This window comes from Mustela erminea, chromosome 1 (assembly GCF_009829155.1).
Source record: "Mustela erminea isolate mMusErm1 chromosome 1, mMusErm1.Pri, whole genome shotgun sequence".
Classification (NCBI taxonomy): Eukaryota; Metazoa; Chordata; class Mammalia; order Carnivora; family Mustelidae; genus Mustela; species Mustela erminea.
In genome coordinates, this window is record NC_045614.1 from 8,514,065 (window position 1) to 8,567,472 (window position 53,408).

A 53,408-nucleotide genomic window follows, 5' to 3' on the forward strand; every position below is an offset into this window, starting at 1 on the left:
TCACAAGTAGGCAAAGAGGCAGGCAGAGGGAGAGAGGGAAGCAGGCTCCCCACAGAGCAGAGGAACATATCGCACTGCCTTCCCAGCAAGTTATAAAAAATCATACCTACGGTACTATATTTTTTACACAAAGTTACAAAACATGCTTGCAATGTTGTCTGCTTTGTCATGATTCACTTGTCCCATTTAGAAGGCATATGTGTTTTATGGAGTTTTCTGCATTTGTGTTTCATTTCCTCATTTTAAAAAAGACTTAAAAAAAGTCAAATTACGTAAATGAGTTTGGAGCAAAAAACAGATGCCACCACCAGTGTTTTCTTTAAAAAACATTTTATTTATTCATTTATTTGTCGGGGGAGGAGCAGAAGGAGAAGGAGAGAAAGAATCCCAGTCAGACCCCCTGCTGAACATGCAACCAGGCACAGGGACTCGATCTCACGACCTACGAGATCATGAATGGAGCCAAAATCACAAGTGAGATGCTTAACTGACTGAGCTATGCAGGCACCCCTTCTTTTTTCTTTTTCTTTTAATTAATAGAGTTTACTTTTTAAAAGTTTTAGGCTTGAAGACTAATTGAATGTAAAGCACAGAGAGTTACTACATGTCTCCTCTCTCCTCAACCCGCAGCTTGCCCTATTATTAACGTCTTGCATTCGTGATCAATTACTTACAACCGATGGACCAATATTGATAAATGAAGGTAAAACGATGTTCCTATGGATGGAACCTGATCCAATATGACTGGAACCTGATCCAATATGACTGGTGTCCTCATAGGAAGGATTAAGAGGCTGCCTGGGTGGCTCAGGCTATTAGGTGTCTGAATTTGGTACAGATCATAATCTCAGGGTCCTGGGATCAAGCCCCATGTCTTGTTCTCTGCTCAGCGGGGAGTTTGCTGGTCCCTCTGCTCCTCCCCCTGCCTGTGCTCTCTCTCAAATAAATAAATAAAATCTCTTTTTTTCTTTTTCAAAAAATTTTTAATTAACATACAATGTATTATTAGGCCCAGGGGTACAGGTCTGTGAATCGCCAGGTTTACACACTTCACAGCATTCACCATAGCACATACCCCCCAAATCTTTTTTTTTTTTTTTCAAGACGAATATTAAGAGACAGATTCTCCTGGAAGGAAGACCACGTGAAGGCTATAGAAAAGATGTCCATCAGCAAGCCAAGAAGAGAGACCTCAGGAAAAACCGACCTTTCTTTCCTGCTTTCTTTCCAGACTTTTCTGTTGGGTAGTATTTTCTGACTTCTCACCTCTGTCCCCAGTGATTATTACTAAAATAACTTAACCCATAAAATGGCCCCTTGTTAGGGTCGGGTCCAGGTTTTGTAGGACCTAAATGCACAAATATATCAATGCTGTTGATTTTACATGATCAATCAATGAGGTGAACCTATCCCCTGAGGCTCCCGTTGGTGGGCTCAGCATAATGGGGTCCTGGGGAGGGGGGAGGGCACCAACGTGTGTGTATTGTGTATTTAAGATGCTTGATTTTCTTGGTTTTGGTGCTTTTGAAAAAAATTTCCTAGGGACACCTTAGGTGCTTCAGTTGGTCAAGCATCTGCCTTTAGCTCAGGTCATGATCCCAGGGTCCTGGGGTTGGGGCTCTGCATCGGGCTCCCTGCTCAGTGGGGAGTCAATTTCTCCCTCTCCCTCTGCCCCTCCCCCAACTCATGCTCTCTCCCTCTCCCTCAAATAAATACATAAAATCTTAAAAAAAAAAAAAATCTCCTAAAATAAAACGAAGGAGACCAGGCGGGGGAGAACCAAATTAGGACTATCTTAACACACCTTAAGCTCTATTATTAAGCAAATATTGGAGTAGTTCTATTTCTACAATAATGTTTAAATGTTTTCCTAATGGGTCTGTAGCTTCTCTTCAAAAGAAGCTTTTCACGGTTTTCTAGAACCTCTGAACTATCACTGATAGATTGCACTAATTTTCTCTGTTTGTTTGTTTGGTTTTTTTGCAGAGCATCTGACATTTTACAATTCGCCGGATGCTTGCACAATTTGTAATTCGCCAGATGCCTGCACAATTCTGTTTCTTTGCACCAATTCAGTTGGCGTGGGTTAGGGGGACTTGCAGGGTGCGTCACAGACACACTCCGTTTCATCCTGCTGACCCGGGTGGGTCTAGGGCACCGAGGCGCACTCGGCGGGGGCTTGGCTGGGAGACTCTAGTAGGGGCCCACGTACGGCCGCGCTTTCCGCTGATGGCCGCCAGGGGGCGGGAGAGGCCGAGACGCACGCCTGGTCCCTGCAGGTAAGCCGGGGCGGGGGGGGCGGGGCTTCTGCGCGGGGCAGCCGCGGGGGCGGGGCCTGGGGGAGGTACCTCACGCCTCCACCTAAGGGTCCTGTGTTCCTCTGGCTTTGGCAGGGTCAGCTCTCCTTCAGCCTCCAGTGGGCCTCCCATCCTCCCCGCCCTTATTTTTTTTTTTTAAATTATTACTTTTATTTATTTATTTGTCAGACAGAGATCACAAGTAGGCAGAGAGGCAGAAAGACAGAGACAGGAGGAAGCAGGCTCCCTGCTAAGCAGAGAACTGATGTGGGGATCGATCCCAGAACCCTGGGATCAGGGCCTGAGCCGAAGGCAGAGGCTTTAGCCCACTAAACCACCCAGGCACCCCCTCCCCGCTCTTATTTATCCTTCATTTTCCCGCCCTCTTTGAGCACCAACCCTCTCCTGTGCACTTCTGCCCACATTTTCAAGCCCTCATTTGCATCCCTGCATTCTCCCATACTCCCTTGCCCCTGCATTTTCTCACCCTCCTGTGCATCCTCATTTTCGGGCCCTCTGCACCTGGCTCTTGGGCTCTTTATTTCAGTGACCTTTTAGAGAAAGTCGTGAAAGGACACGCTTCTAGACGGGAACGTGACCCGCAGTCGGGGAGTAGATGGTCACTCCTACGTGCAAATTTTTAGTTCCACATATTCCAAGAAGCAGATAATTTGACAAACATTCGTTAAATTAATTCAAATGTGTGTGCGGGGGGGGGTGTGTGTCTCGATGTCTACAAGCACCGTTTTTCCTCTGAAATGCCTGCTACCCACGTCTCATCAGGGCCCGCTGATCAATGGCACTTGGGATCAAGGAAATTTGCTGCACCTGCTGTGGCTGAGCAGAGGGAGAAAGGAAAGGTGTTGGCGGGGAATGGGGAGAGGGGCTGGAGTGGGGAGGGGGGAGCGCTGTCAGAGGTTCCCACGTTCATGTCTCTCTTGGAGTTTCAAAGCCCAGCCTTGACCTTGATCCCTGGGTCTCCCTGAGTAGTTTCCTTGTCCTCTGAGCCCCGTGAGGAGGGTGAGGATGAGTCATGTGAGCGAATGCGAAGGCAGAAGCTTGGGGGACCTGATGGCTTGTAGCTCCTGCTTCCTGGAGCTCCTTCATTCATTCATTCCATATTGGTTTCTCAAGCAACTACCGTGTGCCAAGCTTTGGGAACACAACCGTGACTAGGGCAGAGCTCAGGACCCTGCCCACTTGGAGCCCCCAGTCTAGTGGGGGCATTAACCGCAAGAGCGGTCAGTGCTGAATGCTATGCCCACAGGGCCCAAGTGGCATCTGGGGGGTACCAGGGAAGCCCATCATGCCTTTTCTCCACCCCAGGTGCAGCCTATTTGGAGAATGAGGAACCGGCAGGGGTAGCTCAGGGTACCTGCTTCCCGGACATGGGGAGCCTCGCTCTGGCATCCAATTGTGACGTGATAGAGGCTTATGACTGCGGAGGGGTGGCTGCTGGGGCACCTTGCTGGCACACGATCGGACAGCCAGGAGAGAGAGGGACAAGTCAGCCTTGGTGCCCCTGATCCTAGACCTATACCATCAGGGGAAACAGGAGCCCTGAGGTTTATTCAGGAAGATGCTGACCTGAACGTCCGGAACCCCCGGTCTGGCCAACATGGATGAAATGCACACTCTGTATTCTTCCCTGAAGAGACTGTTATCTTTCTTCAATGACTTCAGAGTTGTAAGTATGTCACCACCCAGGCTCTGGGGCTTTGCAGCCCTTCCTCCATAACTGGCTCCCTCAAAGACAGAAATAAGTTGATCCAAATTCACTGACATCCAGATCGGTGGTCCCCAGGGAAGCAGGAAAGATGTAGGGCAGACTGACGAGGAGCAGGACACACTGGGAACAGGTGTAGGCTCTGTTCACCCAGAGTCCGTGAAATCAAGTACAGAGGTGTGTGATGGCGGGGGCTGGGCAGAAGGGGAGGGGGTTGGGGCTGGGATTGGTGGCTGAAGAAGAGCTTGACTCTAGGTCAAATCCTGTAGAACACTAAGTTGTTTGGGAAGGACAAGAGAGGGTGACTGTTAGGCACTTGGATGGCTCAGTTGTTAAGTGTCTGCCCGCGGCTCAGGTCATGATTCCAGGGTCCTAGGATTGAGTTCCGCCATCAGGCTCCCTGCTTGGCGGGAAGCCTTCTTCTCCCTCTCCCACTCCCCCTGCTTGTGTTCTCTCTCTGTCAAATAAGTAAATAAAATCTTTAACAAAAGATCCCCTCTCTTGAAATAAATCTTTTTTCTTTTATAAGATTTTATTTGTTTATTAGATTTTTATTTTATTTGTTTACTTGTTAATTATTTGTTTATTAGATCACTGGAGCAGAGTGGGGGAGGGGCCGAGGGAGGGGCGAAGCAGGCTCCCCACTGAGCCAGGAGTCTGATGTGGAGCTCAATCCCAGGACCCCAAGACTGTGACCTGAGCCAAGGGCAGATGCTGAACCAACTAAGCCACCCAGGTGCCCCTAAAATAAATCTTTTTTTTTTAAAAAAGGCAACTGTTTTGATAGCAGAATGGCATTAAGGAAAGGTCACCAGGAAAAAGGAGGTTATTAAATATCACTCCTCATCTAGTTATTGGTGTTGTAACATTTTCATGGGAATTAAATGAGATAGAACATTTAAAGAGCTTATGCCTATCATTGGGAACAGTGCTGAATAAATACCATCACCACTTTCATACCCTTCCAGATTTTTCTATATACCTTTTAAAAACAGCAAAATGAACACAGGAAAGCTATTGCTTTATGATCCACTTTTTCCCTTTAGAAGAATTTAACTTCCCCTCCTTTTGGATAGATTTTATTTTATTTTTTAAGATTTTACTTATTTATTTGACGGAGATCACAATTAGGCAGAGAGGCAGGCAGAGAGAGAGGGGGAAGCAGGCTCCCCGCTGAGCAGAGAGCCCAACGCGGGGCTGGATCCCAGGACACTGGGATCATGACCTGAGCCAAAGGCAGAGGCTTTAACCCACTGAGCCACCCAGGCACCCCTGGATAGGTTTTATTTTTTAGGGCAGTTTTAGGGTCACGGCACTATTGAGCAGAAGGTACTGAGATTTCCCATATACCCCTGTTCCACACATGCACAGCCTCCCCCATCAGCAACACTCCCCCCAGAGCAGTAAATTTGCTACAATTCAATCGATGAACTTCCATGGGCATTATCATCACCCAGAATGCATAGTTTTCATTAGGGTTCACTTTTGGCGTTGGACATTCTATGGCTTTTGACAATGAATCCACCATTTTAGTATTCATGGAGTAGTTCGCCATATAAGGGTGCTCTGTGCCCACCCCCCCGCCCATCTTCCCTACCTCCCCACTCACCTCTGGCGACCACTACTGTCGGTCCTCTACTGTCTCCATAGTTCTGCCTTTTCCAGAATGACCTATACTTGGGATCGTACACTGCGTAAGCTTTTCAGATGGGCTTCTCTCATTCAGCAATATGATTGTGAGTTTCCTTCATATATTTTCATGGCTTGATGGCTCATTTCTTTTTAGTGCTAATAGTCCATTGAATGTACCACAGTTTATCCATTCACCTGCTGAAGGCTGTCTTGGTTGCTTTCCAGTTTTGCCAATGATGAATAAAGCTTCTGGAAACTTCCATGCGCAGGCTTTTGTGCAAACATTAGTTTTCAGCTCAGTTGCATAAATCCCAAAGAGCATGACTGCCATATTGGTAAACATCTTCCTCTGACAATAAGGGTCAGACAACTACAGCCTTGTAAATAGAGAGATAAATGGATAGATGGATATTATTTATTTGTAAATGAAATGTATTTGTTTATGAAGTGTGCATGGCTGTCTTTAAGCTACACTGACAGAGCTGACTTGTTTCAACAGAGGCCTTATGGCATCCAAAACTCACAAAATCTGGGGCTTTTTGCGCGCATGTGCACACGCGTGCGGGCGCGTGTGCACGCACACACACACACACATACACACACACACAGATGGCCAACCCTTGTCCTGGAGCATCATTTGAAATAAGTGTCTAGAGTCCCATTGCATGGCTGTGCCATGGTTTACCTACCCAATCTGTATTACTGATTGCTTCAGCTAGTTTCATCCCTGACCATTCTAATGTTGAGGTATGTATGTATGTGTCTATGAGGATATCAGATATTACACTGAATATCTACAAATATAATTTCTAGGTAAAGGGTTTTATTGTAAAATCTTTAAGATTTTAAATATGAATTGCAAAGTGTCCTCCCGCATGCCCTCCCCCTTAAAAATCTTGTTTTCCGGCAACAGTATATAAGAATGTCTCTCCATGTCCTCACTAACCCTGGGTATTAACGTTTTTTAATGTTTTTGCTGATTTTATTGGCCTTTGCTCTCCCCACCCCCCTACCCCGCACACCCCCGACCCCGCACACCCTGGGAGAGTTCTATTTGTATACAACTAACAGACTATCTTTTCCTGTCTGATTTCTGTCCTAAAGATGTCTGGGTTGATCCTTATAGATGGCCTGGGCATCTATGTCAAATTCAGAGAGGCTGTCCTGGCAAGGGTCCTTGGGTTATCCTCTGCATATCTCCTTAACACTGGCTGTCTGTGCCTGTCAGTGGGCTGCCTCATGGTGCTTCTTGGCTTTGTTGGGTGGTATGGAGCAACCAGAGAAAATAGGGGCACTCTCTTGTTTGTAAGTTGGATCTGCACCCATCCCCCAAACTCCCATCCCACCCCCAGATGAATTCTTCCTTGCACTTATTACAAACCCCTGCCATCAGCCTCCCCTATTTTTCAGTGCCTGTGGTGTCTCATAGGATGGCATCAGATCCATCCATCTTTTCCTTCATGATATATCTCGCTTAGAACTCCTCCCCTAGCCCAGGCCATAATATTATAGTCTCCCAGGTTTTCTTCCCATAATTGGAAGTCTTGATTTCTCACTTTGAGCTCTTTGGCTTTTGGGAGTTTGCTTATGTGTGTGTGGTGTGAGGTGTGAGGTAGGGGTCAGTCCTCTCCTGCCTACACTAATTTCCATTATCCTTGGGTCTTTCCTGGGCACACTGTTCTGTTCCATCGGCTCATGTGTATGTGTCCCCACTAACACAACACCGTTGCTATCATTGTGTCTGCGTTAGCACACGTTCAAGTACACGAGATATGAAAGTTTGGAGCACGAGCAAGCAGACAGCGTGTTGCCGATTTTATGCATCTTGCTTATTCTCACGTGTAGCCTTGGCTAACTCCCCAAAGGCCAGCTCCCAGCTTCCCCATTCCCATTTCCCTTAGAACTTTGTCTGAGTGGATAGGTGGGATAATTTGTCTCTAGCATTTTTTGTTTTCCTTCTTTACTGTGTTGCTGCAAAACTCTGGTTATTTCAATTTGGGGTTTCAGGGAGCTCCTTAGTGCGGTTACCTTTCAGAGCATAAACAACCTTCACTGTTAAAAGCACCCTGCCCCCACCCTCCTTCTCCCTGAAGCTTTATCATCTCGTTTTCTTTCTTAATTACTCCACTCAGCAAATATTTATTGGACAGTTCCTGTGCCTGAAAAATTCCATTTCATTTTCAATAAGATGTGGACTCTATTTTATCCATAGTTTAGCTTGGAGGAATCAAAGAGTCCTCACCCCCTACGTCCAGCCCACCAGAGAATCTGATCGATTTTACCCTTTACACCTGTCCCTCCAAAGTCTCTGAGATCTCACTCAGAAAAGCAAAATTGTTTTTTTATGGTGTTGGGAGCTACAGAAGATTCTGAGCACAGGAGGGTCCCGCCGGGACTCAGGGGCTCACAAGCGCCCTCTGGTGGTCCTTGGGGGAACAGAGTGTGGGGGATGAGGGCCCGACCGAGAGATCAGGGTGGAGGGACTGTGCTGGTCTAGGTGGGAGACCGTGGGGGCTGGGCAGAGTGAGGCTGTGAAGCCGGGGAGAAGTGGGCAGATTAGGGACAGATTCTGAAGATGAAACCTGGAGGCCATATGGACTCCTGGATATCTATCCAGCCACCTTGGTCACCTAGAGACAGGGAGGTAGTAATATTAATATTAATCCCCACAATCTATTACATGAACCACTTGTCAGGGGTCCCACAGCTGCTAAGCCCTGCATCCATGTTTGTCCTTGTGGGCCCTGGCGTCGCTGGGTGTGTTTCCACGGAGTGTTCCTGCCTTTCCGTATCAGGACTAGATAAGCCCAGCCAGGGGATGGTCTGGCAACTCAGAGCCTCAATCAGCAAACAGATTTTAATAATCATAATCAGCTAGATGAAAGGAGAGCCAGGAGCTGACCTGCTTTGCCCCCATCCGGCCTTCAGATGATCTCCAGAACTTACTGATGCCCCTTGAGCTGGTCCCGTGCTCACACTGTATCTACAGGGAAACTGAGGCCCAGACTGAGCAGCAGGTTCTTGATGGGTGACTTCAAGACATCCCCTCTGCTGACTGTCTTTCTCATCGTTTTCCACCGGGCTTGTGAATTTTGTCTGAAACATAGGCTAGCAAACATAATTTCCTCCCGCCTCCCCACCAACCCTGCAGCCACCGACCTCTCTCACCTGGCATCTTCCCTACAGCGCCCTCCTCCCCCATTTGCAAGAGTTCTCGCCTGCTTCTCCTCCCCTCCTCCTGTCTCCATTCTGTCCTTTCCACCGACCCTCCTGTATCACCACGAGCACTGGCTGTCAATGCACAGAGCCTTTACTGACCTGGAGGTCCCCTCCTAGGGTCTCCCTGGTGCCCAGAAAATGCAGGACATGAAACGGAGCTCCAGCTAGTGGCTCCAAGAACACCTCGGTGCCAGCATCCTGTGCAACATGCAGGAAAATGCCCCATGAAAGAAAGCAGCTCCATACCCCACCGGGGGCTGAGTTCTTACAAACAGAAGAGGCCGCAAGGCCTGGGGTTGGGGGAGGAACAGTCCCCACCCCTGCAGGGACACTGGCTGAGCAGGCTTCCAGCCTCCTCCGGCCCCTCTGTGTCTTCCAGTGTCTCCTGTCCACAGTTACCATTCTCATTGTTGAAATCATAGTTGTCGCCGTGGTCCTTGCCCTATTCCACATTGTTCCACATTGGTCGCTGTTCCCACCCCACATTAGAAAGAAATTCAATCGATAGAAGAACCACCCCTCCCCGCCAGGAGCCATCCATGGGGTGATACCTGGCCCATGGGTCCCTGGGGCCGGAGATCGGGTCTCCAGACATGGGGCGAAGAAACAAAACCCTCTGCCGTCCCCTCAAGGGGTCCAGGAGACGGGCCGAGTTAATTTCATTCACCATCTCCCTGGCGCTTGATGGCGAAGCAATGGGCAAAGCTGTGAAAGCTGCTGGGGTTTTGAAAGGTGTCAGAAACAGAGGGCTATTGAGCCAAATCCGCCAAAATGACAAAGCACGGATGCTTTGACCCAGCTATCCCATCCCTAGAAATCATCCAAGGATTTGCTCGCTGGGGTCCAGCAGGACGTATATACAGGATAGGCAGGAGATTGTAAGCATCAGTAGAAGGTGGTTCATTTATACTGAAGTTCTTGGATTATTTGAGAGGGGATCCCAAGAGGAACCTGGAGGGACGGGGGTGGGGGGGGGTAGTGAGGCAGGGAAGGGAACTCTGCCCATAAAGGACGACCCTGCAGGCAGTTGGGCTCAGTCCTGTGGGGGGAGGGGGGCACCTGGGAGCAGCACTGAACAGGGGGCTGATTTCCCACTCGACTGGCGAGTGAGCTGCAATACTGATTCATCTCCCATCAGTGTTGCTTGAGGGCACACGTGGGCTGAGAGGCCACAGGGAGCCCTTGGCTGCTGGCAGCGGGAAGCCAGACCCATGTGCCCAGAAATGATAAATCCCGCTGGCACCAGGAACCACTGCTAGTCTTGCTAACAACAGCCAGACGCGGAACCACGAGAATAGGATAACGCAGGGAGAAGAATAATGAGACTACACTTTGCTTTGACACACATCGAATATCTCTTCGGGGACACAGGAAACAGTCACCGTCCCCGTAGTGGAGTGGGAGGAACTCGTTGGCTGGGAGAAAAAGGTGGGAGGGAGACTTTCCGCCGTCTACCCCTCTGTGCTTTGTGGATTTGGAACCCATGTGACTATTCACCTCATCCAGAAAACTTTTTAATTTAGACCTTGATTTAAAAAATAGAACATGAAATTTGCCCCTTTTGTGCAGCGATTGATTCAGTTGCTAAAGATGATCTTCAAATCTTTAATTGCGTTCCAGCCAAATGAGGGGGGCGGAGCAGGCATGTGGGTGATTCAGAAGAGCAGATGATTCAAGTTTGTGGTGGGTACGACCAGATGCACGGAGCTCGAGACCCACGCTCTTCCCCATGTCCCTCTCTCGGGGGTGATGGCAGCCAGAATTTGTCCTCCTCCAGTGCAGACTCATAGCTGGGGGCGGGGGAGGGGGGGATTGTGAAAGAAGTAAAAGAAAGCAGAAGGGAGGGCACCTGGGTGGCTCAGTTGGTTACGTGGTTAAGCATCTGCCTTGGGCTCAGGTCATGATCTCAGGGTCCCGGGTTCGAGCCCCACATTGGGGAGTCTGCTGATCCCTCGCGCTCTGCCCCTCCCCCCACCCATTCTCTCTCTTTCTCTCTCTCTGAAATAAATAAAGTCTTAAAAGAAAGAAAGCAGAAGGGGAACCCCACCCACCTGCTCTGTCCCCAGGAAACCTCCCCACAGGGGGCACCTTGCTGTTTTGTGAGCCCATCACTTCCAGTTTCATCTATGAGGTTCAAGAAATGGCCTTGGAGCACATCTTCGCGACCCTGAGGAAGAATTAGAGGTTACGATGAGCCAGATGACTGTTCCACAGAATGGGACTTGGTCACGGAGAAGGTGAGCTCCATCCACATCCCGAGTGTGTTATCATGGTACAAGACCCCTAACCTAAACTGGCATTCTTTTTTTTTCTTTTTTTTTTTTAAGATTACTTACTTATTTGACAGACAGAGATCATAAGTAGGCAGAGAAGCAGGCAGAGAGAGTGGAAAAGAATCAGGCTCCCTGCTAAGCAGAGAGCCCGATGCGGGGCTCGATCCCAGGACCCTGAGATAATGACCTGAGCCAAAGGCAGAGGCTTTCACCCACTGAGCCACCCAGGCACCCCATAAACTGGCATTCTTAACCATCCTTAAGAGTCCAGTTCAGGGATATCAAGTACATTCTTGTGGTTATGCGACCATCACTACCCTCTACCGCCTCCGACCCACCATTCTACTTCCTGTGAATGTCACTCCCCTGGGGATCTCATGGAAATGGAATCCTGCAATATTTGTCCTTTTGTGATTGGCTTATCTCACTGAGCATAGTGTCCTCCAGGTTGTAAGCATGGGTCTGAATCTCCTTCCTTTTTAAGGCGGAATCACCTTCCATTGTACAGAGATATACCACATTTGATTCATCCATTCCCCTATTGATGGACACTTCAGTTATTCCCACCTTTTACCTATTGCGAATATTGCGCACGAACATGGGCATATGCTTATCTCTTCAAGTCTCTGTTCAGTTCTTTGGGGAATGCATATCGGAATGAAATTGCTGGGTCATCTGATATTTCTCTGTTTAATTTTTTTCAGGGATTTTCATACTGTTTTCCACCGCAGCTGAACCATTTCACGTTCTCATCAACAGTGCACAAGGGTACTAGTTTCTCAGCACCTTTGCCAACATTTGTTATTCTCTCTCTCTCTCTTTTAAAATTTTATTTATTTATTTGACAGACAGAGATCACAAGTAAGCAGAGAGAGGGAGGGGGAAGCAGGCTCCCCGCCAAGCAGAGAGCCTGATGCGGGTGGGGGTTGATCCCAGGACCCTGAGACCATGACCTGAGCTGAAGGCAGGGTTTTTTTTAAAAAAGATTTATTTATTCGGGGGCACCTGGGTGGCTCAGTGGGTTAAAGCCTCTCCCGGGTTCCTGGGATGGAGCCCCGCATCGGGCTCTCTGCTTGGCGGGGAGCCTGCTTCCTCCTCTCTCTCTCTCTGCCTGCCTCTCTGCCTACTTGTGATCTCTGCCTGTCAAATAAATAAATAAAATCTTTTTTAAAAAAAATTTATTCATTCATTTACTTGACAGAGAGATCTCGAGTAGGCAGAGAGGCAGGCAGAGAGAGGTGGGAAGCAGGCTCCCTGCCAAGCAGAGAGCCAGATGCGGGGCTCCATTCCAGGACCCTGAGACCATGACCTGAGCCGAAGGCAGAGGCTTAACCCACTGAGTCATGCAGGTGCCCCCCCCCTTTTTTAAATAACCATCCTCCCGGGGTGGGAGGCAATGGTGTTTACTTCTTGAGTCTTGGTGTTTAAGGAGTAGGACCTGCCTGCCTATGTCATTGGAAGCTCCTGGGGCAGGTAGTTTAGAAGGGGCTCCTGAGGCCACAGAGAGTTTGGAAGGAAAAAGCATTGTCTGTCTCTAGGATTGTTTCACCTCTGAGTTTTGGGTGCAGGAACTGCTGTGGGGTCATGGGCAGGCTTGGGAGGCAGGCCACAATGGGTAGGGGGCTTCCGGCATCCCAGTTTTGGCCGCCGAGCCTTGAGATGGTGGCAAACATGTTTCATTCATTCTTACAGCACTTCTGCTAATCTTTATTGAGCACCTACTGTGTGCTGGGCACTGCTCAGGGCTCTGGGGACAAAGTGAGGGGACCGGTGTGACTGGGACTGAGTGAGTAAGAGGGAGGGTGGGGGCAGAGGAAGGGCTAGGGGCGACTGGGCAGGCAGATCGTGCCCGGCCTTGGAGGCCGTGGTGAGGCATTCAGCTTTTACCCCAAGTAAGATGACAGCCATGAAGGGTTCCGAGCCGTGATGGGCTCGAGTAAGGGAGGCTTTCGGCACAAGCCCCAGAATAGCATGATTGCTCTAGACAGTAGCCATGGTGACCGTGATTTCTATTGTTTTTTATTATTTTGATATTTGAAAGGGAGTTTTCAAGTGATTATCCTCCTCTCTGCAGTGGAAGTGCCGTGGGGAGAAGAAATACACAGATCTTTCCGTCTTCTCCTTTGAAATGACAACTGGTTGGTTACTCCTGCCCCAGGAGCCATGGTAGATCCATTAGGACCACAGCCTGTGACGGGCGCAACGTGTCCACGGACATCACCCACCAGGAGGTAACTCGAGCCTTTGCTGGGTGTCATCTAGGTAGACCCCAAGAGCTGGTGACTTTTAGAAAAATTGCGTATTTGCCGGAACCCCAAGCGAGAGGGGTCAAGAGCTAAAGAGAACGACCGTCCTTGGGTGTTCACTTCATTCTGACTCCACAGCCTTGGAGGCTCAGTGTTCCCATCTTCATGTCTCCTATGGGGAAACTGAGGCTCAGGGACAGTTCAATGTCGGTTTAGATGGCTTTGGTGGAGCTGGGTTTGGCCTGAGTCCATTCCCTGGGCTACACTGCCTGCTTTACAGAGGGCTTAAAATATAGCAGTAATGATGGACATGATCATTCTGGGAGAGTGATAGCTCCCACAGGGCTGGACGTTCACTTGGTGAATTCTGTCCCCATCACATATCATCAGGTAGGGAGTGCTTTTCTCCCATTTTATAGATGAGGAGACTGAGGCACAGACAGTTTCCCAGCGCTTACTCACCACCTGACAGTGTTATCGCTGTTTTATTACCTGTGCTTGCCACTCAAATGGTAGCCCCACCAAGGCAGGAATTATATTTGTTTTGTACATTGTTGGGTTCCCAGTGCTTAGCCTCACAGGAGACACTTAATCAATGCATATTAAGTAAAGGGGGCATTGAACCCGGTCAAGCTCAAGGCAACTCAAGCTTCCAGAACCAAGAATTGCCAGGGGCCTAGAAAGGGGAGCGTGTCTGTGACTGCATGGGGGGAAGTGGAACCCCTATCGCCCCACCCACTGTGTCTGGTCTCTTAATTTCTCTGAAACTGTTTCTTCACCTACAAAACAGAAAAAGGAATAGCACTCACCTCATGAGGTTAGAGTGATAAATAAGTGAGGAAACACATGTAACTAGCTGAGAAGGTGCTAGATACATGTTAGCCTTTCTGTTCATATGTAAAGAGCACCCAGAAATAACTAACAGTTACTGAATACTGGCTCTCAGGCCACTGTTATGTACTTCATGTAGATTTTTTTCTCTTGATCCTCACAAAAATCTTGGGTGGGAGATCCAGTGGGTCCCGTTTACCGTTGGGGAAACTGAGGCACAGAGTGATGTGTGACTTCTCCAGGGTCACACAGCTAGCAATAACTTGGGATATCTGGTCATACTCTTATTCACTACACTTGGAGGTCACAACAGATAGATACTGGGGAGTAAGTGTATGTTCTGGGTGAGGCGAGGGAACGAGGAGGCCAGGGGAGATGCTGGGAGAGGGGAAGCAATCAAGCGAGAAGAAGCCAAGGTCCTTGTGGCTTTGTCCCCTTCTCCAGCCTGAATCTGAGAGGAATTTCATTGGACCAAGGGGTGGGGCTGATGGGAACTTGGGAGTCCAGAAGCCTTTAGACAGGTCCTGCCTGCTTTGATATTTGTACCCTCAGGGCTGTTCCCTCAAGGTCTAGACAATAACCAAGACTCAGAGCTTCAACTTGAGTGGTGGCTCACTGGAGGCAGCAGTGATACAGGTAAGGTCTAGGACCTTTGGAACACACTGAGCTCTTTCACTGAGCACCTACTGTGTGCCAAGCACTGTTCTGGCCCCTGGGGATTTCTGCCATTCAAGTGGGCATGGGGGACGGATGATTGTTTCAGTAAAAGATTCCTTCTAGGAAGGGAGTAAAGCAGGGTGACACGATCGGGAAGGGAATCAGGGATGACTTCCCTGAGGAGGTGACATTTGACCAGTGACTTGAGGAGATGAGGGTTAACCATGTGCGTATGTGGGAGAAGCTGGAGGACACAGCTGGTGCAAAGGTCATGAGGTAGCAATACGCTTGGCTTATTTTCGGACCAGTGGGGAGGCCCCTGTAGCTGGGGCAGGGTGAGTGAGAAGAGGCACAGGGAGAAATGAGAGCCGGGAACTGATAGGGTAGATCATGAAAGACCTCGTAGGGTGCAGAGAGGGGTTTGATGTTTATTCTGAGTAGGGTGGAGAGCTATTAGAAGAGTTTTAACATCCACTTTTTCACTCCACAAACCTTACTGAGCACCTCCTTTGACCAGGCATTGTTGTAGGCACTGTGGATACAACAATGAACTCCACAGGCAAAAATCTCTGCCCTCGTGGGCATTCTAATCAGCAGCAAAATATGATTTTTTTCAATTGGGCAATTTACTGTATGGTAGTGGTAAGTGTTTATTTTTTTATTTTTGAGAGAGTTAGAGAGAGAGCATGAGCAGGGGAAGGGGCAGAGGGAGAGGAGGAACCCCAGGAATCCACACTGAGCTCCTGAGCTCCATCCCAGGACTGAATTTCCTTTTCCTACCTCATTTAAAAGACAACCATAGGGATGCCTGGGTGGCTCAGTCGGTTAAGCGTCTGTCTTCGGGTTAGGTTGGGTCGTGATCCCGGGGTCAAGCCCGGGGTTTGGCTCCCTGCTCGGGGGGAAGCCTGCTTCTCCCTTTCCCGATCCCCCTGCTTGTGTTTCCTCTATCACTGTCTCTCTCTGTCAAATGAATACATAAGAATCCTTAAAATAATAAATAAAAGACATCAGCACAAGGCAATACCTACAAAACTGTGTTTACTGACTGATATTAAGATGTAACTTATATGACCACAATAGCACAAAGAAGGGTGGAGAGAAAGAGACATACAGGAGTAGAGTCTGGATATGCTGCTGAAGTTCATTTAGTATTGATCCAAACTAGATTGTGAACAGTTACGATGTCATCTGTAGTCCCCAGGGCAACCGCTAAGAAATAAACTTTAAAATCCAGCAAAAGAAACAAGCGCATAAAAACGCTGCACTAGAAAGTACTTAACATCAAAGAAAGTTGAGGTGAGCAATAGAACAAGGACAAAACCCAAATGGAAAACAAATAGCGAAACGGCGTATATAAATCTTACCTTCTCAATAGTTACGTTAAAGATGGATTACACCACTTAACCATACACTTTAGAAAGGTGAATTGTGTGATATATGAATTTTCTCAATAAAGCTCTTATTTTGTTTAAAAAAAAAAAATAGCTTCCATCCCTCTGGGCCCCCAGGAAGTTGTTTTGTTTTGTTTTTACTCAGGCGCTTCCCCCACATTGATTTGCAAGATGCAATAGTGTTGTTCCGCAGATCACTGCCGGCTGAGATTCATCTGATCTGTTATTTTTAAAATGGGTATTTTTTTTCATGGTACAAATTTATATTGAATATATGTTTGCAAACTATACTAGGCTCTCTTCCCCAAGGAGGTCATAATAGTCAAGGCAGGAAACAGAATGCAGCCCCCAGGTGGTCCTTTTAAGTTTTCAGGGGTTTCCTTGCTGAAGTGTGAGGTGCCCAGGGGCTAGCAACACAGGGAGATTTTACTTCTTCTGGGCCTGAAGGTGGGGAAAGCAAGAGCCAAGGAAGAAGGGTCATCTGCCCGCAGCTGCCGTCTCGAAAAGCTCTGGGCGGACAGGAGAGAAGAAGCAGCCGGGAAGAAATACTCCAACTTTTCCTCCAATCTCATCTCCTGCAGGTGTTTACTATTGGGCAAACCTAACCGGAAGTAAGGGCAGGGGTTTTTGGGAAATGTAGTTCGCAGGACCCAGGGTAGGTCAGAGGAGGGCGTTGATAAGATCTGTGGGAAACAAAGGGAAAATGAAAAAAGTCTGCTCACGACTGAGTCTGATTGTGGAAACAAGTTCAAAGTGACTCTAGCTTGACTATGGAGGTGGGGAGAGTTTTGGCTCTCCGTAAAACCCTGCCCTTCACTTTCTGGAGGAAGATGCTCCAGGCCCCCTCTCAGTCTCTCCAAACTGCTTTGGGTTCGAGAGCTCCTTCGGGTTGGTTCAATATTTCTTCCATTTCAGCTGCCAGGAATTCAGCCACTTCGCTGCTATTTATCAAACGAGGCTGACAGAGCTGGGGGATGGCAGGACACCTGACTTACCTAACTGCTGGAGATTCTGTCTCATTATTATTTCTCTGAGTCCCTCACTGCTTTTGGAAGAAAGATTGGTAATAAAAGATTCTGGGAAGCCCTGTTATCCGGACTCCTTTTTTTTTTTTTTTTTTAAGATTTTATTTGTTTATTTGACAGACAGAGATTACAAGTAGACAGAGAGGCAGGCAGAGAGAGAGGAGGAAGCAGGCTCCCTGCTGAGCAGAGAGCCCGATGCGGGACTTGATCCCAGGACCCTGGGATCATGACCTGAGCCGAAGGCAGCGGCTTAACCCACTGAGCAACCCAGGCGCCCTTTTTTTTCTTTTTTTAAAGATTTTATTTATGTATTTGACAGACAGAGATCACAAGTAGGCAGAGAGGCAGGTAGAGAGAGGGGGGAAGCAGGCTCCTCACTGAGCAGAGAGCCCGATGTGGGTCTTGATCCCAGGGGGACCCTGGGATCATGACCTGAGCTGAAGGCAGAGGCTTAACCCACTGAGCCACCCGGGTGCCCCTCCTGACTCCTTTTTCCTTCATTTTATTTTTTATGCCCCTAGTAATGGTTTTAGCCCTAAGTACCCAAATGGGATGATATGGCCTCCCTTCTCATGCAATTGTCTTGTTTTTGTAAATTTGTGGGAAAAAAAAACCCAAAGCATTCACACACACACAAAAACAAAAACAAAAGAACTTGCCCAAAGAAACTCCTATATACCCATCACCCAGATTCAACAATCACGTAGCATCTGACATGTTTGTTTCATGATTGCCTTTTTCCCCTTGATGAAGTATTTACAAACCAATCCCAGACAATGTCATTGTGCCCCTCATACTTCAGTACACAGAGATCTCTAAAAATGTATACAACTGTGTTAACCCCAATACTATCATCACACATTGACTGTATGTTTGTGTCCCCCTGCCCCAAATTCCTATGTTGAAAATGAATCCCCAGTGTTATAGTCTTGGGAGGTAGGGCCTCTGGGAGGTGACTAGGTCATGAAGGCTGAGCCCTCACCAGTGGTTAGTACCCTATAAAAGAGACACCAGAGAGAGCTTCTTTGCTGCTGAGGACACTGCAGAAAAACCCAGCCATCTGTGACCCAGGACACTGGTCTTCACCAGACACTGTATCTGCTGGCGCCTTGATCCTGAACTTCCCAGCCTATGGAACTGAAAGAAGTGTCTGTTGTTTGTAAGTCACACAAATGAACCAAGGCAACACCTTAGAGAATTAACCACCATTCCTTGTTACCACGAAACACACAGGCCACCATCAAGTTTTCCTGATGAGCTCAAAAATTTCTTTTTCCATTGATTTCTTGGTATTTCGTTTGTTTATATAGAGATAGAATTGACATGAAAATATTTGTTTCAGGTGTCCAACATGATCTGAACCACAGCCATTGCCCATGATTGCACAGTAAGTCTAATGAACATCACCATACATAGTTAAAATTTTTTTCTTTTTCTATTTTTTAAAAAAAGATTTTAAGGGCACCTGGGTGGCTCAGTGGGTTAAAGCCTCTGCCTTTGGCTCAGGTCATGGTCTCAGGGTCCTGGGGTGGAGCCCCGCATCGGGCTCTCTGCTTAGCAGGGAGCCTGCTTCTCTTCCTCTCTCTCTCTCTGCCTGCCTCTCTGCCTACTTGTGATCTCTGTCTGTCCCGTAAATAAAATCTTTTAAAATTAAAAAATATATATATTTTATTTATTTAACACAGAGAGAGATCACAAGTAGGCAGAGGCAGGCAGAGAGAGAGGGGGAAGCAGGCTCCCCGCCGATGTGGAGCTTGATCCCAGGACCCTGGGATCATGACCTGAGCCGAAGGCAGAGGTTTAACCCACTAAGCAACCCAGGAGCCCCTAAATTATTTTTCTTTTGATGAGAACTTTTTTTTTTTTTTAAAAGATTTTTTATTTATTTATTTGACAGAGAGAGATCACAAGCAGGCAGAGAGGCAGGCAGCGAGAGAGGAGGAAGCAGGCTCCCTGCTGAGCAGAGAGTCCGTTGCGGGGCTCGATCCCAGGACCCTGAGATCATGACCTGAGCCGAAGGCAGCGGCTTAACCCACTGAGCCACCCAGGCGCCCCTTGATGAGAACTTTTAAGATCTGCTCTCTTGGTAACTTTCAAATAGTAATACAGTATTATTAACTATAGTCACCATGTTGTACATTACATTCTCAGGACTTAACACATTTGGTTTCTTTGCACTGGATCCAAATAAAGTCCACAAATCATGTTTGCTTGTCATGTCTCCTAAATCCCTTTTATTCTAATCCAGTAGTTCTCAAATTAGAGCATGCATTAGAATTCTCTGAATGTTCTGTGAAAGCACAGATGCTGGAGGGGGCTGCACCCCCAGGGCTTCTGACTGGAGATCTGGAGTAGGGCCTGGGAATCTGAATTCCAAATGACTGCTCAGGCAATGCTGCCAGAACTTGCTCAGAAAAACACTGCTCTGGGTTCTTCCTCCTCTTCTCCAAGCCCACCAACCTTTGTTACAGAAGGAGACCAGCGTGCGTGTGGGTGGCTCAGTGGGTTAAAGCTTGGCTCAGGTCATGATCCCAGGATTGAGTCCCACATCAGGCTCCTGCTCAGCGGGGAGCCCGCTTCTCCTTCCTCTGCTGCTCCTCCTTTTTGTCCTCTCATTCTTTCTCAAATAAATAAATAAAACCTTAAAATAACAACAACAAAAGAGTCTGGATTTACTCCTTGCTTCTACTGTGAATCCTTTATCTTCTTCCTCCTTCCCCCATATTTCCTGTAAGTCACTGGTTCTCAGCCCTCTGGGAACTTTCACAAAATGGGTCTGGGGACTCTGACATTCACCCAGAAGATTCTAAGGGCGGGACGTGGCCGCTGCTGAGAAACAATCTAAGGGCTTCATGCAATGACCACAACTACCTGAATCAGTTCTTTCATTGGAGATTGCAAAATGGTGGTTTATCTAATCTATCCATCTTTCTTAGGGGGGGCAGGGGGGGATTTTGAGGAAGCGAAAATGAGCACGGGTTGTGTTTGCTATTGTTTCAGTCACCTCCCATTGCAGGAAAGAACACACCAATTTCCTCTGGAGCCAGCCCACCTCTGCGATTTCTGTCCCAGAACCAGATTCTGTCACGTGGTCTCAGCCAGCCAATCAGCGCATTCCATCACTTCGTCCCCAGGCAGGCGATGGTTTGGAGACTTGGGATGAGATGACCAGCTCCCTTGATGCTCACCTCACCTCGCGAGGGCCAGGCCACAGAGCAAAGGCACAGAGAACAGTTGAGAAGCTTGGGACAGTATTGTGAGTCCGTGGGTCTAGCTCCCCTTTGAGCTCTGCAGTTCATACATTCACTCAACAAACATCAGTGGAGCTCCTGGTCTAAGTCATGAATGAACTTTTTTTACTCAGCCCCCCTCCTTTTTTTTTTTTGAAGATTTTATTTATTTAACAGACAGAGATCACAAATAGGCAGAGAGGTAGGCAGAGAGAGAGGAGGAAGCAGGCTCCCTGCCGGGCAGAGAGCCCGATGTAGGGCTTGATTCCAGAACTCTGGGATCACGACCTGAGCCGAAGGCAGAGGCTTAACCCACTGAGCCACCCAGGCGCCACTCTCAGAACACTTCTGACACCAAATGTGTGTTTGTGTGTGTGTAGGGGTTTCACACCAAACCACTCTCTCGGGGCACCAATGGGGTGTCCTAGAGTTCAGTTCTGATATTAACTACCCAGTATTGAGGCAGATACACAAACTTTAGGGCTCAGTCCGACTAGACTGCCCCCTCTTCAGATGCGGGTTTCAAGTATTGGGTCTCAGGGTGACCCATACTTCTGTCTGACTTGGCTCCAAAATCGGGGGCTCCAACAATCCCCCTTCCCTGTCAGTCTTGATAATTAAAATCTCGCAGTGCTCCCTAAACACTTTAGTTACAATTTTTAATTATGAAAGGATGAAAATCAGAAACAGCCAAACGCATAGGGTACAATATGGAGAAGGGGCGGAGCTTCCATGTCCTCTCCCAGCATGCCTCCTTTCTAGCACCTTGATGGGTTTCTAATCTAGAAACTCTCTGAATCAAGCAGGGGGTGGGGGAGGGGAAGGAGAGGGGTTGGGGGGAGAAGCAGGGCTGAAGAGGGAGCCAACCTGGGGCTCCGTCCCAGGACCCTGAGATCATGACCTGAGCCGAAAGCACTTAATGGACTGAGCCAGCCAGGCCCCTCATTTTTAGGCTTTTTATGGAAATCTCATCATTTAGGTATGATGGATAAAATCACTGGCCATTGGTGATTAACTCAATCACCAGCTTGTCTTCCCTCCACTTCCCAGTCAGGTGGCTGGGCTCAAGGCTCCCACCCTCTAGTCTTGGCTTTGTCTTTTTTCTTTTTTTTTAAATTTTAAAATTTATTTGTCAGGGAGAGAGCTAGTGAGCTAGAGAGAGGACTCCCAGGAGTGCCACCCGGGGGTCCCATGGCTTGGTCTTTCTGGACAGCAGCCCCCATCCTAAGCCACCTAGAGACTCCAGGCCTCTCATTAGCATACAAAAGACATTCTTATCGCTTGAGAAGTTCCAAGGATTTAGGAGCTGTGTGCCACGCCAGGAATAAAAACCAAATTTTGGTTTTTTAATTGTATCAAACAGGAACTGAGCTGGGTGTGGTAGTGAAAAATACATTTGAAGAACTGATATTATATTGAAAGGCACACTTGTTAAGTTAAACAAGTAAATTATATAGTAGTTTCCATTCTAGAAGCTATGGGGAGGAGGACACAGGAAAAGGACACCGGAAATGCTGCAGAGAGGCTGCAGTACCAAACAGGGAGGGGACAGAGGGAAAGGGGGGCCAATGGGAAAGTGAGATTTGCACAAAGGTCTGAAAGAGGAGGTGAGTGAGAGGAGCCATTTGACTTCAGGCAGACAGAACAGTCGGTGCAAATGCCCTGAGGCAGGGGCCTGGTGTGTTCAAATAGCAACAAGGCCAATGTGACTGCAGCAGAGCAAATGTGGGGGGCAAGTGGGAAGAACTGAGAACATGATCTAACAAGTCAGATCATGGAGGACCTTGTGAGTGCAGGGAAGACCCAGGCTTTTACTGAGTGGAGGAGCAATGGACAGTTCCGGTATGGACAGGATCCCACCAGCTGCCGCGGGGGCGGGTACAGATCATCTTACTAGGACTAGTTGGGGCAACATCACCCTCCCTTCCACACAGCAAACTTTCCAGGGCCAAGCTGGTGGGCATGAAGCCTGGCTCCTGAAGCCCCAGACCTGAGCCTTCTCCCTAGCCTGATCCATACTCTGCTGCATTTCACCTGGCCCTCAACCCAGCATCTCCTTGGCTGTAAGTCAACTATCCTCTTCCTGAAAACCACTTCTCACTAACAGCAGTAAAAGAAAAATTGCACAGGGACAGACGGCTTTATTTCCTCTTGTGGATAAACGTGCTTGTCTTTCCGAGTGGACACCAAAGAATTTCTTCCACGGGAGAACCATGTCTGGTACAGAAATGACCCAAGTTGGGAGCTCACTCCGTAGTGTTTGGGGATCATAAGGGAGAAGCCAGTTCGTGGAATTACTGCTTCAACACGGAGTCCAAATTTTGCCCCTTACTTGCCTTTTGGAACAGATAGGAGAGAAAGACCCAAGAGCATGATCTCTGAGAAGGCCAAAGAAAGAAAGAAAATGAAAAAGCAGAACCCCAAATCCCCAACTGTGGTCATGGCCGTGGAAAAATGAACTGCTTAAAGCCAATGCTGAGAATGTAGGACCCAGTCTCAGGCTCCCTCTCCAGACCCCAGTCCCCTTGGAGTTAAAATGTGGTTTTCCCACAGCCTCTGGCTTCATTTTTGTTTGTAAACTCAACAAATCTCCATCCCTCCGACCAGCCACTGCTGCCACCCCTGTGCCCATGGGATCTCCCAGGACAGTGGTTTTTGTTCCCCAGAGACTGTCGTGAGTGAAGCCTCCCACCCAAAATTATAAAATAAAAACTTATATTTTTAGAAGAAACAAACAAAAAAACCCTTTCCTACATTATTCCCAATTTTGAGAAGACCAAGGGGCAGCTAGCTGTCTGTTACTACTTAAAGCGCAACTGTCCAAAAATCACATATAAACACGAGGCTTACTTCACGTCAAGGGGAAGGCACAACCAGAGCTTTTTTTTTTTTCCCCCCCTTATCATGCGGGCTATGACAAGTTGGCTTGTCCCTTAGATAATGGCACTTTGATCAATCATTTTTTTTTTTTTCTGGCAAGCAGCTTAAGGAAAATGGACTAGCCCACAGAATCTTGACAGCCCATGGTGCATCTTAACAGGCTGCTTCTTCTTTTTTTTTTAAATAGCTGCTTTAATTTCTCTTTTATGTTAAAGTAACCAACATTTTTGACTCCTGCCCCCAAACATTCCCCAGACTCACTGTATGTGTTTCCAGGAACTTGACCATTTCACCTGTCATCTGGATTGTTGACTTACAGAGATGCCCTCACTTTGAAGATCTAAGGGCAGCCCTTGGTAAGGGACGAATTGGGCCCTCTAGAAATAAATTCAAAGCAGAGCTTCTAGAAAGAGCCAAGTTCCACTTGAACCAGATCTTCCTGGCTTGCAGGAGGAGGAGGCTGAGATTTTTAAAGCTGTATAGCAAGTGGTTTTGGTGGCAGGGCCTGGGGGTGGAACTCAAACCATCTGTTTAGACCATCCTCCCTGGGTCTGTCAAATTCTGGGATGTTAGCTGGTGTTCCGGGCCATATACAGGAGCCAGGCCACTGGAGTTTGGACTTGGGTGGGCAGGAAGGCCACTGAGCTGGAGTGGGGGTGGGGTGGAGATCAAGATAGAGATCCCCAGACTGCACATAAGCTCCCAGCAGGAGCCCCTGCCAGCTGGGGACCCCCGATCATGTGTCAACCAGGGACACTGAATCCCAGCCCATTGCCATCAGCCCGCCACTCCCAAGCACATCTGTGAAGAGTGTGTAGCAACAGTAATTACCCAATCTTGCCTTCTTGCCCCTTCAGCCCAACCCTACAGCTTCCCTTAGGAGAAACATCCTCCATTCCTCCATTAGTAGGAAACATCACCTCTCTGGTCCCCACTGATGATGTGGCTCAGGAAACAGGGCTCTGGGTCTTCAAGGGTCCTTGATGGGGAGGAGCCCAAGTCCTTCCATTGACAGGTTGCCCGCAAGGGCCAGCGATGGGAACATTGCTCAATTTCCTTCTCTAGCAGGATGTGAGATGTGGAAAGACCTTGCTTAAAACATCACCAGCCAAATGGGGCCCGGGAGAGGCAGGTATGGGTGGGAGGGCCCAGGCTCCTGGCTCTGAGGTTAACTTCCAGCAAAAAGTCCCGAGTGGGAACTCCACGGGTTGGGCCATCCTCTGCCCAGCCTGATGGGGCCCAGAATTCCAGAATTCATTCCAGGGATCGGAGATGCTACAGTAGATAAGTCAAAACAGTGGCGGGAGTGTGGGTGATGCGAAATCCTGGGGAAGCTCAGAAGGCACTTCTGGGGTCCCTGAAGCTGGGGTGAGGGGGCTCTGACTTCCTGTCCCTTTACAATGGGAAAGCTGCTCTAATTCGGCTTGCACAGGCAGAGGGTCTGCAGGCCAGCAGGGAAGGGTCTGCGGGGGCTAAAATCACCTCCCTGCCTTGGAAGCTTGAGGGCTGAGGAGTTTCACAGGCAGGCCTGGGACCACACCAGGGGCCTCCGAGAAAGGCATCGCCTTCCACGTCCCCAGGGATGAACTCTGAGGACCCACCCTACAGGAGGAAGACGATGAAGCATCTTCCACCAGCTGGTGAACACCAGGCAATGCCTCACAGAGAATGGACCAGGATGAGAGTTCTAACCCCAGAAGGCACTGTGGAGGCCCTCCCACCAGACCGGGGGGACACACTGCCCACCCTCCCTCTGTTAGGATTCCTGAAAGGCAGCAAGCTCGTGCATGTCAGTGCCCCCAGACTCTGCCATGCAGAATCCCCAGGGCCTGGAGCTTGTGTTAAGGCTCTTCAGGCAAGTCGGAGGTCATGCAAGAGCCAGGGCAGCCGGCGGGAGGGAAGGGGGCACCCTGAGCTTGGAAACAGCCCTTGTGGCTCATGCCTCAGTCATAGTCCCTGCCAAGGCCGGAAGGGGTAGGCAGGGATTGGGGACCATCTCTAGCAGCTGCAGCTGCTGGGCTCAGGGGGCGTGGTGTCCCCCAAGGCCGGGCCTTTCCCATTGCTCCCCGGGCTGGAGCTGGGGTCTAGGGACTCATTCATCTTCTCACAGATGACATCCACCAGGCGCTCAAAGACCTGCTTCACATTGATGTTCTCCTTGGCGCTGGCCTCGAAGAACTCAAAACCTGGAAGGACACGAGGTGGGAACAGCAGTGAGACCCCGGAGGGCAGAGCCGGGGCTGTGACATCACCCAAACCTGGTCTCCAAGCCCAGGTCTGCCCTTCATGCGGTTGTGAGACCTTGACCGAGTGCCTTGGTCTCTCGAAGCCTCAGTTGGCTCATCTGTAAAAAGGGAAAAATGCTGATGCTGATAAAAGTCTGTGGCAGCAGCCCCTGTTGGGGCTATGCCAACAGTCTCTTTGTCACAAAGCAATGGCTGCAAGTCTAGCTAGTAATGTTCCAGGACCCAGCAGGCATGTAACAAATGGTGGGTTTCCCAGCGTCCACAGGGCGTCTGCGATGCCCACAGTCTTGACCCACAGAACATATTAAAAGTGGCAATAATGAGGAGCACCTGGGTGGCTCAGTCAGCTAAGCATCTGCCTTTGGCTCAGGTGATGATCCTGGGGCCTTGGGTTCAAGTCCTTGGGATGAATCCTGCTTCTTCCTTTTCCTCTGCCCCTCCCCTGCTTGTGCCCATGCTCAAGTGTGCTCTCACCCTCTCAAATAAATCAATAAAATCTCGGGGCACCCGGGTGGCTCAGTGGGTTAAAGCCTCTGCCTTCAGCTCAGGTTATGATTCTGGGGTTCTGGGATTGAGCCCCGCATCAGGCTCTCTGCTCAGCGGGGAGCCTGCTTCTTCTTCTCTCTCTCTGCCTGCCTCTCTGCCTACTTGTGATCTCTGTCTGTCAAATAAATAAATAAATAATTTTTAAAAAGCAGTAGCAATAATGGTAATAAATAAGCAGCAGCTGCAGCAAACACCCAGGTGCCCCTAACTTGTCTTTCATTTAAAAACAAAAAGCTTATCCTGGGTGCCTGGGTGGCTCAGTGGGTTAAACGTTGAATGCTCAATTTTGGCTCAGGTCATGATCTCAGGGCCTGGGATGGAACCAAGCTCCTTCTTCCTCTGCCCCCCACTCTCTCTATCAAAAATAAAAATAAAAAATAAAAAATAAACATTTTTTTTTTAAATTTACAAAAGTTTGTCCTCCAAAAGCTAGAAGGTAGTACAAAGGCTCTGGGGACTCGCCCATGGTCCCTCAGCTACAAAAAGTGGGCTGCCGACCTAACAATAAAGGGGTACATGGCAATCCTTCTTGTACCCCTAAAAAGCTGGCTCAGGCTCTGCCTACAGGGGGTTACTGCCCGGAATGGTCCGAGATAACATCCACACCCACAACACCCACCCAGCTGGGCCAGAAATTCAAACACCCACCCCATTACACAGTGCAGGGTAAACACAGCCCTCTCCCAGCACTTGTCATGCTGTACTATAAAAATGCAATTACAATTAAAGAATTATGTGTGTGTAATTATCCATTTACTAGCCGTCTCTGTTACTAGAACGCCAGGTTGGGGAGGGCAGGAGCCTTGTCTTGTGCCTGGCACAGAGCAGGTGCTTGGAAACTATTCGCTGAATGATGGATTGAATGACAGAGGCAGAGCATGAACTCAAATCTTCTACCCCAAGCCTACTGATCATCACTGTCACACCACTGTCTTCCTAGGCAAGCCTGGCATTACCTTTTTTTTTTTTTTTTTAAGATTTTATTTAATTATTTATCAGAGAGAGAGAGAGAAAGAGAGAGTATACAAGCATGGTGAATGGCAGGCAGAGGGAGAAGCAGGGTCCCCGCCCAGCAGAGAGACCAATGTGGGACTCGACCCCAGGATCAACCCAAGCCAAAGGCAGGTGCCCAACCGACTGAGCCACCCAGGCGTCCCATGCTTGGCATTTCCTTATCTGTGCATGGCTCTGCCTCAAACAATCTGAGTTCTTTTTGTAATGCTATTTTTTTTTCTGATTATAAATAGTGAATAAATTAATTAAAGTTAGAAACCACCAAAAAATATCCAGATGAGTAGAAAAGCTATTTATAATCTCATGATCCAGAAGCAATTACTACTGGTGTTTTGATATTTTGCTTTCCACTTTAAAAAAAAAAAAATACAAGTACACAATTACTGGGGTTGGGTTTGTAGGGGGTATTGCACGTACACGCGTGCATCAAATTCTGTCTCCCGCTCCGTACACCAGTATTTTAAACTTTATGATGGAGTTGGAAGCCCCCTCACCCCTAGTCGCTAGATGTTCTCTGCAAGGTGGGGGCAACATCTGTAAGTATCCAGCCCAAGGATGGGAATCGTAGCTGATTTCACCAGTTCTATGACTGACTGGGGATCTAGGCCCCAATTGTACAGGCTGACTCCCCATCACAGCTGGAAACGAGACCCTAGTTGAAGCGCCCAGAAAGCCCAGGGAACAGGGGAGCAAGTTCAATCACACCAAAAGGGAGCAGACAGCCAGATCTCAAATGGGAGATTCCCTCGAACAAAGACCCAGTCTGTCCAACAAATAGTTGGTAAGAAAAAAAGAAGACTGTGTGTAGTCCAGGGTCCCTGAACTTTCTCTGTAAAGGGCCAGATAGTAAATATTTGAGGATCTGTGGGCCGTTATGGGGTGCCTACAGCTTTGTGTGCAAGCATCAACAAGAGTTCACAGTCATGGTGCCTGGGTGGCTCAGTGGGTTAAAGCCTCTGCCTTCAGCTCAGGTCATGATCCCAGGGTCCTGGGATCGAGCCCCGCATCAGGCTCTCTGCTCAGCAGGAAGCCTGCTTCCTCCTCTCTCTCTCTGCCTGCCTCTCTGCCTACTTGTGATCTCTGTCTGTCAAATAAGTAAATAAAATCTTTAAAAAAAAAAAAAAAAAGAGTTCACAATCATGCTAGCTAACACTCAGATACAACCGCCTGTGTGCCAGACTGTGACACCGGCCTTATGTCATATTCGTTTAGTCCCCACGACAGCTTGATGAGCTGGGGCTCTCGTAACCTCCATTTCACACAAGTGGAAGCACAGGCCCAGACAGATGAAATTACCAAAAGCAAGATCACAAGGTGATGGAGAACGAATACAGGTTAATGTGCAATCAGGGCCCATGTTGGCTTATTTCATCTTTCTAACAGCGCCCTGAAGGAGACACGGTTTTCACTCTGTTTTCCAGATGGAGAAATGGAAGCACAGAGAGGGGAGGCGATGTGCCCAAGGTCACACAGCTACTGGGTTGCAGAATGGGAATCGAGCTCCTGAGTCTGGATTCTTACAAGCCCTCCCCTGCGGTGGTGGTTACGTTGCCTCCTGCAACGAAAGTTCTATGGAGGGCTTTGAATTCTAGAATACTCCAGGAAAGATTTCCTTTTAGCTTAGAGGCGCCTGGGTGGCTCAGTCCAGCATCTGCCTTCAGCTCAGGTCATGATCCTGAGGTCCTGGATAGAGCCCTGCTTCAGGCTCCCCACTCAGTGGGGAGTCTGCTTCTCCCTCTGCCCCTCCCCCCAACTCATGCACTCTCTCTCTTAAATAAATAAAACCTTAAAAAAAAAATTTCCTTTTAGCCTAAATTTCCATTTATGTAATTCAAAAATGTAGCCTGAAAACTCCTCCTCCCATCCCAGTGCCCTGGTCCCCAGTTCTTGGATGCACACGGGCCACCCCTGTTACTAGATGTTTCCATATCCTTCTGGAGTTTCTTTGGGCAAACCTAAGTGTATATTCTTATTCATATATATTTTTATACACTCCTGCAGGGGTCAGCAAACTCTGAGTCACAGGCCAGATCTGGCCCATCACCTACTTTTGTCAGCCAGGTCTTACTGACGGTCACATTCCTTCGTGTAAGCTCGCTGGCTGCTTCCAGGTGGAGCTGAGGGTGCTGGCAGTGACTCTGTGCCTGCAGATTACTTCCTGTCTGGCCCTTCGAGAAAACATTTGCTGAGCTGCGAACTAAAGGAAGCAGCCAAGCCCACTTCTCTGCCGTTCGCTCTTCCCTGAGCCCCGTATCCCAGAGATGTTGCCACAGCAGAGCGTAAAGAACACGTCTGTCCCTTCTCACATCTGCGTAGTGCTCTGCCACGTGACTGTGCTCTATGTTTCGAGACGTCCCCGCCGTGAGATTTTCAGGAGGTTGCTAACAGTTCTTGTCCCTCCCGCCAACAGTGCTGTGATCTGAGACACTCGCCACTTCCCACACAAGTGGGATGTTTGGAGGGTACATTTCCAGCAATGTTTTTGCCCAGTCTGGGTTCCCAGGACAGTGGGAAGGATCTGTCACTGAATTCCCTGAAATTAAATGCAGAAGGTGGCATACCTGTGGGTATTTTTCTGAGCAGAGCCTCAAAGGGCAACCCTGTGGTTGGACCCGGGCCTTAAGGGTGGGGATTGGGGTTTGGTTCTGGGGCCCAGGCTGGGCACTAACCGAGGTCATCGGCGAGCCTCCGGCCATCCTCAGTAGGCACGACCCGCTCATCTTCCAGGTCACACTTGTTCCCCACCAGGATCACCTGAGCGTTGTCCCAGGAGTAGGTCTTGATCTGCGTGGCCCTGTGGAGTTTGAGGGCCATGAGGCTAGAAATGGGAGAGTCAAAGGGATAGGCTGAAGGTCAGGGTGTCAGTGGTCTGCGAGCACTCACCAGTCCTGCACGGCAGCGAAGGACTCCTGGTTGGCCACGTCATACATGAGCAGGAAGCCCATGGCTCCGCGGTAGTAGGCTGTGGTGATGGTGCGGTAGCGCTCCTGGCCCGCCGTGTCCTAGACACACAGCAGGGTCAGGCCACCAGAAGCTACCCTGTTTCACACGCCACCCCTGCAGGGCCCTAAGCAGGCCACCACCCAGTGCTCACAGCCCCAACCTGATGGAAGGCATGGCCCTGCCTCTGTGGAGTTCCCAGTCTGAGGGGTCAGTGGCCTCTCACAGACTTGGACCTCATCTCGAAGAACAGACTCCATGACCCCATACAAGCGCCACCTGGGCCAGAGAGTGCGGTTTCCATGCTGACACCCTGGTGCGCAACACCACGCTCATCATCATCGGCGGCGGCCATGTTGGGAGCGAGAGCATGTCTCTGAGGAGCACACAGGTCTGTGGGGGATCCTGCAATGGGACCCACACCTCTTCCCCACTGGTCACCAGGACTTCTAACCCGCCTTGGGTTAGCAGCTGTCTGCCCCTCAGACCCTATAGGGCAGAGCATAGTCTCCTCATCCTGATGAAGTCACCTTTGAGATAATCCGCCCCTCCCCCACTCTTCACACCTACCCCAAGCCCCCTCCCTGACTTTGGGCCACTCTGTCTCCCCCAGGGCCCCTCCCCACAGCCCTCCACCCTGTCAGGGATGTCTCTGGAAGAACCCCAGCCCCTCCTGGGCCAGCACAAAGACCCCTGTCCCTTTGCCCCAGATCCACAACGGCTGCCTGGCCCACCCAGATCTGCAGCTTGATCCTCTTGTCATGGCGATAGACCGTCTTGACCTTGAAGTCGATGCCCACGGTGCTGACAAAGGCAGGTGTGAAGGAGTCATCCGCATAGCGGAACAGGAAGGACGTCTTGCCCACGCTGCTGTTGCCGATAAGCAGCAGCTTGAACATGTAGTCGAAGTTCTGGTCGGCTGCATCCCGCGGGCCTGTCGGGGGGTCTCCAGCTGATGCCATCTTGGCAGAGAGCCTCTGGAGGGGCGGGGAGGCCTGGAGTCCTGAAGAAAAATAAAACGAGGAATGGCTCCAGCATATACGCCAGACCCGGATTCAAATCCTGACTCTGCCCCTTGGAGGCCAAGTGACCTCAGAACATCCCTTGCTCTCTCTGGCCTTCAGGGTCCTCCTCTGGAAAACGGGGACACTTATCCAATGCCAGGACCCAGGCTGTGGGGGGCACATGGGGTGCCTCCTCTGGCCACTGAGGAGCCAGACCCTGCAGAAGGTACAGGTGTGGACTTTGCCCCAGAGTGAGCAGCTGGCTTGGCCCAGGTGTGGGCTGGGGGGAGGGGGGCCTGCCAGCTGGCTAGAGCCCCCCCTCATGGCCTGGGTGTTGACTTTGGCAGGGATACCTGCCCTGACCACCCCCACCCCCTGCCGCAACGCTGAGTTTAACCCCATCCCTGGCCTCCACAGGGAAGGGGGTTTTAGCGGATAAAGCCCGGGTTTAAAGCCCAGCTCTAGCCCCAAATGGGTCCTGACACCTTCTATTTGTCAAAGGGGTGGGCCCCATCTCCCTCAGGGCAGGGCTGACTCACCCCAGCCCCAACCCACAGAGTCTGCAGTGACAGTCCTCAACTCTAAGCAAGCCGCACTCCCCTCTACCCCTGATCCTTCCTTTCCTGTTAATCTGAAGAAGCTGGGCTGCTTCATCTGGGTCCTTAGCCCTCACTGCCTCCCTAGGCCTCAGTTTCCCCAGCTGTCTATGGCCACGCCTTGAGCTGCCCAGGGAGGTTCCAGGAGGCCTGGGTGAACTGAGGGCACAGTGGCAGAGGAACCCTTAGCAAAGCTATTTCTCAACAGCCTGTGGGGCTTTTTTCCATTTTAAAAGAGGACCGAACCTGCCCGCTTTCCTGCCCAGCCCTCAGCCCCACCCGGTGTTCCGGGAGAACGAGTTCGAGGAGGGGAAGACAAGAGGCAGGAAACCTTTCCCCATGCTGGGCAGGGCTGCCAGACTGGGGCCCTTTCCCCAGGCCCAGACCCAGCCCACCTGTCAGCCGGTCCCACCTCTTCCTGACCATCTGGCCACCGTCCCTCACGCCTGGCACTAGATAAGGGTCCCCGGAGGGCTCGGCCCTGTCCCCCTGCTGGATGTGGGGCGCCCCCGCCAGTGCAGGGGGGCTCAGGAGCTTCCTCCCATCACCATATGGTCCCATCTCCTGTTCCCAGCTGGGCTCTCTGCCCCGCCCGCGCCCCATTAACGCTCCCCGAGCAGCCCAGCTGGGTGGGGGCGAGGGAAGGAGGCGTTCCCCCACCGCCCGCCTTTGTTCCCTGGGCCCCGGGCCCCCCCTCTAGCCCCCGGCCCCCCAGACCTGCTGGGACTCGGAGGTGCGGGGCGGGATGCGGTCCCTCGGAAGGGGTTACCTCGCGTCGGGGGGGCGCTGTCCGCGGGCGTTCCTTCTTCGAATTCGCTGCGGTCTGGCCCCGGCCGCAACGCCTACCCCGCAGCCGCCGCCGCCACCGCCACCTCCACCGCCACCTCCACCGCCGCTGCCAGCAGCCACCCGGATTCCGCGCGGCTCCGCCCAGGCCGGGGAGGAGGGGCGACTCCTCGGAGAGGGCGGGGCGGGGCGGGGCCGGTCCGGGGCGGGGCTCGCGAACGCGGGTCGGGGGGGAGGGGGGAGGGGCTGGACGCTGCACGGAGCTGGGAGCAGCCTAGGGCCCGCCCCCCAACAATAAACTTTTCACTTTTCCTAACTATGTGTAGAGCTCCTACTCTTTGCAGGAAAATGAAGAGCGTGGATTCTGGTTCGAATCCCAGCTCCCCCACTTTCTAGCGCGGTTTAACTTTGGACGTGCTACTTAACCTAGTGGGGCCTATTGCCCCCATCCCTCCAGCAGTCCCTAACAAGAATCCCTACCTCACAGGCCTGTGCGAGCTAGGCCTCTGCGGGCTAGGTCCCTAAAGAGGGCTAGGTCCCTGCGAAATATTCCGCAGGTCCCTTAGAATTGAACCTTTTCCAGATAAGGAAATGGAGCCTCAGAGAAAGGCACCTCTTTGCCTGAGGCCAGACACGAGGAAATTTGGCATCCGGCCTTACGTGAGGCCCCAGAATTTTCTTCAAGGCATGAGAAGATCTGCAGGCTTTGCTGGAGTCAAATCCCAATGACTACATCTGAAGCCACTTGCTGAGCTTCTCTGGGTCCCCATTACTTCGTGGGAACAATAGCAGCTCCCTCCAAGAGCCACACGGATGTATGGAGATGACATGCATCGGGAAGGGCCAGCATATGATCAGTAACAGGCAGCCCCACAGTCTCCCTGGCACTCAACGGCGGAGGTGAGCTTCTCACTCAACCGGTCATCGTGGGGAAGAAAAAATGAAGCTCATCACACTCTGCCTTGCACACTTCTCTTTGAAAGTGACTCTTCAGTGGCACCTGGGTGGCTCAGTGGGTTAAAGCCTCTGCCTTCAGCTCAGGTCGTGATTCCAGGGTCCTAGCATCGAGCCCCCGCATCGGGCTCTCTGCTCAGCGGGGAGCCTGCTTCCCTTCCTCTCTCTTTGCCTGCCTCTCTGCCTACTTGTGATCTGTCAAATAACTAAATAAAATTAAAAAAAAAAAAGTGACTCTTCACACTTCCTTGGCCACCACAGTGAGTCCTGTGGCCATCCCCAATGTTGATGGGGTGGAAAACAGGATAGTCCCCTGGGGCTCAGAACTGGCTATTGTTACTGTAATATAGTAATGTGTCATGGTTAGTGCCCTGCCTGGCACACAGCAGGTGCTCAATAAAGGCACACCGTTACAGGAAGAGCTTGGGGTGTGCAACAGCTAACACCCCAGATCATGCCGCATGTTTGTGGTAATGAGGCCCTCGGCTCTACATTTGCCCACCCCTCTTGCCCACTTTCCAGCTGGAGAAAAATGACAGCAGCCCTTTCCAAAGAAGTGTTTATTCACATCTGGGGCCTCAGCAGGGCCGGAGAGGAAGTGGGCTTTAAAGGCTCCCAAGGCCCAGGGCAAGGCTTGCAAGGCAGAGCCCATTGCTCAGGAGACAGCCCAGATTGCAAATGGAGGACAGACCGTGGTAGCGGAAAAAGGTCTGGCGGAGGACACTGTACTTGGGGTCCTTCTCCCGCAGCTGGCGGTAGGGATCGGGGCCCTGGTGGCTTCCAGGTACCTCCCCGCCCAGACCCCGCTCCTTCTCCACCCTGTGCAGGGCCCACATGGCAGCTGTGGTGCGGGGCTCCAGCCAGCGGGCGTTGACGGCGGCCATTGAGAGGCTCAGGAGCATCAGGCAGAGCTGGCAGGGTGATGGGAGGAGGACAGGGTGAGTCAGGCTGGGGAGGCAGGAAGGAAGGGTCCCAGGGAGGGTCCTCCTGCATCCTCAAAGCCCAGAGGGGGATGAGACAGCATTAGATTAGATTAAAGCTAGGCCTCCCTGTCCTTCCCCAGACCCACTCTAGAGGCCCCAAACAGAGCTCCAGCTTTCAAACCAGAAGCTCCCAAGGAAAGGTTCCGTCACCATCTCCTCTATTCACCCCCTCACCCAAAACCTTCTGAGCCTTTCCTCCTCTGATACCCAGACTGGAAGTTTCCAAACACAGCCTTGCCTCCACCCTGGGTGTATCTCTCTGGCCAGAACCTCTCTTCCCCAGATTGGGACAGAGCACCATAACTCTTTCCCCCCAAAAGAGTCTAAGACAGGGCCCATCTCCTCAATGGTCCCTACCAGACTCCAGAAGCTGAGATTGGGCCCACCGGGAGTGAACAGAAAGTCCTCGAACTTCTAGTTACCCCAAATCCTGTCTCTTTGGGATTATTCTTGAAACCCTTGTCAAGCCTTTCCTGCCCGCATCTGAGGAACGTAATGGGGGCAGGGGAAAGGCAGGATAGAGAAATATGAGATGCAGAGATGGTTCCCTTCCTTGTGCCTGGGGAAGTGTGTGGGGGACTGTAAATTCCCAGTCAGGCTGGTTTTTAAACAATGAGCTGGGGTCACTGCCCCAACCTAGCTGAGTCACCACAACTTGGCAGCAGGCCCAGCCAGGGGAAAGAGAGGGAGCAGCAGCCAGCAGGGAGACACTGAGGAATAGATAGGGCTGCTAGGGATAGTTGTGCAGGCTGTGCACTGCTCAAGGGTATCCAGAACCCAGCTTTGTATCCACCAGGAAGGTGCAGTTGCTTGTTTGTTTTTTAATTCTCACAAAGGGGTAGCCATAGGTACTCAGTGGGGTTCTGGGAATGGATGTCCAGAAGACAGTGGAGCCCAAGCCCGCATACCTGGATGGCCTCCCAGAATGTGAGCTGAGTCCAGGCATGTTGCGAAGCCAAGATGCAGAGGTTGATGAAAGCACAGCCCATGGAGATGTGAAAGTAGAAAGGGAAGAGTTTGCTCTGCACAAGGCCAAAGGTATGTCGGGGAAGGCTTCGGAAAAGCAGGAAGCCTGTAGGGTATAGGGAACCACATGCCTGTTAGGAAACTTCCAGGTATCCTTTCATTCTTGTCTACACCCTGGGTACCCATGATGTTCAGGTGGAGGGTCCCTACCTGAGATGAAGGTCACCCACATTTGCATGCCCCAGGCCCCCGACAAGACCAGTAGATGGACCATCTTAGTCAGGCTTCCTGGATTCCCACCTTCCTCCATCTTGCAGGCCTGGGAAAGAGGCATTGGGTCTTTCAGAGTTTTACCTTTGCCCCATGGTCTTCAGCCTGTGACCATGCTTAACGGCAGGGTCACAGCTAACCCAGCAGAGATAAAGGGCTACCAGCCCGGGCATGCGGGTGGGGAAGACCCAGAACAATCCTGAGACAACCTCCAACCCCACCTCTCCAAATGTCAGCCCTTAAGATCTCAGGCTCTCTGGACCCCAGCATCCACGCCGTCTCCAAGACCCAAAAATTTCAGTTAGCCCCAGCAGCTCAAACTCGCAGCTCTGGGTATTCAGATATCCCCCCCCATTGACTCCCCAAAACCAGCCCAGTGACCTAATTCTAACAGTAAAGACCCCTGGTCACATCTCAGGGTCCCAAATATCACCAGAAATATCCTCAAAACACCTCCGGACACGCCATCTAATCTCGGGAAACCCCAAATCTCATCCCGAGGACACCGACCCTGTTACTGCACCCAGATCTCAACCCTCAGCACCCTGGAGTCCGAGAACAGAAGTGCCAGGCCAGATCTCGGGGGCCGGGTGGGCTAGGCTCGCTACCTCACTCCTGTGCTCGCAGATGGGCCGCGGACTTCTTCAGTCCCCTCCCAAGCATTCATCCCGCCTCCCAGCTGAGCCCGAAGCCAATTGGATCGTAGATCTGCCGCCTCCCGTACCACCCTCTTAGATATTGACTAATCGATTAGCGGAAAACAGCCTGGAATCCCGCCCCCTAGCCTGGTTTTTATCCAATTACGCCGCGACTCCTAAGACCTGCGGAAACAGGAAGGCGCCAATAAGACCTTTGGCTGCATCGGCGGGGGCGGAGCTAAAATGTCAGCCCCACCCCTCTCTGTGACTCTACCTTCAGGCTTCGCGCGTTTTAATGCGATGGTGTCCCCACGGGATCAAATTTCAGCGTCACAGCCGACTGGCTTCGCGGTCCTTGAGGGGAGAGCATGAGCAGGTGGTATGTGGTAGGTGGGGGTGGAAGGGGTTCTGGAGCCCGGCGGGCGCAGGATTCTCGCCCCGAGGGGCGGGGCTCAGATTAATGACCCCGCCCCCTTCCCCTCCGAGAACTCTCTCGGAGGTAGCGTGAGAAGCACTTGACGCGGGAGGGGAAAGGGGAAGGTTAAGGGGAAGAGAAGGGGGCTCGACTGGGGACCTGCCTGCAGTTGACGCTCAGAAATGCATCTTCTCTTTTCCCTTTCAAGCCTCCCAGGGCTCCTCTGGTCCCATTTCCCAGGTTCTCAGTGTGACGTTAGAGGACACTTTCCCACCACTGTATGTCAGGTGCTGGCATAGGTTAATTTACTTAATCACAACAACCCAGTAAAGTGGCTAGTATGGCATTCCATTTATACAGTTGGGGGCACTGAGGCATGGACAGGTTCGGTAAAATGCCGACATCACACAGACGGGAAGGGGCAGAGAAAAGATTCGAACCCAGGCCACTCAGCTGGAGAGTCCCCTGGCTTAATCATCATGTTGTACTGCCTCTGGAAGTAAGGGCTTCCTGGGACAGTGATTCTGGAAGGGGTAGCCCAGAACATTGTGGGCAGAAGAAAAGCTCCCAAATCATAAGATGATTGTGCTTAGGATACTGCCCAGCACTCAGTGAGGTGCTCAGAAAATAAGAGCTTAAAAAATGGATTAAGGAAGATTTTATAGAGCTGAGTTTCCTCCGGTTCCCAGCCTCAGCTAGCACAGGGCTTCAACTCCAGTTCTGCTGACATTTACTAAATAGATATGCCTTGCCTCTCCTGCTCCATACTCCATGGCTCCCACTTTACCTGGGGAGGCAGATCTAAATTCCCCAGTTTGGTTTTCAAGGCCTTGCTTGAGTTGACCTGCTGACCTCCTCCTGCTTCCTCTTGGACCCTACCTTCAGCCATCCTGAATTTACCAGCACACAGCATGTGGTTCCACACCTCCAAGCTTTTGTTCATGCTGTTTCCTGCCAGGAATGCCTTTCCATTAGTGCCCAGTGTTAAGATCCTTTTTTGCTTTTAGGCTCTTCTGAGGCCTCACTTTCTCCTGTGGGGGTCTTCTGGATCCTTCTCACTACCCAGCCCAGTGCCTGGGGCAGGGATCATCTTTCATCCAGCTCCTGCTTCTGCCATAACTGGGAGGCCCTGTGTAGGGCTGAGACCTCTCTGGGGTATTAGGGAAGGTCTGGGAGTGTCAGGACTTGGGGGCTGGTCTCAGTGCAGCCCCCTGTTTCCCCCTGTTGAAGCGACCCTCTTCTGGCTGGCCTACCCCAGGACCCTGACTACTCTGTACCCTGCTACTGCGCATCTCCCTTGCCCTCCAACGGGTGTTTGCCTGCTAACGGGAAGTGTGACAAGTACTGGGGTTTGTTGAGCGGCTTCCCTGGGGTTGGGGAGCTGGGAGGGGCTGGAGTGCTCTGGGTTGGTCCTCAGAAAGCCCTCACCACTTCGTTCCCCCAAACCACCCCCCTGTTCAGGCTCTTCCTCAGACAAGACCTTGAATTATACAATTCACTGGTCCAGGACCCCAGAGCCAGAGATCGTGGGGCCAGCTGCTTCTGAGAACACAGTGCCGAGTATAGACTGGAGGCTAGAGAGGGACTTGGAGCCTCAGTCGTATGGGTCGCCCATCTTCCAGAGCCCAGACTCGCGGGAGCAGTGTAATGATCAGGACCTTCTGAAGAGGCATCACAACACCACTAAGGTCACCCCCACCTGGGAAACACCTCCCAGCCACACCACATTCTACCGCTGTGGGGCTTAGGGAAGGGACCCCGGGGGGAGGGGTGCGTCTTTCTCAGGAACCCTTATGATGTGTGACTTCAGCACCCAGAACAGCACCCAACGCTCAGGCAGCCCACACTAAAAATGTCTTAAATGAATGGATGAAGGGATGAATGGAGCGGATGTGTGGTTGTGTTTCTTAGTGAGTGATACAACCTGTGACAGTTTCTGGACATGACTGCCTGTGGGTCTGTGGTTATGGCTGTGTGTCTGAGTTGAGTGTGAGTAGATGCTCTAAGGTTCTTAACCACCTGGTGTGCATGGCTGTGTTTGAGCTTGCATGGCCGTAGTTGTGTTTCAATGCTTATGTGCCGTTGTGCTTTGGGGCTGTGGGAGCTCCCTGGAGATGTTGTCTATGTCATTTGCCCTTAAGGAGGAGGGCCATTACCTGAGCCCAGTCCAGACACAGGGCTCTGCAGATGTGCTGTTGGGGGCGGCCTCCAGGTCTGCACACACAGGGGACAAACCACAAGAGTATACTTCTGACCATGTGTGGGCTAGTGGGGGAGGGGTGCACTCGGGGTCTGGGACACCCAGGACTCAGCAGACCCAGTTCACACCCAACCCCATACAGTGGGTTGGGGTGTGCGAGGAGAAACACAGGGATGGATTTCTACTACCCACATGTCCTCCTTTCCTAGAAGCCCTTGGAGACCAACTCTTCCAAAGTCAAAGGTGAGAAACTTCTCTCCCAACAAGACTATGTTTGGAAGACCCACTGGTTTTACCCCCACCCTCTGTCCCAGCCTGGGAGGAGCCACACCACCCGTGCCCACTTAGCCCTCCCCCAGCCTCAGCTGAGTTTTGCCCCTGACCTTGGCCCACACTCCTGTCTCTCCCTCAACCTCAACAGCCCCCAACCCCTCGCCCTCCCCTGAGCTTCTGCTGGTCTCTGACCTGAACTTGCCCCTGCCCCGACTCCTCCTAGCCTCAGCTGACCCTTACCTCTGCTCATAGTTAAGTCCACCATGATGATTCCTGACTCCCAGAAGCTCCTGCGCTGCGAACTGGAGTCACTCAAGGCCCAGCTACAGGCCCAGACCAAGGTGAGGCTCCTCTGCCCTGCCCTGGGCGACCTCTGGCCCTGTTCCCCCACACCTGCTCCTGCCCCCAACCTTGACCTCTTCCCCGCAGGCTTTTGAGTTCCTGAACCACTCAGTGACCATGCTGGAGAAGGAGAGCTGCCTGCAGCAAATCAAGATCCAACAGCTTGAAGGTGAGGACCGGCCAGGGGTTAAAGTCAGGCTGGAGGCTGGTCCTGCTGGGGTCAGCTGGGTTAGCCCGAAGTGAAAGAAGTTGGGTGGGTCTTGGGTCAGGGTCAGGGTCAGGTTCTGGTCAGGGTTAGGGCCAGGTGCATTCAAAGGTGGGCTCATGTGTGGTTGGGGCTCAGTCATGATCCCATCTAATCTGCAGAGGTGCTGAGTCCTATAAGCCGCCAGACAGAGAAGGAGGGACCCAAGTGGGGTGTGGAGCAGGGACGCCACGAGCTGTATGGGGCCCTGGCTCAAGGCCTGCAGGGGCTACAGAAGACCCTGCGTGACAGCGAGGAGGTGCAGAGGACCCGCACCACTCGTTGCCTGCAGCTGCTGGCCCAGGAGATCCGGGACAGGTGGGCGTCACCAGGAGGGCAGCCTGGAAGCTGTGGGAGAGAAGGGAGGCCAAGGAGAGGGAGCCAGAGGTGGGATGTGGGATGAGACAAATGGGAGAGGCCGGAGTAAGGAGACCTGGGGGCCATGGAAGGTTTGAGGGACAAGATGGGGGGGGGTGAGGAGGCAGTGGGGGAGTGTGGGAAGCTGGGAGGCCAGATGGCAGGAGGAAGGAGGAGGAAGACCGGAAGCTGGAGATGAGATGGGGAGGGAGGCCAGGAGATCAGGAAACTGGACATGATATGGGAAGCCGGAGGGAGGAGAGACTGAGGCTGGCAGATGCTGGGGAGTTTGGGAGTTCAGAGGGGCAGAAGGTGGGGAGACAGAGGCCAGACAATGAGAGGCTGAGAGAATGGGAGGCTGGAGGCCAGGAGGAGGGGACAAGGGGCTGGGAGATCAGAGGTGGGGGAGTAGAGGCAGGAGGGGCAAGGTGGACAGGCAGGTTGGGGAGGGGACAGATCCTAGGGGGATGGGAACATGACAGCTGCAGGAGGCTTGAGGAGGCGGGTGGGCAAAAGGGAGACCAGAAGACCAGGAAATAGAAGGCCAAAGGCTGAGCAGGGAATGTGGGTCTAGGCTGCACTGTCCCCTCAGCAAGAAGTTCCTGTGGGAGGAGCTGGAGCTGGTGCGGGAGGAGGTGACCTTCATCTATCAGAAGCTCCGTGAGTGCCTGGAGCCCACGGTCAGGAGGGGGGTCCTTCTGCTGCTCTGGCCCCCCTGAGTCCCCTCCCCCCACAGAGGCTCAGGAGGACGAGATCACAGAGAACCTGGTGAACATCCAGAAGATGCAGAAGACGCAGGTGAAGTGCCGCAAGGTGAGCGGAGAGGGCGGGGACCCTATGTGAGTCGGGGACATGGGACTCTCTGCTGGCCTCCACCGTCATACTGGAGCCAGAAGGACGGGTTCAAATCTCGGCTCTGCCACTTAGCAGCTGCAGGACTGTGGTCAAGTCACTTCACCTCTCTGGGCCTCAGTTTCCTTATCCGTGTAGTGGGTATGAGCAGCTGCATGGACTGCGTGCAAAACACTTTGAGGGCCGTCTGACATATCATCAGTGCTAAATAAGGGTCGCTTTTCACCATTCTGGTTCTTACCACTGTTGTCTCACACACACTTCCCACCCCCGGCCTTAGGTCCTGACCAAGATGAAGCAGCAGGGGTATGAGACATCCAACTGGCTGGAGACCGAGGAGGTGCCATCAGGAGGCAGTGGCTCCTGGAGGGATGACCTCCAAAAGGAGCTGAGTGACATATGGTGATGCCCCGCCCCCACACTAACCTCTGACTCCTGACCTTCAACTGCCTTGCCTTCCCACCAATCAGATCCAGCGGTGACTACCAGAACTGGAACCCCTCACCACCCCACACCGGAGTTCAGGCCTCCCTCTCCCCCTGGGACTCACCTCCACCACCACCACCACCAGCACCACCCGCCCCTGGTCCCCGCCATGCCCCTCCCCCCGCCCAGGACCCCCAGCTCCCCGTCTCCCTGCAGGTCCGCTGTGCACATGCTGCAGAACTCCTTTGATGGCCTCATATCCTCTGGGGGCTGCCTCAGGGCCTCGAACCTCAAGGGTGAGGGGGGATGAGGTGCACTCTGGGCTGTAGGGGGGTCATTCTCCAGTTTCACACATGGCGGTCATGTTCAGAGGCTATATTTGGGGGTCACATCTGTTGGGGTGTTTTGGGGCCCATTAAGATTTCCATCCCGGGGTCACTCAAGATCACTGGGATATTTTTAAAGGATCTGTGCAGTAAAATTCAAGGGTCCCTGAGGTCGTCATACTTTGGTATCACCTTGGGTCACATTCAAGTGACGTAAGGGACACAGGCCCCTGATCACGATGCCACTCAAGGGTCACATTCAGAGTCTGTGGGTGAAAGGCTAGAATTGCACCTGTCGCTCCCGCAGGCTACAGGGGGCACCAAGGCCTGAGCCCTCTGCTCCCCTCCTGGGACTCAGACTCAGACTCAGACCAGGACCGTTCCCAGCCACTCTTCATCAAAAGCCACTCCTTCCCATCTGGTACGGAACCTCCCCTGCCCTACCCCACCCTTTCTCTCCTGGCTTGCCCTCCAGTGCCACAGAAGGACCCTTGAAGCTCCCAACCTGGGCATCTGCTCCCTGATTTCCAGCCCTTGGGTCCTTGGGACTAAGCTGGGCCCTGACCCACTCTCTCTCCACAGCCTGAGCAGCCGGGACTGCTCTCCCTGAAGACCCCTCCAGAGAGAAAATAAACTAGCCAAGAACCTCTTCCACCTGTGGACTGTTGCTCCTGCTGCTTCCTGTGCCTGAGAATGACCACCCTCACACCCAGTTTCCTTTCCATTGTTGGGGAGGGTGTGGGGACCCCAGATGCTGTTCAGAATGTGTAGGCTTAGGGGACAGTGTGAGGCCAGATTTAATAATAACAAGGTCAGGGGTCAGTCTATCCAGATATGAGGATCCAGAGGGCCCTGGCACTCTAGTCTACTGCCCCAAAGGGGAAACTGAGGCACAGGGAGGGAGGGTCGAGGTCCAGGGTCACGCTCGCACCCTGCCCTCCTCCTCCCCTCTGCGCCCCCACCGCCTAGTTCTCCCTCAACCTGCATCCTTCATTCCCTCCCAAATTTGTGCTAACACTCTTCGGCCCCTCCGAGAGCAACAGAGGCCCCGCCCCGGATCATGCTAATGAGACGCCGCGAGTCCCCGCCCGACTGGGTTATGCAAATGAAGCGCCAGGAGGCCCCGCCCCTCGCCCCTTCGCTGAGTCTGCGCGGCGCTGCCGGGCCGACGGCGTCTCCCATCTCCGTGTCCGCCCGCGGGGCCTGCCGTCCGTCAGTTCGTCCTGTCGCCCGGGTGACGTCTAAGCGGAGCGGGGGCTCAGACCGTGACAGCCTCGACCCGGTGAGGGAGAGGGGCTTGGGCCGCTCCCGGCATCCCCTCTCGCGGGCTACCGACCCTCGGTCTGTATGGTTCGGCCAGGGTTCGGCTCCTGCGGGTCGGGTCCCTTGTGGGTCCGGCGCAGGGAGGGGGAAGGGAGGCAGTGAGCTGGGGCTTGAGAACCGGCCTCGGGGAGGGGAGCGTGGAGATGGGGACCCCGGCCCGGTGAAGCCAAGCGGCTGGTGGTGAGGGTGACTGTGATTGTGTGCTTGTCATTTTGTGTCAGTGTGTGGTTGTGTAACTGTGATTGTGTGGCTCTGGGGATGCCTGTGTGGTGGATGGTCTGTGTGGTGGATGTGTGACTCTCCTGTGGCTGTGATTGTGTGGCTGTCATCACGGGTGTCACTCTGAGGGTGTGTGTGGCAGTGTTGTTGTGACTGCTATCCCTGTGACTGTTGTGGGGCTGTCTCGGTGTCTGTACAGTTGTGTGCATATGACTGCCATTGTGTGTTCCTTCTGATGGTGTGTGGGGGCCCATTTCTATGTCTCAGTGTGTGGCTGTGATCATGCGCCTTTCTTGTGTGGCTCGGTGTGCAAATCCGTGTCGCGGTCCACGTATGTGCCCTTGTGGTGGCCATGTGGCTGAGCTCGTGGATGACATCGTCTCTCCTGTGAGTGTCAGTGTGGATGAGACACTGTGAATGTGTGTGGCTGTCGCCGAGTGCCTGGTTGTTGGGGGTGTGACACCGTGACCGGTTTATGACCCCCATTGTGTGTGGTGACTCTTTTTGATGTAACTCTCCCGTATGTTGGCAGCTCTGAGGCTCTGTCCCTGGTGACAGGGGGGTGAGTGCTGGTGTGGGGCTGTATGCGGGGCTGTGAAGTGTTTGAAGGACCTCCCCTTGTGTCCCTGTGACTGTGTTTGTGTGGGGGATTGTTTGATCTGTGTGGGTGTCTGTGACAGGCCGTGTGCACACTGTGCCATGTGTGTGAGTGTACAGTTGTGTGTTGTGGGTGTTGGGCACCTGTCTGAATGAGCAGGCCTGTCTTGTTCACCACCAGCAAAGTGCCTGTAACCCAGCAGGCACTGGCTCCTTGTTGGTGGGATGGACAAATTCTGTACTCTTTGTGTGTGTGTGTGTGTGTGTGTGTGTGTGTGTGTGTATGTGTGTGTGTGGTGGTGGTGGTGGTGGTTGTGATGGAGGCCGTGGCTGAGTTGTATACTCTAGGGATGCCGGTATGTGTGATTGTGTCTCTGGAAGGGTGAGGGGCCGTGGCCACGTGGGCGTCTGAGATCTCTGGTGACCCTTGCCCCGCATGTCACACTGCAGAGCAAGCTGCGTGGATGGGGCACTGGACCCAGAGTGCCTACCCTCACCTTCCTGGGCCTCAGTTTCCACATCTGTGCAATGGGGTTGACCATCCCTGCCCTGCTGGCCGCCAGGAGCGGCTGTGAGTCTGTGGGTGTGGCGGAGGCCTGTGGGAAGCCATAGGGCCCTTTCACAGGTGAGGTCAGCCTGGGAGAATGGGTCGAGCAGGTGTGGCTCTGTTGGCCCCTCAGTGCTGGGGGCTGAGGTTCGATTGGGGGAAGAGGAGGCTTGTGGGGAGAAGATAGCCCCTTTGTGAGACAGCAAGGCTGACAGTCTGGGAGGAGGAGAAGAAGGGGAGGCATCTGGGATCAGAGGGCCTGGCCATCAGCACGAAACAGTCAGGCGCAGCCCATGGGGACAGGAAAGAGAGGCCCTTGTGGGCCATGGGGAAAGGGACTCAGAGGAGGAATTTGGTGGGGGTGGGGGACACAGAGCATGGGGTCCCTTATAAAGTATTTGAGGAAAGAGGATGGGGTCCCCTAAAAACCCATGGGGGTGAGAACCCTTCTAAGTGGGCCCTTCTCTGTGGGGGAGGGGTTCCGTTTAGCTGGAGAAGTCTCTTCCAAGGGTTGAGGGGAGGTGACCGGTGTGGTAAGAAGGAGAGACCCTCCTAAAAGGCATGAGGTCTGAATCTCCTATGTGGGCTGTTGGGGGAGAAAACCACTGTAGAGCCTCTGGGATCCGGGCTGGGGATGGGCTGAGCTGCTTGTGTGGGGAGGCCTCCAAAGGGCAGGATCCTAGACGTTCAGAGTCATGGCCAGAAGGCACAGTGGGTGGAACCAGGGCTCCTTTGTAGTAGTTCTGGGGTGGCGGTGGGGGTGGGGGTCATGGTGTGGCCAGATGACTCTACTCAGGCAGGTGACCGGAGCCTCCCCCAGGCCCCGCCCTGGCGGTCCCATTCCCTACCCACGTCCACAGGCCCAGCCTTCACCATGGCAGGAGGGAGACCTCAATCGAAGAGGAGTTTCTCCATCATTCCCTGCTTTGTCTTCGTGGAGGTGAGGAACCCAGTAACTCTCTCCCTGCCCCTGCTCCGCCCATCTGCACCCCAGACTTGCTCCCAGACCCTTAGCAGGGAGGAGGCGCGTTCCGAAGGGACACTCCCAGGGTTCCAAGCCCGCTCTGTCCACCCTTAGCGCAGAACTCTGGGTACCTCCCATCCTCTCTTGAGTTCAGCTTCCTTGGCTGTCAAAAAGGCGTCATCAGAGTCCCTTTCTCCTAGGGCAGTTATGAAGGTAAGATGTATTAATTCACGGAAGGGGTTTAGTATCATGTCCTGCCCCCAGTGAGGATTGTACTTCTGGGAGCTGCCAGCACTTCTGCCAGTAGTAGTATCTTTTCCTCGGTTGGTCACCATGGCCCCAGCCTGGACCTGACCTTGTCTCTTCTCTCTCTGTCCCCCTGCCATGACTGGGTGGCAGTCAGTGCTTCTGGGCATCGTGGTCCTGCTTGCTTACCGCCTGGAGTTCACGGACACCTTCCCCGTACACACCCAAGGGTTCTTCTGCTATGACAGTACCTATGCCAAGCCTTACCCGGGGCCTGAGGCTGCGAGCCGAGTACCTCCTGCACTCATCTATGCCCTGGTCACTGCTGGGCCCACCCTCACGGTGAGACTGGGGATAGCCTTGGTCAGACCCAGATGGCAGGAGGGCCAGGTGGAGGTGGGTGGAGGGTTGGCTTTGAAGGCCAGGAAGACCCCGCCTTGATCTTGCCCACAGATCCTGCTGGGGGAGCTGGCGCGTGCCTTTTTCCCCGCGCCACCCTCAGCCATCCCCATCATCGGGGAGAGCACCATCGTGTCGGGGGCCTGCTGCCGCTTCAGCCCCCCACTGCGGAGGCTGGTCCGCTTCCTGGGTGAGTGATGCAGCCAGGGGGTCAGCTATGCAAACGAGGTACGGGCTAGGTTCAGCCATAATAAGAATTTTATGGGGAAGAGGGCCTAGAACTGCCATGGTGATGACCTCGAGAGGCAAAGCGGGATGTGGGTAAGGCGAGGCACAGTGGAGGGTCTAGGCACAGTGGTAGGCCTAAGCCAACCGTGGTGGCAAATTCAGGGCCCCAGATTGCTACAAGGAGAGTATCAAGGCAGAAAATGGGGACACGGGCCCAGGCCAAAGACCAGCCCAACCTCTATCCCACCACAAGCAGGAGAATGAGAGCCTGGCGGTGGGGGTGGGGGGGTGTCCCAGCCACAGTGAGTGGCCATGGTGTAGGAGAAGGGCAGAGCTCATCCAAAATGGTGGTCCCTATGACAGAGGACTGGAGCTCTAGCTCTGGTTGATTGTTGACCCAGGGAAAAAGTGATCAACTCAATAACAGTGAGCCCAAGGCAGGTGTATAAAGAGGCCCAGAAATACCACCAGGATGGTCTTCGGAGATTTCAGGCAGGAGCCCAGTCCTGATGTTATGCTGCTGAGGGGTCCTAGCCCAACTATACTGGAGTTCCAGGGGAGGACCCACTCCTGAGATGGTAGTAATCTAAGAGGCTCAGGGTGCCATCACGTTAGTCCAAGGGGGGAGGACCTTGGCCCAGGGATAATGGGATATGGCTTTAGGGGGATTCGCTGCTGTGCTTTAATGATGGTCACAGGAACAAGGTGCCTGGATGAACCACAGGGGCTCACAGGAGGAGGGCCCTGAGGTATCAGGGGCCCAGCATGAACTCTCTCTCCCACTTCACCCCCAGGGGTCTACTCCTTCGGCCTCTTCACCACGACCATCTTCGCCAACGCGGGGCAGGTGGTGACCGGCAACCCTACACCGCACTTCCTGTCGGTGTGCCGCCCCAACTACACGGCCCTGGGCTGCCTACCGCCCTCGCCCGACAGGCCAGGGCCTGACCGCTTTGTCACCGACCAGGGTGCCTGTGCCGGCAGCCCCAGCCTGGTGGCCGCTGCGCGCCGTGCCTTCCCCTGCAAGGATGCCGCCCTTTGCGCCTACGCAGTCACCTACACAGCGGTGAGCCCCAGAATAGGGGCACAAAAGTGGGAGGGGGGCGGCCAATGGGCAGGAGGCCACTCTGGACTGGAAACTCTGATTCCTTCCCAGGATAAAGTCACACTCCAGAGCTGTGACACTGCCCTGAGGGTGGTCCCACTCTGGGGCAGGAAGGTCCACGCAGACTACCTCTTTTGAGTCTGGCCACGCCCCCTGGTCCGGGAATGCCACACCCAAGGGAGGTTGTTGGTTCCGCCCCATGGGACCAAAACACTGTTCCTGGAGCCCTGTACTCCATTCCCTGGAGCCTAGCCATATCCCTGATGCTACAGGTCCCTAAATTTTGGCTGGGAGACTGGGCAGTTGGAATTCAATTCGGTCCCCTGGAGCTTGGGAGGGAGGATCCTCCCCCATCCTCCCCATCCCGCTTTGTACTTGCCCTTTCTAGATCTGGCCACGCCCCCGACTTGACTGACTGGGACTTCCTCTGTCCCCAGCCTTTTCTTGGTTTGCACCTCCTGTTGCTTTGCCTCCTTTTTCTGGCGTCCAGGACTAACTAGTTTCTATTCTTGTCAGTGGATCCCTGGGGCTTGGGGGTTCCACCTCCTGGAGTTCCTGGACCTGCCCCCCTGGGCCTTGACTCCACGCTCCGGTTCTGAAGCGGTGGGCTGACCTAGCAAGCATCTTTCTCCATCTGTGACTGGTCCTGGGGAGTCCTGGGCCCCAGACTCTGTCCACCGCCCTTTGGTATCCAGACCACACCCCTATCCCTGAAAGGACCCGCTGGGAGTTCACGTCTCCATCCACGAACTCCAGTCCCCCTGGCTCCGTAGCTCCTGGCCACACCCTCCAGCCCCAGTGCCATTCCCAGGGATTCTGGCCACGCCCTCCAGCCCGGAAGGCGGTAGCCACCTGCCATGCGTCCCCCTGATTGGTCTGGCTCCCACAGATGTACGTGACGCTCGTGTTCCGCGTGAAGGGCTCCCGCCTGGTCAAACCCTCGCTCTGCCTGGCCCTGCTGTGTCCCGCCTTCCTGGTGGGCGTGGTCCGCGTGGCGGAGTACCGCAACCACTGGTCGGATGTGCTGGCCGGCTTCCTGACAGGCGCTGCCATCGCAACATTTCTGGTGAGCCACCTTGCCATCCCATCCATTCCAGTATGGGAGACCCTCTGTGAGCTCTCTGACCCGAGAAGCTGGACCTCACGATAGTGAAGGGTGTGGACTCTGTGTGACCTTGGGCGAGTGCCTTTACATTACCCTGTTTTCATCTGTGAAATGGGATGACAGGACCAGGGTATATAGAGTGAGGTCCTTGCTTTGGGTGCAGAATTTGAAGGCCCACTGAAACACTGAGTAATCAAGATAAATAATGTTTTAATGACATACTTTTTAAAAACCAAAAGTAGGGACGCCTGGGTGGCTCAGTCGGCTAAGTCGCTGCCTTCAGCGCAGGCCATGATGGGATCGAGTCCCACATCGGGCTCCTTGCTCAGCGGGGAGCCTGCTTCTCTCTTTGCCTCTGCCTGCCACTCTGCCTGCTTATGTGCTTGTGCTCTCTCTCTCTCTCTCTCTGACAAATAAATAAATAAAATAAAATCTTAAAACAAAACAAAACAAAAACCGAAATTAATGCAATAACACGTGATGTCCAAAATATCAAAAACTTAAAAGACAGCACCAGATCCTGCCTTTGCACCACTTGGCCTTACTTGCCTCACCCTGTCATGGCCTGTGGAATAGATAATAATAGTACCTACCTCTTAGTAAGGTGGAAAGAACAGTGCTTGGCACATAAATGTATTGGAAAATGTTAACTGAAAACCTGAGCCTCAGTTTCCTTATCTGAAAAATGGGGATGATATTTATGCCACTCCTACATTATTGGCTTCAGGCCTCAACATGCCCCTCTCACTCTGTCCCAGGTCACATGTGTCGTACACAACTTCCAGAGCCGGCGGCCCTCTGGCCGAAGGCTCTCCCCCTGGGAGGACCTGGGCCAAGCCCCCACCATGGACAGCCCCCTCGAAAAGTTAAGTGTGGCCCAGGTAAGGGGGGCCGGGGTCTGATCCCAGCTGGAGAGGGTGGTAGATGGAAGGGGACCGAGGAGGCAGGAAGTCAGGCAAGAGGTGGGGGTCTCCAGGCCTTGGGGAGGTAGAGGGATTGCTCGTCTTTGTGGACCTTGGTCCTGGGGGACAGTCACACAAAATAGAAGGGTGTGTTTTGATTAATCCAGAAAACTCTAGGTCTTTTCCACCAGCTCTCTGCCTGATGAGCCCCTCATGGCTGTGGCCAGTGGGGCCCAGGGGGCCACTAGCCCCTTCCCTCTGCCTCTTTGTCTCAGGAACCCGAAGCCTGCAGGCCGCATTCGACACCGGCACGGCTCACCCCATCCAGTGAGTGTCGAGGGAGTGGGGGGATAACCGGGGGGACTTCCAGGTCGCAGTCACTGCCACAGAGGTCTCGCCTATGCTCTCGTGGCCCCCTCCCAAGCTTTCTGATCCCCTGACCTCTGACCCTGACCCCCAGAGTCGCAGAACTGTGCCCGCCGTGGCCACCTGATCCCCAGCTGCGTGTCCTCCAGGGCTCCAGCCATGTGTTCGTCGCCCCGTGTGCCCCGCCCTCGATTGAGGTCTGAGCCGACGCCCCTGCCCCTGCCCCTGCCCCTGCCAGCACCAACCCCCAGCCAGGGTCCCTCACCCTCCTCCCCCGGGCCTGGGGGGCCGGGTGGGGGTGGCGGACGTGGTCGGAAGTTGCTGCTGCCCACACCCCTGCTTCGGGACCTGTACACCCTTAGCGGACTCTATCCCTCCCCCTTCCACCGGGACAACTTCAGCCCTTACCTGTTTGCCAGCCGTGACCACCTGTTGTGAGGCCCCGATGCCCTCCCAGAATCTGCCAGGCCCCCTTTCCTTCCCTGCCACACGTGTGGGTGCGTGTGCCATGTGAGTGCCAAAGCCCTCTGTGCACAAACCAGCCCGGCCTAGGCATTAGAGGCTGGCTGGAAGGACATTTGGGGGGCCCCTGCCTCTCCTGCCCTCTGGGACACCCAAGTGGGCATTACTGGGAGGTGGGCCCTTGCCCCTAGGATTACTCTTTTAAGGGCCAAAACCTGACCCCGTTGGCCGTTGCTCAGCCAATGGGAGCCCCCGGTTCTAAAATTTCTACTTAAAAGTAGTTTACTCCAGCCAGTGGGAGCCTCCCCTCATGTCTTAGAATCCTCAGGCAAGAGGGTAACTCCGGTTAGTGTTCAGCGTCTGAACAACCAATAGGAGTCCTTGGTTTTCAGAATTTCTAGGATGGGTGGGTATGATTCCAGTCAATGGGGGACCGCCAATGTCTAAGGACAAGCAAAGAAGAAGGAGATGGGGTCATCCTTTGTCATCGGGTCCTCTCTCAGATTCAGAAGAGTCCAGCTGGAGCATGGGGGGCAGGCTCCCCCATGGCAGGGTCCTTGGGGCACCCCTTCCTCTCTTAGCCCCTCCCCCATGTGCAAACTCTCACTCAGTCCCTCCTAACTCCCAACTTATACAGGGCTTGCCCCAGTTCAGAGGTTTTGGGGTTCAGGGTGCTGTCTCCCCTTGTCTGTGCCCAGATCACCCCAAACCCTTCTGTTATTAGGGCTATGGGAGGAGACTTTTTTTGCCTTGGAATCTGCCCTTGTTCTTTCCACTGCCCCCCATCCCGGGCCCCAGCCTCCTGCAGATGTGCCATCATGGGGGGTATGGGTGGAGCAGAGAGGGCTCCCCTGCCCCAGGCAGCCAAAGGCAGTGGGCAGAGGAGACACTGCCCCCCTTTCCTGCCCCCTCCTTATCTTTAATAAAGACCTGTTTGTAACAGAAGTTTGGCCACCTGCCTTCCTCCTCCCCCAGGTGTGGGGACGTAGAAGAATTTAATCATTGGTATGTAGCCAAGGTGAGACTGGGAGTGTGTTTATTGTCACAGTGGATCTGAGAGTGATTATGGGAAAGCAGTGTGGGGTCACTGAGCCAGCGACTTTAAATCGTGGCTCAGCATTTCCTGGTTGCATGTTGCATGACCTCGGGAAAGTTAATTAACCTCTCTGTTCTATAGTTTCCTTATCTGTGGAATGCAGACAGCACCACAAGCTACATGTAAGGCACAAAAACACCTAGTGAGGGGCCTCACGTGACTGTCTCCTCCAGGCACCTAGCCTGTTTCTGACTATGGCCTGGGAGCTGAGGACACAGGGAATAGGGTGAAGGCACTAAGAGCCCACATGCTAACCCCCTAGCTGCATGGATGGGAGCAAGGGTTCTACTTGTGACATCGTGCTCAGACACAACCCTCGAGGACCCAGTGGAAACCAGGAGGCATGAAGGCACAGACCTTCTCACAACTCCATCATGGCTCTGAAGGGCTTCCAGCAGGCCATTCCGGGCATGGAGTCATTCAGGAACAGGGAAAGTGTTCTCTGCTTCCCTCCCCTCCATTCTATTCATTCTATTCATTCATTCATTCATTCATTCATTCATTCAGCAAACACTATGGATCACCTACTGTGTGCCAGGTGCTGCGTTGTAGGCACAGGGGCTGTAGCAATGAACAGAACGGACACAAATTTCTGCATCAGAGGGTCAACACTCTAATACATGAGACAGACAACAAGATAAATAAACTAGATACAGAGTCACAATACCAAGTTCCAAAAAGGTCTGAAAAGCAAAATGGTTTCATAACCCATTTGTGGCAAAATTTGGCCTTTACAGATATAAGGTTATTATAGCTTTTATTTATTGAAACTGATGTGAGTATTCTTATGTTTCATTCCAGATAAAGAAAAGTGTTTGATTTTTTTAAAAAGATTTTATTTATTTATTTGACAGACAGAGATCACAAGTAGGCAGAGAGGCAGGCAGAGAGAGAGAGAGAGAGAGAGGGAAGCAGGCTTCCTGCGGAGCAGAGAGCCCGATGCGGGGCTCGATCCCAGGACCCTGAGATCATGACCCGAGCCGAAGGCAGCAGCCCAAACCACTGAGCCACCCAGGCGCCCCAAGTGTTTGATTTTGAGATGTTATCCCAGGCCCCACTAGGGATGCAATACAGAGTATTATACCATAGTACCTTTTTTAAAAATCTGAAAAATTCTGAATTCCAAGCTCTTGGACCAGGGGTTTAGGTCAAGGTTTGGGATCTCTGACATATTAAATATTGATAAGTGATAGGAGAAAATTCAAGCTAGAGAAGACAATGGGACAACTTCGGGATGGGGGCACAGTTTGCAATTTAAAGAGGCATGAAGGAGGGAAGAAAGAGCCATGTAAATATGGCGGGGGAAGGAAAGTTTGAGGCAGAGGGAACAGCAAGCACAAAATCCCTGAGGTGGGAACGAGCCCTCCGTGTTCAGAGAACAGTGAAGACGCCTATGCAGCTCAGCTGAGCTAGGGAAGAGACAGGTAGAGGGAGAGGAGATGGGGTAGGTGTTGGGGCTGATTTTTGGGCATGGGAAAGGAGGTTGGAGCATGAGAGGGCTTAAGGCAGAGGAGGATAGAATCACGGAGCCCCCTTCTTCACAAGACAGATCTCCTACTTTCAGGCATCGTACCCCTGAGGGCCGTGTTTCCTCCTGTCCCACAGCTACCTCCCCGCAGGCAGGAAAGAAGCAAAACTTCAGCACAGCGGACAGCACTCCATCCAACCCCAGCTAGCGCTGTCCGCGGTCCTGAAATCAAGTGCTGGCCAAGAGACGGTCAAGTGGGGACTGCCAGAGACAAAGAAGCGTTCAGGTCTGCTAGAGAAGGTGGAGACAGCTGGCCTTGCCTTGTCCACACCCCCATCCCAGGTTGGATAATTTTAGGTAGAAAATCCAGACTAAGGTAGACGTACTTATTCAAAACACTTCTCGACATGCCCCTGCAGGTTCCACGGAATCTCTAACTCAATGCAACCAAAACTGAGTTCTGGTTTAAAATGTAAGTCAGGGGGGCACCTGCGTGGCTCATTGGGTTGAAGTCTCTGCCTTCGGCTCGGGTGATGATCCCAGGGTCCTGGGATGGAGTCCCACATCGGGCTCTCTGCTCAGTGGGGGGCCTGCTT

General features: G+C 52.4%; 5 protein-coding genes across 13 annotated transcripts; 3 read left to right on the forward strand and 2 right to left on the reverse strand.

The window, feature by feature from the left end:
* Positions 1 to 2,257: 2,257 nt before the first annotated feature.
* Positions 2,258 to 16,877, forward strand: TSPAN16 (tetraspanin 16). Its single transcript, XM_032303407.1, is given in 9 exon segments — positions 2,258 to 2,279; positions 3,630 to 3,984; positions 6,760 to 6,960; positions 11,006 to 11,052; positions 11,054 to 11,111; positions 13,222 to 13,284; positions 13,286 to 13,378; positions 14,777 to 14,860; positions 16,854 to 16,877. Coding segments are annotated over 8 exon segments (639 nt in total). The 5' UTR covers positions 2,258 to 2,279; positions 3,630 to 3,915.
* Positions 16,878 to 22,648: 5,771 nt separating this feature from the next.
* Positions 22,649 to 32,682, reverse strand: RAB3D (RAB3D, member RAS oncogene family). Of its 2 annotated transcripts, none has more exons than XM_032311661.1 (5): positions 32,523 to 32,682; positions 30,888 to 31,156; positions 30,097 to 30,215; positions 29,883 to 30,007; positions 22,649 to 25,593 (listed from the first exon to the last, which is right to left on the reverse strand). In XM_032311661.1, the coding sequence occupies exons 2-5, from the start codon at positions 31,113 to 31,115 to the stop codon at positions 25,406 to 25,408; spliced, it is 660 nt and encodes a 219-aa protein (XP_032167552.1). In that variant the 5' UTR covers positions 31,116 to 31,156; positions 32,523 to 32,682; the 3' UTR covers positions 22,649 to 25,405. The 2 variants fall into 2 exon arrangements, with proteins under 2 accessions (XP_032167552.1, XP_032167554.1); XM_032311663.1 differs by having other exon boundaries at positions 32,471 to 32,682.
* Positions 32,683 to 34,038: 1,356 nt separating this feature from the next.
* Positions 34,039 to 36,591, reverse strand: TMEM205 (transmembrane protein 205). 4 transcript variants are annotated; one of them, XM_032311665.1, is made up of 4 exons: positions 36,534 to 36,591; positions 35,653 to 35,761; positions 35,385 to 35,548; positions 34,039 to 34,480 (listed from the first exon to the last, which is right to left on the reverse strand). In XM_032311665.1, the coding sequence occupies exons 2-4, from the start codon at positions 35,750 to 35,752 to the stop codon at positions 34,058 to 34,060; spliced, it is 687 nt and encodes a 228-aa protein (XP_032167556.1). In that variant the 5' UTR covers positions 35,753 to 35,761; positions 36,534 to 36,591; the 3' UTR covers positions 34,039 to 34,057. The 4 variants fall into 4 exon arrangements, with proteins under 4 accessions (XP_032167556.1, XP_032167555.1, XP_032167557.1 ...); XM_032311664.1 differs by lacking the exon at positions 36,534 to 36,591 and adding an exon at positions 36,321 to 36,527; XM_032311666.1 differs by lacking the exon at positions 36,534 to 36,591 and adding an exon at positions 36,321 to 36,525 and having other exon boundaries at positions 34,039 to 34,404.
* An 18-nt stretch (positions 36,592 to 36,609) lies between these two features.
* On the forward strand, positions 36,610 to 42,482 carry CCDC159 (coiled-coil domain containing 159). 2 transcript variants are annotated; one of them, XM_032311707.1, is made up of 11 exons: positions 36,610 to 36,729; positions 39,175 to 39,208; positions 39,491 to 39,579; positions 39,668 to 39,749; positions 39,947 to 40,142; positions 40,774 to 40,841; positions 40,918 to 40,994; positions 41,314 to 41,435; positions 41,676 to 41,755; positions 42,093 to 42,206; positions 42,368 to 42,482. In XM_032311707.1, the coding sequence occupies exons 1-11, from the start codon at positions 36,646 to 36,648 to the stop codon at positions 42,370 to 42,372; spliced, it is 951 nt and encodes a 316-aa protein (XP_032167598.1). In that variant the 5' UTR covers positions 36,610 to 36,645; the 3' UTR covers positions 42,373 to 42,482. The 2 variants fall into 2 exon arrangements, with proteins under 2 accessions (XP_032167598.1, XP_032167590.1); XM_032311699.1 differs by lacking the exons at positions 41,676 to 41,755; positions 42,093 to 42,206; positions 42,368 to 42,482 and adding exons at positions 37,996 to 38,106; positions 38,227 to 38,453 and having other exon boundaries at positions 36,610 to 36,736; positions 40,756 to 40,841; positions 41,314 to 41,606.
* A 497-nt stretch (positions 42,483 to 42,979) lies between these two features.
* Positions 42,980 to 51,193, forward strand: PLPPR2 (phospholipid phosphatase related 2). 4 transcript variants are annotated; one of them, XM_032311678.1, is made up of 9 exons: positions 42,980 to 43,067; positions 45,332 to 45,411; positions 45,835 to 46,023; positions 46,135 to 46,270; positions 47,103 to 47,374; positions 48,303 to 48,479; positions 49,277 to 49,399; positions 49,696 to 49,747; positions 49,881 to 51,193. In XM_032311678.1, the coding sequence occupies exons 2-9, from the start codon at positions 45,346 to 45,348 to the stop codon at positions 50,222 to 50,224; spliced, it is 1,359 nt and encodes a 452-aa protein (XP_032167569.1). In that variant the 5' UTR covers positions 42,980 to 43,067; positions 45,332 to 45,345; the 3' UTR covers positions 50,225 to 51,193. The 4 variants fall into 4 exon arrangements, with proteins under 4 accessions (XP_032167569.1, XP_032167559.1, XP_032167578.1 ...); XM_032311668.1 differs by lacking the exon at positions 42,980 to 43,067 and adding an exon at positions 44,436 to 44,549; XM_032311687.1 differs by lacking the exon at positions 42,980 to 43,067 and adding an exon at positions 44,436 to 44,549 and having other exon boundaries at positions 49,277 to 49,383; positions 49,881 to 50,038.
* The last annotated feature ends 2,215 nt before the right edge of the window (positions 51,194 to 53,408 follow it).

Excerpts from the sequence above, each read along its gene's own strand:
- PLPPR2 (XM_032311678.1), top strand. The coding sequence starts at position 45,346 with ATGGCAGGAGGGAGACCTCAATCGAAGAGGAGTTTCTCCATCATTCCC. Across the intron at positions 46,024-46,134 it reads CTGCTGGGCCCACCCTCACG|ATCCTGCTGGGGGAGCTGGC; the intron begins GTGAGACTGGGG and ends TCTTGCCCACAG. Across the intron at positions 49,400-49,695 it reads AAAAGTTAAGTGTGGCCCAG|GAACCCGAAGCCTGCAGGCC; the intron begins GTAAGGGGGGCC and ends TCTTTGTCTCAG.
- RAB3D (XM_032311661.1), bottom strand. The coding sequence starts at position 31,115 with ATGGCATCAGCTGGAGACCCCCCGACAGGCCCGCGGGATGCAGCCGAC. Across the intron at positions 30,216-30,887 it reads GGATCAAGCTGCAGATCTGG|GACACGGCGGGCCAGGAGCG; the intron begins GTGGGCCAGGCA and ends CTGTGTGTCTAG. Across the intron at positions 30,008-30,096 it reads TTCGCTGCCGTGCAGGACTG|GGCCACGCAGATCAAGACCT; the intron begins GTGAGTGCTCGC and ends CAAACTCCACAG.
- CCDC159 (XM_032311699.1), top strand. The coding sequence starts at position 36,646 with ATGCGATGGTGTCCCCACGGGATCAAATTTCAGCGTCACAGCCGACTG. Across the intron at positions 36,737-37,995 it reads GCATGAGCAGGTGGTATGTG|CGACCCTCTTCTGGCTGGCC; the intron begins GTAGGTGGGGGT and ends CCCCTGTTGAAG. Across the intron at positions 39,209-39,490 it reads CAACTCTTCCAAAGTCAAAG|TTAAGTCCACCATGATGATT; the intron begins GTGAGAAACTTC and ends CTCTGCTCATAG.
- TMEM205 (XM_032311665.1), bottom strand. The coding sequence starts at position 35,752 with ATGGAGGAAGGTGGGAATCCAGGAAGCCTGACTAAGATGGTCCATCTA. Across the intron at positions 35,549-35,652 it reads GTGGGTGACCTTCATCTCAG|GCTTCCTGCTTTTCCGAAGC; the intron begins GTAGGGACCCTC and ends TATACCCTACAG. Across the intron at positions 34,481-35,384 it reads CATTCTGGGAGGCCATCCAG|GAGGACCCTCCCTGGGACCC; the intron begins GTATGCGGGCTT and ends TTGAGGATGCAG.